General features: G+C 40.6%; 2 protein-coding genes and 1 long non-coding RNA gene across 6 annotated transcripts; 1 reads left to right on the forward strand and 2 right to left on the reverse strand.

Moving 5' to 3' along the window:
- Positions 1-7,097: 7,097 nt before the first annotated feature.
- On the reverse strand, positions 7,098-25,713 carry brsk1a (BR serine/threonine kinase 1a). Of its 4 annotated transcripts, none has more exons than XM_046852928.1 (19): positions 24,564-25,713; positions 22,559-22,653; positions 22,308-22,393; positions 22,052-22,192; positions 21,178-21,294; positions 19,503-19,536; positions 19,290-19,358; positions 19,004-19,150; positions 16,819-16,850; positions 15,971-16,135; positions 15,525-15,622; positions 13,109-13,259; positions 11,985-12,045; positions 11,137-11,665; positions 11,005-11,053; positions 10,795-10,918; positions 10,308-10,521; positions 10,108-10,197; positions 7,098-8,053 (listed from the first exon to the last, which is right to left on the reverse strand). In XM_046852928.1, the coding sequence occupies exons 1-19, from the start codon at positions 24,646-24,648 to the stop codon at positions 7,872-7,874; spliced, it is 2,469 nt and encodes an 822-aa protein (XP_046708884.1). In that variant the 5' UTR covers positions 24,649-25,713; the 3' UTR covers positions 7,098-7,871. The 4 variants fall into 4 exon arrangements, with proteins under 4 accessions (XP_046708884.1, XP_046708883.1, XP_046708886.1 ...); XM_046852927.1 differs by having other exon boundaries at positions 7,098-8,080; positions 24,564-25,712; XM_046852930.1 differs by having other exon boundaries at positions 11,137-11,392; positions 24,564-25,711.
- A 3,516-nt stretch (positions 25,714-29,229) lies between these two features.
- Positions 29,230-32,152, reverse strand: LOC124388995. The gene is made up of 3 exons (XR_006926496.1): positions 31,715-32,152; positions 29,583-29,688; positions 29,230-29,472 (listed from the first exon to the last, which is right to left on the reverse strand). It is a non-coding gene; the product is annotated as an uncharacterized LOC124388995 (long non-coding RNA).
- Positions 32,153-33,200: 1,048 nt separating this feature from the next.
- kansl1a (KAT8 regulatory NSL complex subunit 1a) lies at positions 33,201-52,873 on the forward strand. Its single transcript, XM_046854169.1, has 14 exons — positions 33,201-33,720; positions 36,463-37,727; positions 46,044-46,185; positions 46,364-46,488; positions 46,585-46,714; positions 46,901-47,063; positions 48,155-48,334; positions 48,458-48,622; positions 48,707-48,861; positions 49,560-49,678; positions 49,769-49,826; positions 49,934-50,046; positions 51,157-51,439; positions 51,628-52,873. The coding sequence occupies exons 2-14, from the start codon at positions 36,529-36,531 to the stop codon at positions 51,757-51,759; spliced, it is 2,964 nt and encodes a 987-aa protein (XP_046710125.1). The 5' UTR covers positions 33,201-33,720; positions 36,463-36,528; the 3' UTR covers positions 51,760-52,873.
- The last annotated feature ends 4,680 nt before the right edge of the window (positions 52,874-57,553 follow it).

Here is a 57,553-nt window from a genome sequence, read left to right on the forward strand (position 1 = left end):
GCCTGCCATGTGGATGAATGGGAATCCATTCTGAGGGTTCATTCGCACCACACTACAATCGTTCGAAGGCTCACTTACAAGGCCGACGTACAGTGGGGGAAATAAGTATTTGATCGCCTGCTGGTTTTGTGAGTTTACCCCCTTACATAGAATAAAATTAATTTTTATAGTAGGTTTATTTTAACAGAAAGAGACAAAATATCAAAAGAAATCCATATATTCCATCCCTGTGCAGGTCTACACTCTTGTCCCTGACATCCTTTGACAGCTCTTTGGTCTCGCCCATGGTGGTGGAGAGGTTTGAATGGAAGAGTGTGATTCTGTGATGGTGTCTTTTATACACCTCAAGAGTTGATATTAGGAGTTCTTTCTTGAAAGGACAGGACTAATTGGGGTCTATGGATGTCAGAATTCTTGCCGGTTAAATCGGGATCAAATACTTATTTCGCTCGTTCGAATACAAATTAATTGAAAACCTTTCTGTTTTTTTATGCATTTTTTTTCTCTCTCTTTGTATAAACCTACCATAAACATTCTAGATTGTTCATTTCTTTGTACGGGGGGTAAACTCCCAAAATCAGCAGGGGATCAAATAATTATTTCCCCCACTGTAAACACACACGTAGCCAACATGCACTTGAGACGTACAATTAAGCCCGGTCATATCCATTGTTTTGTGAATATGATCTGATTTAGCTAATCATGAATGCAGACGTACTCAGCCCACAGTATAGTTTCACTTCCGATGGACTTTCGTAGAAAAGGGTTGCGGACAGTTCTGTGAACTACTCACTGACTTTCAGATCCTAGTGTATACACAGTGTACAGTTGTATAACAAAATAGGAGTACACATATATTGTGTTCAGTCATGCTAACACTTCCCATGTCCACACACACACACACACACACACACACACACACACACACACACACACACACACACATTTATACACAAACTCAATTTTGGGCTCACAGAACAAAACGTAATATGACATGACAGGAAGTACAAGAGACAAGAGGCATGAAACATAGATGTACATATACATATTTGGATCAGGAACCTATATCAAAAAGAAATATATAACTATATCTTTAATAGATTACATAAATAGATTATAGTTATAACATCACATGTAAAATAAATGCCTTTCATGAACATGGTTGATGAAACGTCTTTCTTTTTATTTAAGGACTTAAGGATTTTTCCTAAAGCCGCAGCAACTTGAACCTAGAACCTTAAAGTTACTAGCAACTGCCCGTATTTATAGCATTCGAGCCCTTCAGGGCATTCTAATTTTAAAGTCAAGACAATAAGAAGTGGTAGCTTAGTGGTTAAGGCATTGGACTATGGATCTGAAGGTCATGAGTTCAAGCCCCAACTATACCTGGGCCCCTGAGCATGGCCCTTTATCCCATAGCTGCTCAGTAGTAATGATAAATGTAAGTCGCTCTGGACAATGGATGTCAATTTGGATGTCTGCCAAATGCTGTAAATGTAAAAATCTACTTCAGTATATGTCTTCAAGATCATTACACACGTCCAACCACCTCGAAATTCTTCAAAGATTCAATATTCAACTCTCCATAGTCATGAAAGACAAAACCTAATTATATGTCAGGCATCACACGTTTATTTTATGTAAATGTTTTCCACTGTATACGCTGCACATATTTCCTTTTGCTATAGGTCGCATCAAAACATTAGAATCTGGATGGTTCATAGAAGTTCAGATATTGAGCAGATATTCATTCCGGAGATAACAAAAGTGGGAGCACAGCAGGCCGCCCATGAAAAAAAAATGGGCAAAAAAGCAGATGTAGAAACAAACAGTCATATAATAAATAAATAAATAAATAAATAAATAAATAAATAAATAAATAAATAAATACACCAGAATATGCTAGGCTGGCCAAGAAAGTGCGCAAAAAAAAGCAGATGTAGAAAAAAACAGACATATAATAAATAAATAAACAAACAAATAAATAAATAAATACATAAGAGGTACACTTCTTGCTAATCAAAAGTAATATCCTCCGATTTGTTAGGGGAGGGAAAAAAACGTACAAGGTGCTTTGATTATGTCCCTTTGTGGACCTTTCTGGATTAATTGCATAATGCTGCAAGGAAGCCCATTGATAAAGCAGCACTGTGCACAGAGGTCAATATCATGTGTGTGTGTGTGTGTGTGTGTGTGTCTGTGTATATATATATATATATATATATATATATATATATATATATATATATATATATATATATATATATATATTTACACCCACACATACACACCCACACAAATATATATATATATATATATATATATATATATATATATATATATATATATATATATATATATATATATGTGATATTTTGCAATGAATTGACAAATGTCCATGTCAGTGGACGATAAGTGGGAATGTGTACATGAAGGTCCTTGGCCCAGATGGATCAGAGTCCTTATGTTTACTCTGACCAGTCCATTTCTCCGACCCGGAGTTTACAGGGGCATGTAATCTGTACTCCGTACATTATAACTGAGAATATAACTTCTGTCCTGTTGAGAAATTGTCCTTTTTGCATTATTGGTTTTTTGTGCACCTTCCTTGTAGTGTTCAGCTGGCGATCCGAGGACAATCTTTTAGTTTATTAACAACATACAACTTCATTCGCTTGCTTTAATTCTTTATAGGAAAAAAAATGCTAGGCGTGAAGACTCAAAGCACAAACAGACATCCATTCTGTTCCATAGCTTTCCGAGAGGACAAATGTACTTGTCTCAATTCATTAACACAATGTCAGTTTTTCCAGGATTTCCAGTTTGTTTTTTCCAACTCTCTCTGCAGTACAGTATTTACTTTCTCTTCCCAATTCTCAAATAAACAAATAAAAGAAATATGACATTCCTGACAACCTAAAGTCTTGCAGCAAGGATAGCGGAGATCCATTTAGTTTATTGTTAACTGTTTCAAGTCCACTCTTGTCAAAGAGTGTGAGTCCTGATGCTGTGTATGAAGCAGTTTCAGCATTGTACGGGGAGAATATGTTACTTTTTTAAATTCACTAATCAGATGCAGTCTCATGCTTTTCAGTTACCAGTGGGTCATTTTGAGGCCAGATTTAGTAAGAATGCATGCAGAAGATACAATCAAAAGTCGCTAATCATGTGGAAGGTGGTTTCGGCGTGCAGAAGCATGAACCGTTCGACGGATGTGACGAAAAGTCCAGCTGAAGCAATGCGAATCCCATCCTATCAGGTGAACAAGTGATGTTTATAGTACAGTCAAAGTGTGAAACCACTTTTTTTTCGAAGGACATAGTGAGCCTAGCTTAGTCAAAGTGACACCTCTATTATCTTATCAGATTTTGATATATTTCCTTTGTTATTGCATACAAGTCAACAGACCGGTGGTCTCTGACTCTAGTTTATTCAGAGCGTTGTGTGTAGACATATTGCATTCAACTACAGATAATTGTTGATGCCAATAACACTGATCCACGTAGCACGATAGCGAAGCTCCCGTGTCGCTTTCATTCAACATTGAATCCAAACGAAAATTCAAGATCAACCACCAGGACGATAAAGTGCATTTGGAGTTGAATAGGAAAAGTATCATTTTTGAGTAGTAATTTGAGAAGAGAATATCTGAGCCTGATGAATCTATAGATATATTATGCTATTTTTAGCCTGTGAAGTAAATAAGGAACGATGGGTTAATCTGGACTCATTTAAGTGAATCAACTGAACTTAAACATAAGCATAAACATACAAAAACAACCATCCAGATATGCTAGTCTGTTTTTTAAGTGATATTTTGTTACCATCAATACATCCTGTGGGATTTTTACTGTCCTTGTGTCTTAAGTAGGATATAAAAGTATAGAAACAAACTATAAGTATGTATTGATGTTTAACAAGCGATAAAAGCAATAAACTGTACTTTTCCATTCTTTAGAACAGTGGTCCCCAACTCCCAGGCCGCGGACCGGCACCGGTCCATGGGCCAATTGGTACCGAGCCACACAGAAAGAATACATAACTTGAACTGATTCCGAAAGATGTTTTATTTTGGAAAATTACCGGATTCTCTCTGCCACATCTGTCTATGACTCACTCTTGATGCATGACAAGATGCCTCGGTCACATGTCTTACCTCCATCCGCTACCTTCTTAAAGGGGCTGCTCCGGCCGCTAACACATAATACATTACCGCTAAATTGAAACCCCCAAGCTAGCAAAATGAACAAAAAAACAACACAGTGGATTCATGTTTATTATTATATTTAGAAAAACCAGCTTTTATGCCGGTCGTATCATTTTATGAAACACCTTAAAGGCCGGTCCGTAAAAATATTGTCTGACATTAATCTGGTTTGTTGCCCAAAAAAAGGTTGGGGACCACTGCTTTACAATATACGCTAGGTCAAAAAGTTTCGGTTTTGTAACATGGCAACAGATGGCAGCACAAGACTGCACGCACAGTCACAGGGAGCATCGACCTTCATAAGTCAGCTTGCCAAACGACATCGACCGGGAGCTGTGCAACTTATACTATTCTGACCACACGTATTACATCTGCTATTCTGACCAAGTGAGGCACCCTGTCACCAATCTCTCCTCACATGTGAGTTTCTTACCGGAAACAACACGGTCTAACTTCTGCACCCACCCTTCTCGCCATATTTAGCTCCTGAGGACTTCGCACTCTTTCAAAGATGAAGCTCAAAGGTCGCCATTTTGATGGAGCGCGATTCACAGAAGGTGCTTGACTTCCAGAACACATTCCAGAAGACCGCTGGGAGCTGTGGTTATTGTGTGTATTGTTGTGTGAGGGACTAGCTAGTCTCATAACCTTTTGATACCACCTTGTATAGCCAGACGTCTGTCCACACCAAACTATTACACCATATACCCCGCAAAGTTGAATTAACTGACTACCATTGCAATTTCCCTTCACTGAAACTTAAAAACCTCGTACCTGCATTAGCATGACAATACCTTGCTGCACAAACGTTGGACTGGAAGAACTCGAGTGTCCTGCACTGAGTCTTGACCACCACCCCAGTGACCACATTTGGAATAACCCTGACCCCAACAGCAATACCTGACAAACAAAAATCCCTACAGGCACCCTCCAAACTCTGCCGCTAATGAAATATGATAAACAGTAAAGCAAATAACATCTTATAATCCCTTGAATAATTGTCTAATTGGCTAGTGTTTTGCTAGCTAGTTGGTGGAGGTTTGATTTTTTTGCCACATCGGTAGTTCAGAATTGTATTTATGTAGCATGTATGGTAGGGGACTCCAGTGTCAGTGCTTTGTTACAAGCACAACATTTTTGTAGCATTCTTGTGCATATTTTGACACAAAGTCTGGACACTGGAGACTCCTCCATATATGCTAAACAAATACAATTCTAAAACACTGATGTGTAAGCTAGTTTACAGTTGAAATGTTGGAATTAACTGGAGTTAAACTGATTTTTAATTTAATTAGAATTTATGGTCTTAGCTTGGTTTATTGAACTTTAAGGCTCTTGCTCAAGAACCCAACCACGGTACATTGTTGGTGCTGGAATTTTAACACACAATGTTCTGACCTGTAACACAAAACCTTAATCACTGAGCTAACACCTAGCTTGTGCTAGGTTGTATTTTTCTTTCTATCTTGTAAGAATTTAAATAGTAAAAGTGGTTTAATCAGTGCAAGATACCTGCTAGCTTCCTTTGGTGGCTTAGTGTTAAAGGTTCTAGACCATTAATCTAATCCAGAAAGCACCGATATGGATGCAGATTTTTATTCCAACCAAGCAGATGCCAAGAATCCACAAATGAAACCAGTGTAGTTTAGACTTGGTTCAAATTGGGATCAAACTAGCATGGTTTGAGTCTTGAACAAGACAATTTCCCTTTAATTTAGTCGTGTCCTGCCTTATTTTGTCACTTATAGTATATCAAATATAAAAGCACTTTTAAATGCAGATATGTTTTGAATTTGGTCATTTATTTCCAGTTTTTGACAGTGATGTTATTAATGTAGTAGATATATTATAGATATAATATAGAGTATTTTATAGTTGAAATAGTATACCTTTATAAAGATTTAAAGTACCTAACTTTTATAGGCCACTGATTACCTTAGCTTCATGTCTTTAAAAGTATAAGGTACATTCACTTTCTGAGGTAAATGATATATATATATTTATCTAAAAGACTAAAAGGCCGCTTGGAGGAAATGTCTCAAAAGAAAGTTCTGCTTTTTTTTATGGTTTTATGGTCTACAAGCAATGTAGAAAAATATAAAGTAAATAAATATAATAAATATAAATGGTTATATCAAATAATTATTTTATAGATTAATGTATAGCCTAATTACACTGTATATGCTATCTGTTGCTAAATTAATAAAAAGCGGTCTTGAACCTGATTGAATCCTGATCTTTTTTCATTTATTTTATATTGTTGTAGAACATATAAAAACACATTTTTTGAGAGATGTGTACTCTGTATGGCCAAAAGTATTAGGGCACACTATATGTGGTTCCTCCTCAAACTTTTACCCAAATCTAGAGACAATTATATAATCTCTAGATGCGCTAGCATTGGATTTTCCCTTTACTTGAACTAGGCGATCCAAACCTGCTCCACTATGACAATGCCCCTGTGCACAAAGCCAGCTTCATGAAGATGTACTTTACATGGGTTGGATAATGAAGAAGATCTCCTGCTATAGAGCTCCAACCCTTTTGAACAACTTTGAGATGAATTGTTTACACCATCTATATCAGTAGAAATAATTTCACTGTGCTGTAATGTATATGTGGGTACTGATGTAGGTAAGAAGGTGAGGAGGCCAAGGGTACAGACCTGTCCTAACTGGCTAAATAAATACGCACAAATCTCCACAAAATCTAGTGGAGCATCTTCTGAGAAGAGTGAAGGTTATTATAAAAGCAAATGGAGACTCAGTGTGGAATGGGATGCTTAAAAAGCACATACCAATCTAATCCAAAAACATTTTTTTGGCTTTTTACTTGTCACATATACATTACAGCACAGTGAAATTCTTTCTTCGATGTTAGGAAGCTGGGTCAGAGATGATACCGTGCCCCTGGAGCACAGAGAGTTAAGGGCGTTGCTCAAGGGCCTAAGAGTAGCAGCTTGGCGATACTGGGGCTTGAACAACCGACCTTCTGAGCAATAACCCAGAGCCTTAATGGCAAACTGCACGTTTTGACAGAATGACAGTTAAACTGATAAAGGAACAAGCGACCATGTGAAAGTTCCGTGACAATAAAATAAAATTAAAACCATTAATATGTGCAACAAGTAATTTTTTACTACGTAATCCTTGTAATTATTGGAGGCGGTGGTCATATAAGCAGAATAACACACCCCAGACTGTGCAGTTCCATAAGAAATTCCACACCGTGAATCATTTTTCATATAACTGCAGTGCGTTCTTACTTCTATAACTCTAACACCCAACAATGGATTACCAGAAACTCTGAACAATACGTGACCCACATATTGTTTAAGAAGCTTGCACTTTTAAACTAAATTACAGCAAGTGAATCACTTAAGTGAGTCGTAATTCCCATCAATAGCACATTTAAAACATTATAATGCTATTATTAATATTACCCAAACGATAGGTTCGAAGAGGAAACTCAGATTTTTTTTCCCAATGAATTGGAACTGATTATTTTCTCTGTATTTTGATTAAGAAGCACCTCCCTAAAAAACTTCACAAGACTTTACCATCATGCTGTAGTGTAGCAGGAAAGCGAATGAGGGTTGTATATATATAATTTTTTTTTTTTTTTTAATGAGTGTTGGTGAACGATGACCGGTATACTCTTCTGTTCAAGGCTGCGATTGGGTCCCATTTGATGACAGCAGACGGGTCCTCTCTTTGGCTGAACCTCTTCTCTGGAGTAAGGCTCCACTCTCGCCTCGCTCAACCCATTCACAGCGGTCGGCTCCTCCCTCTGAGCGCCGCGAGTTCTGTCTGGTGGGTGTTCCGTGAGGACGGCCGTTCTTCTCATCTGCGAGAGCGAAAACGGGTCGTGTTGCTGTGTGATGAAAGCACGTATGGCTGTTCAATTCCTGTTCAAATTGTTTATAATGATGATCATTAAAGATAAAGGTAGCATATGCTTATCAGCCACTTGTACATCCATGCATTTATACAATCAGCTAATCAAGTAGCAGCAGCACAATGCATACAATCCATAAAATTATGAAGAAACAAGAGCTTCAGTAGAAAAATTATGATTGCTGTGAATTTGACCAGGTAGTGGATATTGATTTCCTGGAAATTTCATGGACAACAGTTCAATTTTCAAATTACAAAAAACAACAACGTGTTCAAAACTAGTGTATTGCAGTTTTTTTGTAAAGAAATGCCTTACCGATAATTGATGTCAGAGGAAAACTACTACTCAAACTACTTTGAGCTAACAGGAAGGCCACGTCAACCCAAATAATCATTCACAATCTTCATAATCAGAAAATTGTTCCAAAGAATGAGCATTAGCTGAAGCTCTTGATGTGCATCTGCACTGCTGCCACATAACTGCATAGAATATACACACATGCACATGAATATATTCACAGAGAATCTAGAAGGTAACGTGAAATTTTGAAACTAGGAGATGGCAACCCAGGGGCATCAATTGTTCGAAAACAGTGCAAGCTCGTTTCGAACCCGTTCCCATTAGTTATAATGGAGCAGTGGAGTGGTCCACAACGAGTGTTTACTGTAAAAGCCTTTTATACGAATAATGATAGTGTGAGTGCCGTCCAAAAGGAATTTCAGCATCATTACCAGTTAGGACGTCATGATCGTGTCTCATCTGCTCATACGATTACAACATGGGTGCGAAGAAACAGCTCAACATAGCGATGATGCGTGGTCCTCTTCGATTGGAGGCCACTCTGTGCAGCTTGGGACGGTTTCTCATCAACACCTTGAGTGGTTCCATGAAATTCCGGAGTAAGAACGGGCGCTTTAAGGATGGATTTGGACTGTAGTTAATGTCAACAGACTGCTACATTGACTCAGGACTTGTTTTCGCTTCTGATCATCATCACTGCACCCCGCAACATTGTATATCTGCTATAAATTGACATTCGGTGCAACCCAGATGAGGTTGAGGTTCTCTTTTGTGTCTGGTTCCTCTCAAGGTTTCTTCCTTATGCCATCTTGGGGAGTTTTTCCTTACCACAGTCGCCACTGGCTTGCTCATCAGGGACAAACTTACTTATAAAGAACATATTCACTCTTAATCACCACATTTTCTGTGTAAAGCTGCTTTGAGACAATGTTCATTGTTAAAAGTGCTATACAAATAAAAATGAATTGAATTAAATTAAATTGAATTGAAAAGAGAGGTAAGGGCTCCTCAGGATGCCAGCTTATTTTCCGTCTTGATATTATCTGTTGTGTGGGCCATTCGGAACCACCTGGGGACTTAGGCTGGACCCGTTTCTTCGAAATGAACTGAAAGGACACAATCAAGACGTTCTAAATGGTAATGATACCAAAAAAAAAAAATTTCCCCTGTCAACGCCAATCAGACCTTGCCCACTTTTTCTGCTTCCAACACGACAATTTTGAGAATAGATTTGCTGGATATTACATCCCGTCCCATGGTCAGACGTGCAAAACTGGGGGTGAGCAGTATATGCAGTGCATGAAAATCATTAATAATCCCACTCCTGGGTAATAAGGGAGGGGGAGTTATCTTTCAAGACTGGTTTGTCACAAGGTTTCTTCTTTCTGTTGTCTAAGGGAGTTCTTGTTGACACTGTTGCCATTGGGTTGCTCGTGCAGGATCTAAATTTTTCATCCAGTTTTCCTTAACACTGTCCTATTTACAATATCTATTATTAAACACGACTAGAAGTTGATTGAATAGAATTAGAACGGCTGTGTTTATACGCAAATGCTGTGTTTGATGTGATCTTTGACCCAAGTCACATAGTTGTAATGTATTAAAAATGGTACAAATGTGATTCAATGGTGATTCGATCAAGTATTTCATTTGTAATGTGCAGGCTTGATGTGTCTGCAAAAAAGTGTTTGGCTGTGACTCACCCACGAGAGCCTGTACCGAGGGCTGGTCATGTGTGCTAAGCAGCTGGGCTTGAATCGTCTCCACCACTCTTTTAAATTTGCGACTTGGGCCTTTTTCAGCCACCCACAGTCACACACACAGATACACATGGTTAGATATCTACAATACATACAATATATATACAGATTTGCAAGAAATAGGTCATAAAAGGGCTCCCCACCTGATATGAGGGTAAAAGTGACACTGTATATTCCATAATTCCTCTTTCCTTCTCTTTCTCTCTCTCTATCCCGTTCCCTTTCCCTCTCTCCCTCTGAGAAGGCAATATCCACCTGAAACTTGACAGGCTTCTGGAATACCGAAGGACCTCCGGAAGATTTATACTCTGCCCGGAAACTCGTCTGTGAAACCACGCTGTGGCTGAGGGATGGAATCTGATGTTGAGAAAAGCGAAAAATTGGTATTTAGTGACCATTAGGAAGACAGTCACCAATTTTGGGTGTGTTTGGTTGCTCAACAAATAAGACAGATAACAGGTAAACAAATTCAGGTATACAAATTCACCTTTCTTGCAAAGCTATAGCTATAAATTCTATAGAATTTTAAACAGCACATTGTATCATATATGGCTACAATCACATAGTAGTTGGAGTCACAATCTACTATAACACGCTGGACCTTCAGAACTGCGGCAAAACAAGACTCACAGAGAGAAAGGCGTGCACGATATCCGCCTTGATCGAGCTCAGCGGTTTGTCTCGGATCACCACGAAGATCTGCTCCTCCTTCTCTAAGCTGATGAAGTTGCCAAACCAGGAGCGCTTCGCCAGCCTAGGGGCAATCAATCAATGACACGGGTAATGCATTCCATAGACACCTGAACCATAAGTCATGACTAGTGATCATTGGATACATACTCAGGACTGGACTCCGGTGTGAGGCTTGACATGTCCTCAGAAGTGGGCACTAAAAAAATAGTTAGTGATAAATGTAACTCTTTGTTTCATCCACATATGGTAATTGTCATTTGAACGTTTGCCAACACCCACCCTGCAGCTTGCGGCGGTGAAAGCGAGGCGAGCCGAGCAGGTTGTTCTTGAACGAATTAAATCTGGTCCTCCAGTGGGCGGAGCTGCTGGCAGCCATGCCAGCTCCGCCTCCTCCTGGGCTAGTGGGCGGGGTCAGCGAGAGCGAGCCAACACCTCCTCCTTCAGCACGGGAAGAAGAGCAGGAGGAAGGGGGAGGGTGGGGGTGATGGACGGGGGTACCCAGCGGCGTGGGCAGGGGCGAGCCCTGAGGGGTCACCTGGGACATCGGATAGGAGCATTTAGTGACCGATTTCAGCGCAGGTGATGGGGCAGGGGAAAAGAGGAAGCGAGGGAGCGGGGAGAGGAGCGGCGAAGGGGAGGGCGAGCGTGAGGAAGAGGAGCGAAGCGGGAGGGATTTCATGGAGTGAAGGCGGGGTCGCTCAGGGGGTGTTTTAGACGGCAGAGTCTGAGTTTTAGACTCGCGAGTACTCGCAGCGCGGGGTTTGGTGGCGGTGGCGACTTCCGACTGGCTGAACGTGAACACCGGGCTCTGAAGACATGGAGTGAAAAAATGCAGCAGGAAGAGGCAGCAGAAGATGGAGAGAAGGAAAGGAATGGAAATGAGCGATGGGTGACACGACAGATGGACAGTGTGGAGAATGTTTTGAAAAAGACACGTGCGGGCTTGAGGACAATGTGAGCATTCTTTTTAATGCTGATTATGAATGAGCTTCATGTTGTTCCCAAGAAAACAGAAAATATAAGTTATTCTTTTATTTTCTTTACAGTTGCAGCCCATTTAAATGTGCAACCTGTAGAGTTAAAATACTTCTTAAACAAAAAAGATATAAAAAACAATAATCTCTTACCCTGGGGCTGCTTAAAGGACTAGAAGATAGACCAGTAGATGCTCCACTTACTGATCGTGATCTAGGAAGTGATAAGGTTTAGATGTCAGCATAACACAGAAAATAATTTATAAATTATAATTATAAGTCGTATTGCCCAAGTTACAACGGAGATGCGTTACAATGACAACATCGTAACATGAAAATATTGTATGTCGAGACATGGCCTAACCTAAGAGTCTTAAAGAATGGTGACCAGTATAGGTAGTATACTGTAATCTCTTAATAATTTAAATTAGAGTACATTGTTTAGCAAAATAGAGCAATTTACTCTAATGTATAAAATTTATTGTAAATATGTATGTGGCAGAAGGCACATTCACAATTGGAGAGTGGAGTCAGAAGTGTTCTGTTTCAGTGTCCAGTGATGCCAAGAGAAAAACAAAAGCTCAAATTCGGCCTTGAAACACCCAAAACAGAAAGAAATCTGAAATGCTTGAATCCACTTGGTCTGGAGATGTTTCATTTACAAGAGAAACTGGCTATAATAGGCAGTAGAACTTAAAATCACAGGTTCTAATACAATTTCCATAGCAACAACTAAATGTTGAAACACCTATTTTTAAGATTTCTTAGTATGAAAAAGGACTTAAGGGCTGCAACTGCCATGAGCAGTTTAATAACCTTGAAACTATAAGAAATCTTCTAATCAAAAGGTTGGGGCTTCAAATCCCAGTATCACCAAATGTGGCCCTTGAGTCGCTCTGGAGGCACGTCTGTAAATGTAAATGGACATTCGGCGTCTTCCAAATGAGGACAGGATCCTCTTTGAATTTGGTTTCTCTCAAAGTTTCATCCTGATACCCTCTGCCTTTCACTTGTCTCCAATGGCTTGCTCATTAGGGATACACTTATAGGAACTATTGTATTTATTTTTGCTTAAAGCTGCTTTGGGACAATGTCCATTATTGTCCAACGTCCATGTCAACATTAAATATAAATAGAAACAAAAAGCATGGCATTCTATACAAATGGCAAAGCCATCACCCATGCCATCAGTCTAAATCACAGCACAGTCCTTGATATTTTCTATCTTACATAGAAACGTATAACTACTGTGTGTGTATTTGTGTGTGTATATATACCTCTGGCTGTGTGCAGAGGTGTCCAGTGCCCTGCGAGGGGGTGTAGGGGAGCCTTGCTCTGTCACACTTAGCACCTCCAGACTCTTCCTCTCTGGCCGGCAGCGGCCATGACGGGTCAGCATGGGCGAGTCCACACGCTTCCGTGGAGGATCTGAACTCACAAAATCCACAAGTGAAATCGAGATTTGTTCACACAAGAACACATTAATACCCTTCCAGGGATTTCCTTCCGCATGGAGTATAAATGCAGATTGTGTGGCCCAGGCTAATAAATACACAGGACACCTTACACACTATTTACACTATTTGCCCCAGGGGTTGATTGTGTATAACGATTACCAGGGATCAACATTAGAGTATACCCTCATGATAATGACTTATTTTACTGATGTAGACATCCCCAAAGTCTCACGAAAATCTTCTTGCAAAACTTTGTATTAATTGCTGATCTTATCTTGCTAAAGCAGCTGGGTAAAACTAAGTGTTTATTAGAAATAAAAAAGGTATTTTAAAGAATACATACTGTATATATGAGGTAGTACCAAAAGGTTTTTTATTTTGAACATAAATAAGCTGCACCTGTGTATAAGCCGACTACACTGTCTACACTGAAACCGATGAACTTTACATGTTGTGGTTCCTTTAAAAGCAGAGCAGCATTTTGAGAATAACCTGCCGCCTCATTTTTCCGATATTACTGCATGTGTGCAAGACCGAGGAATATGTCCTTATTATTTTCTGATGCTCATTTCTAAGTTTCTTTGACTAACCCATAAGGCTGTTGCCAAGAAACATAAAAAAGCACGAGTTTTGGAAACCTGTCTGTGCTTATATGATTTCTGTTGCAACTAGAGTTAGTGAGCTCTCCCTTAACCCTGACTCAATGCGTTACAACGGCTTGTATTTAAACTGTAGCCTACCAAGAAAGTCATTGTTCACTGTCTTCCTCCTTTTCACAACTATTTCTCTCAGGAGTTTATCTTTTGGCATCATGCGTTTAAAAAAAAACGTTTTTTCTCTCGATGCCGTGCAGCTCAGAACACAGGTGAGGTGCGTTTTTTCGTTACCGTTCGGAAGTTTCATTGGTCTAATGTTATGGGGCTTAGTATTTTGGCTTGAAGTTTGTGAAACCAGGAAAAACCCAGGAAAATGTTATAAATAAGCCGCTTCGTTGTTTAAGCCGCAGGGTTTAAAACGTGGGAAAAAAGTAGCGGCTTATAGTCCGAAAAATACGGTAATTAACATGTCAAAACTGTGTACTAAGTGTCAATATTTTAAGTGAGCACTATTGTCATCCAGCACTGCCTTAATCCTCCTAGGCTATTTTTTACCAGAGCTGCACAGGCTGTTGCTTTGATACTCTTCCACTCCTCCTCGATATCACAGAGCTGCTAGATGTTAGACACCTCAAGACATACTTGAGGATGCCCCACAAGTATTTAATAGGGTTCATGTCTGGAGATACACTTGGTCACTCCATAACCTTTACCATCAGCAAGGCAGTTGTCATCTTGGCGGTCTGTTTGGGGTCATTTTCATGTTCGAAAACTGCCACGCATCCCAGTTTCTAAAGGGAGGGCGGCATCATGTGCTGCTTCAGAATGTCACAATACAATGTTGGAACCAGCAGCATTCATGGAGCCCCAGACCAAGATGCTACCACCACCATGCTTAACTGTAGGCATATCACTATTTTCTTGGTAATCCTGATGATGGACACTCTCTGAGCCAAACAAGTTTATCTTAGTTTCATTAGACCACAGGACATGGTCCCAGTAATTGATGCTCTTGGACAGTTTGTCTTCAGCAAACTGTTTGCCTACTTTTTTGTGAGTCAGCTTCAGAAGAGGCTTTCAATGCTGGCAGCACTCATGCATATGTTTTTGAAACAGCTTGTGCAACTAACGCACAGCACTAAGAACTGAAGTTCTTCAATAGGCCCTTGGCAAGGCTTCTTATAGCATAGGCCATTTTTGTGGAGAGCAACAATTCTAATTCTCAAATCCTCAGAGAGCCTTTGCCATGAGGTGCCATGTTGAACATCCAGTATAAGAGAATTGTACTTAAGAATGACATAAATGTAAATCGCATTGGATTAGGGCATCTGCCAAATGGCATAAATATACCAGTCCATCATAGAACACCATGCAATCACTCATTCTCACCTAGGGACAATATAGTAGAGCTTATCTGCCTTATCTACCCACAAAAACGCAGAAAAACATGAGAAATTCCATACCCAAGCTCCAGATTAATCGTGGTATCCTATAGCTGTAGGGTGGCAACCCTACCCACAGTACAGGCTTCATTTAGCACGTTCATAACCGAAGCTAAATCTCACTTGAAGTTCTCATGTGGTAAGTTTCTCATACCATTCATCCACCACCACAAAATAAAAAAGTCATATTTTACTGACCTACATCGTTTCTAGGCGGCAGGTCTTCATCCTCGTAGCTGGGATATCGCTCCTTACGGTCCAGCAAGAGATAATAGATCATCTTTTCCTGGTTGTCCCTGATAATGACACAAGTAAAAGAGAGAGACAGAGTGATGCACTGTCATGTCACTGTCATTCCGATGAGATCTAATGTGTGTTACTGTCATATTCTACATTATATTGTTTATTATTATATTTGTTTATGGATTTAGTGATATATCAGTATTAGACTGCAATAATAATTCACTAATGACCATTATACAGCCCCAGATTCACCTCAAAACCTTGATGACTGACTTCAAGACAAATAAATAAGGTGTAGGTCGTTATTTTATGGTTATAATATAGTTTATTGTGAATCTAAGGGTGTCGGAAATGTGTTTTCGGAACTAATTGGGTTGCAAAGAGTAGGAAATGGTGATCACTCTTCACACTGCAGGTCTCTGGTCAGTTTGACTCGATCTCGGAAGCAGCCCAGAGAGTGCATGCTCTCCAGTACGTCCGGATCCAGCTCGGTCAGAGAGAGAATCCGCTTTACGCACACACGCCTTGGCGGCGGCTGCTCCGGACATGGCTCGTTACGGCCTGACCTAACACACACATATACACACAAGATCAAAACTTCATATACATTAAGTCCTGTGTCATCATTTAGCGATACAATGCTCTGGTTATAAAAGCAATAAAACACAATCAAAAGATTGGGTTAGGGTTAGAGTCTTTTATGGTTTTATGCATGTTCCTTTTGTTTCTATGCAACAAACGGTAATGTAATGGTAATGTAAGATTACCTTTGACCAAACAAATCTATAAATGTACAGATGTTCCACTTTATTTTCATTGTAAATTCTCCCTTAGCATGAAAAATTGCTTTCCACACTTTCAGCACCTGGACAGTTCTTTTCTACAAACATTCAGCTGAAATACTGTAGTTTGCCATGCCCCTTGTAAAACTTACCAAAGCTGTCCAATTTGTGTGTGTATTTGCTGCATAGAAACAAAAGGAACATGCATGTGTCTCAAAAACCATATATATATATATATATATATATATATATATATATATATATATATATATATATATATATATATGGTAAATTTCTGCCATATATAAGCAATTAAACACAATTACTGTATATACCATATAAATAAATTGTCTATAACATGATCTTAATTCAGAAACCATGAACCATGCACAAATAGACACTATGCAGCTACAATGTATCACTACAGACTGACCTCTCTGGCTCACACAGAAACAATCGATACTCACATATACCAGGCGTGCTTCTGGATCTGCTCTAGCTGCAGGAGAGAGAAAGAGAGGGTGCAGTGATTAATGTTGAGCATTTGCAAGCAGATGGCGCTGTAGCAGAAAGTGAACTGCACGGGCAAGGCTTACACACACACACACACACACACACACACACACAAGCGTGTGTGCGTGCGTGTGTGCGCGCACACACACACACACACACACACACACACACACACACACACACACACACACACACAAAACCATGAGTATGCTCTTCCATCTGTCTGTAGATTCTGGCATTTTATTCTACTATGCAGCTTTTATTCTAAGCTTGGCCAGAAATATGATAATAATAATAAAGGTGATGTGATATTCGTGATAATCTGCGCCAAATGTAGGAGATGATGCGGGAATGGAAATGAAAATGCTGTCAAATTAAATATAATCACAGTTTTAGAATCTCTCTGGTCAGCTGCATCTGAACTTACTTAGGAAAGCTTAGCTATATTCAGAAACTAGTCATACACATGGTTCGGGTGTTTTCTGGGTGCACCATAGTAAGTTATATACAAGTACCTGCATAGTGTACATCCGGCTCAGGTTGCCAGAAGGCAAGACTTCTATAGATATCAATAAATTTGAAAAAAAAAAAAACAACAACAACTAGGGATTCACAGGAGTGACCTTTATGTCTATTAGTTGTAGAAAAGAGGTGTGGTCTCTGGGTCTACCAGCACTACTGAAGGAGGTATGGCCTGTATTTCTTAGTCATGGTAAGAGAGATGTATCCTTAGCCCTAAGGAAATAGATGTGGCCTTATTATTATGTATTATTTATTATTATTTTCAACCTTATTGAAAAAGATGTGACCTCTGTCTATTAATAAACCTACTGTCTATCCTAATAAAGAAGGTGTGGCCTTAGTTTCTTATAGTCCTCATGAAGTAGGTGCGGCCTCTGCCCACAACTGATGCAATATTATTTCAAAGTTCAAATCCCAAACGTGGCAACAGATCTAGCAGGGGCTGTTTAGAAGGTGTGGCATCTGTCTACCCTATTTAAGGGGGTGTGGCCTTTGTGTTTATCAGTCCTAGTGAAGGAGGTGTGGCACTTGTGCTCCAGTCCTAATTAAGGAGGCGTGGCCTCTGTCTATTCTACTGAAGAAGGTGTGACATTTGTGTCAATCAGTCCACCTGAAAGAGGTGTGGCACTTGTGCTCCAGTCCTAATTAAGGAGGTGTGGCCTCTGTCTATCCTATTAAAGGAGGTGTAGCCATTGTGTCTATCAATCCTAGTAAAGGAGGAGTGGGCTCTGTCTATCATGGTAAAGGAGGTGTGGCCTAGTGTTCTAGTTGTAGTGAAGGATTCCACTTGATGCCATAATTAGAGGCTCTATAGTCAAGGTACTGTAGGCCAGAACGTTGCTAGACCATATCCAAACAGTGGCAGAAAGTCTAGCAGGGGCTGTTTAGCAAAAGACCCTTAGTATAGAATTATTAGCTTAGATACATTTTGAACAGTAATCCAAAGAGTTGAAAAGGAATGTGCCACAATTCTTCACGGTCCCTGACTGAAAGTTGTTGTAAAATAAGGTAAGAACTAGCTTGTGGCTGTGAAATCACCATGAGATCTAAAAAAGAAAAATCTAGATATAAAATATCAATATAAATATAAAGATATAAAAAAACATATAAGGCTAATATATTAAAAAAATATATATATATATATAATATATATATATATATAAAAGAATTCATGATCATTTACTTTTGGGCAACAAGCATTGTTCATTTGTAGAGCGAAGAACAACTTTCTTTTTGGAAATGGTAATTCCTTGTTTGATGTTTTAATAATAGCCAAATAGGAAGCACATCATTCCAATTTCTCCCACAGAAGAGTCTATTCATTTCATCAAACCATTTAGCTTATGGATGAACGCGGAGCCATCCCAGAACAGACCACACCCATGTGGAGGACGCATGTGTTCAGTCAGAACAACTTTGTATTGATTTGAAGGGATAATTCTTTCCTAGAGGACAAGTGGACCTAAAAAATAAACGACCCACCTTTGCGTAATAGAGCCACCAGCTTATTTTCCTTTCATTTGTCACTGCAGAAGTGATCAGTCACTACTTTACGCAGAACCCCGATCTTCCAACAACATACCCATAAATAATTATAAAAAAGCACAAAACATTCACCGTGAGCCTCTTTTCCGAATCCACCTCGATCATGCCACGGAGAAGAGACTGGCAGTCAGGTGGGATGAAGTGGGGCATGTGGAATATTCCACTCTTCACCTTCTCCAGCAGCTGGCGCAGGTTGTCGTGGTCGAACGGGAGCGCACCCTGCATGGCCATTGAGAAGTAAGGAGGCAGGATTACGATGCATTGGGCCAATCCATCAACACCAAAGCTGCTAAACTGCAAACCAAAATGCGCTAAAACCAAGACGCCAAAAACTGAGTGCAAAGGAACGCATTCTTACCACAAGTAGAGCAAACAGAATTACACCACAGCTCCATACGTCCGCTCGCCGACCATCGTACTTCTCACCCTAAATGAAAGATCAGGAAAAACCTTCTGAGATGATTCCTGCATTGCATTTGGACTAAGTAGCATGCTTTTAAATGTTTGTGTTGTGGTAGTGGAATAGGTAAAGGTGAACATTACAGTTTATTAGGATTTAATGCAGACTTACTCTGATTACTTCAGGACAAGCGTAATGTGGAGATCTGAAAAAGAGACACAGGATTGCAAAATGTATTTTTCACCATACAATTAAATAACAATATACTGCAAAAATGTCTTAGTGAAAGTGAAAAAAATATCTTGAAGATGGGGAACAGATTTAATTACTCTTAAAGGTCTTAGAGGTCATATAGGAGATACATGAATCTATATGGACAAAGTATTGGGACCAGCCAAAGGTGGTTCTTTTCCAAGCTGTTTACACAAACTTGAGGGAAAATTTTCCATTCACTTGAACCAGGAGACCCAAACCTGCTCCAGCATGACAATCCCCCTGTGCACAGAGCCAGCTACGTGAAGATATGCTTTACATGGGGTTGGAATTGTGTGGAAGATCTTTCTGCTACAGAGCTCCAACCCTATTGAACATAAACGAATGTGAATGCTGACTGCACCCCAGGTCTACATCAGTACCTGACTTTATTAACACCCTTGTGGATGAATTAATTTTCACAAATTTCCAAAAAAGAATATAGTGGAACATCTTCCCAGAAGAGTGAAGGTTACTATAAGAGCAAATGGTGACTGGTGTGTTCAGAAAGAAGCACATACCAATATTATGCTCAGGTGGCTACAAACTTTAGTCCATATTTAGAAATTGCTGCAAAAATATTTAGATGTGCAAAAAATGAATGTATATATTTTATGTAATCTTGACATTTGGGACCTCGATAGTTCTTAAAGTAAAGAAAACTCTTTGAATGAGAAGGTTTGGTCTGTACTGTAAATATATTTTTAGCTAGAGTGTGTGTGTGTGTGTGTGTGTGTGTGTGTGTGTGTGTGTGTGTGTGTGTGTGTATTCATAAAATATAATTTTAATATAATATTATATTATTATATTAAATTATTATATCATATTAAAATTATATTTTAATATACATTTATACTTATTTTATTTATTTTTAGGTTACATTATTGTATTTTTTTTATTTTATATTGTATTATATTTATATCTTATATTTCTTTCATGTTTACAAGTTGGACAGTCGTAAAAAAAAAAAAGCATTTCACCATATATCATACTCTGTATGAATGTGTATGTGACAAATAAAAATGTGTAAAATATAATGAGTCAAATAAAATATGATTTGATTCAGGTAATTTAACTTTTTATAATTTTTCGCAATGTAATTGTTTTTTTCCTGTACCCAATATTCAGTTCACTGTATATTTTTCTGAAAAGTACCTCGAAATGAAAATCACTTAAACAAAACACATTTGGTTCAAACAAGACATTTGTACAATTTGGCCAATGTTCCTCATATTTGTGCTCTCAGGAAATGTTTGGATTGTCTTAAAATGTATAAAAATCTTTCAAAATCAAAATTCCTATCCTTACATGCATAAAAAGTCAGTGTAGCATATAAAGAACAAAATCTGAGTTTCTAAGTATAAAATTTTTTTTAAATTACGAGAAATTGTTTAGAATCTTTTGTAATTCTTTTTTTAATTTATTATTTTTTAACTCAGTGAGTGATTGTAATGACATTGGATTCTCTGGAGATCAAGAAAACCTGGCTAAAAGGAAGACATTTCCCACTATGAGTTAGACACACAAACACACACACACACACACACACACACACACACACACACACACATACACACACAGAGTGCGTACTCACCCACAGCTTGTCTCTAGCAGACTCTCCCCCACCTGTAGGGAGGCCATGCCGAAGTCAGCGATTCTGATATTATTTTTTTCATCCAGCAGGAGATTCTCTGGCTTTAGATCTCGGTGACTGCAGGAACATATCGAAACACAAATTCACACAAATGCCACACTATTACTGGCCACATCAGACGAAATGGATAATATCCATCCATGTAGAGTTTTACCAAGAACAATTTTGAGACTACAATCTAATTAAAAATATGTACAAATGAAACTCCTGCCTTCTAAAACTCTGAGGGAAGCAGGAGGATGGATTAGTATTTGGATGGTGATTAGTGTGGACGGTTTGTTGCATTGGCTTTGGGTTGCAGTTGCCATGAACAGTTTGGCATTCAAGTGGACAACTGATAACCTCAACATTGGTGATTGAACATTATGATATAATGATTAAACATTCAGTGTCACCCAGATGAGAACAGGTTATCTCATGGTTTCTTCCTCATACCGTCTCAGGGAGTTTTTCCTTTCTATCGTCTCTACTGGCTTACTCATCAGGGACAAACTTTAGAGTAATGTATGACATTCAAATCTTTTCCAATCCCTTTCAGTCTTCATTAAGATGTCCATTCTGTGCAGCTGGGTATGGGACCACATGAACAGCCCAAAGATTCATGAAGTTTCTGAGCAACTCAAGAACTAGGAAACTAGATTTGGACTGTAATTAATATAAACAGTCAACGGTTCAGGACCACAGGTTGCATAGACAGTGCCCATCACTTAACAGTACACCTCAACCAAGATGGAACTGTAATTAATAAAAATTTGGTACCACCAAGATAAGTATGAGTTTTGAGTCTGGTTCATAGGCCCGAACTAGGCTTTACCAGATCGAGTGATTGTGACAGAAATCCAGAGCTGAGATGATCTGCCTGAAGAACTTCCTGGCTTCTTTGGGCGTCAGTCTTCCTTTTTTCACTAAATAGTCGAAAAGCTCGCCACCCGACACGTGCTCCAACACCAGATACCTGCCAGAGAACAAACGTGACGCTGTATGTAGAGTGAAGAGTAATACGGATGAAAAGAAAACGATGGAGTAGAGATCCCAGGAGATGCAGCGAAGTAGAGAAGTGTTATACTCACAGATACTTGTTATTCTCGTAGACGTCGTGGAGTTTCAGGACATGCGGGTGCTCGATTAGTTTTAGGATTGCAATCTCTCTCTCCACCTGAATTGAAGGAGAAAGAGATAGAGAGGCTATTAATGACACCCAGGTCACATGACATTCAGATTATCAAAAAGTAGTACTAGTAAGGCTTCCTGCACTTCTGTTTCCACAAAATCTCCAAATCACACATTACAGAAAAGCCTACAGAGAAACAGCATCCCGTACCTTCATGAGCACCGACTCCGAGAGCTTTTCCCGGTTCACAATTTTGATGGCCACTTTCTGGCCCGTGATGCAGTGCACCCCGAGTTTCACCAGCCCTTTCCGGAAAACAGAGAGGGAACACAAGCATTAGCATAAACCTGGTTTCATTTAGTCAGATCTTCGACCTTATGTTGAACGTTATCTACTGGAATGCATGTATCACTAGAAACTGAGGTTTGGGAATTTGGAGGCAAAGGTAACACCTTCAACCTTTTGTCATGTTCCATAAACTATTCCTAAACAGATTTTGCAATGTAATGGAGAATATTATCCTGTGCGATGAGGCCATTGATATCATATCATTTTAAAAATCCATGATTGTTCAATGAATCAATAAAAAAATGCAGTTGCTGGTCAACTGCTGTGGTACAAGAGTAATTTGGTAATGGTCAAGTCTGGAAATTAATCAAATCAGCGCACCACCCCAACCATTGATTAGGTTCAAGGAGGGAGGTGGTAGCTTATTGGGTAAACCGTTGGACTTTGGATCCAAAGGTCAAATCCAAATCACACCAAACTGCCATTTTTGGCCCCTTGAGCAAGGACTTTAACCCCAAAGCTGCTCAGTTTTATGAATGATAAATGTGAGTCGCTCTGAATAAGGGCATCTGTAAATGAAGAAACCTTAAACATTAATATTCAACTACAGTTTTGCCCTATGAAAGACCCAAATTATTACTGCTTTTTAGCAATAAGTCCTTAATGAGATAGTTTGGAGCTAATGCTCTTACATTTGCCTGGCACCACGGACTCAACAGACATATCCAAGTCAACATGAGAGGGAATTCTAATACACAGTGAAAAGTGCTATCTACCCTCTTTTCCATACATAAAAGCTAACAGACACGGTTTCTCCCACCGAGTCAACTGGGCCAAATTGTGTCACCATGTTCAACTCTGATATTATAGGGATTCAAACAGCTTTCTGTTGTGTTACTCCATTTTTGTTTGCTACAACAGGTTTGCATTCAAGTGTCCATCAGTCAACCTCCATCAATGATGGAACTATAATAAATGGACATTCGGTGTCACCCAGATAAGGACGGTTCCTTTTTTGAGTCTGGTTCCGCTCAAGGTTTTCTTTCCTCATACTGACTCAGGGAGTCGCCCCTGGCTTGCTTATTAGGGATAAACTTATAGGGACTGATTTATAAATGTAAAATGTATATTTCTAACATGTTTATCTAAGTAAAGCCTCTTTGGGACAATGCCCATTGTTAAAAGTGCTTTATAAATGAAATTAGCCCTGATGAGCTGCATTCAAACATAAAAAAACTAAATCCATGCACAACATATATGCAAAAGTAGCACATTTGCCAGCGTTTTTAGAAAATGAACCACATTGACCAACAGCTACCATTTTCCTAAGTACTCTGAAAAATCCATTTGGTACTACACAATCTCCAAAATGAACATGCATCCGTACATCATCTGTATATCATTCAAAGTGGGTGTGAAGTAATTCCACTATGCAGCTTGCAAACTGGTGTGCACAAACTAGCTAGCTAGGTTACCCTCAATGACTAGAAGATGCCAAATTTGTGTCATTTAGGGCATTTGGCAGACACCCTTATTAAGAGCGAATTACATTTATGTCATTCATATAACTCAGAAGCTATGGGGTTAAGGGTCTTGCTCAAGGGCCCAGGAGTGGCAACATGGTGTAGATGGGATTCAAACTCATGACCTTTGGATCTAACTAACACTAAACTTGTACCTCCCTACAATTCTCACCCATTTACACAAAGCTCCACCCCTGTAGAGTGTCTTGTAGAGTAAAGGGTTTACAAAATGACTGTCAGGAGGCACATCTAAACACTTTCGGACCGGAAGTCAATTTTCTAACCAGGTTTTCTCAGGCCTCTTGTTATGCTTAGGCCATGGGATCCACCTTAGATATATCATGCTGATTATTTGGGCAATTAAGAAATGATAATATTGCACCTTTAAGGCACTGTCCCATTACCTGTCTGTCCTTTCCCGAGGGTTTTCTCTAGCCTGTATGGCCCCACGTATTGAGCCGTCTGGCTGCAAGTCGGGTCTTTTGACATGGCGGAGAGATGCTTTAATGACAGCTTTGTACTTTGGAGCCTTCTGTCCTTATCTCCTCAGAACATCCCTGCTGTGTTCTACAATAAGGGACAAAGCAATGCAGGTTCTCACAGGAGTTGTTTTTGAATCATCAGCATGTGGCCAGGCCTGTACACAAGGATGTTGCTGAACGTCCCATCTCTGTGCTGTTTATTCCAATCAGACTCAGGTTTTTTTCTTCCCTTTTCTTTAAATAACAATCGTGAATCACAATGACATTTGACGCTCACGACATATTCTTAACGCACGGTGCATCCGGTCCAGGAGTTGACATCGGTGGATTCCAGGGTTGCTCCACCATGTATGCATCGGTTCTCCTCCACTCGATCGCACCACCACCGTCCTTTCTGAAAGTCATCACCTGCTCGGATCAACCGCGTAGAAACGAGGCGGGTATGGAAACATAAACCGGATCCTCAATGCGCAAAAGGCCTGTGATCACAGGTAAGGGATGCCGCGTGTTCTGCTTTTTCAAATGCACACACACACACATACACACACACACATATATATATATATATATACACACACACACACACACGCACGCACGCACACGCGCGCTCACAGACACACACACGCACGCACGCAAGCGCGTGCGCGTCCTATGCAGAAACGCGACTCTATTGCATGGTGTCCCGGTTTAAGCAGAACGAGGACCACGGGTTTGATCTGCAGCGCGCATCGCCGTGGTGATCAGGAGACGAGCAAAGAGCCAACATCCGTTTCGGACAAAACAACCCTCTTCAGATGCCCCCCCTCTCCCTCCATCCCTCCCTGAAGAAGCGCATCACAGCATCCTTCCCTCCCTCCTCCCTCTACCTCTGTGCTCTCTCCTCCGCCGTGTCCTCTTCCTTCCTTCGTTCCTGCAAAGCTTGACGTGTGATAAAATGAAGAACCAGGCCGTGCTCCGGTGATGGATTGTAGCTTCCCATCCGGATGTTGCGAAATGTCTTGTCCCCCCCCTTTCTCCTCCTTCCAGGAAATCGCTCTATCCAGTCTTTCTGTCTTTCTTCCCACTCTTCCTCCTTCTCCCTAGCATCAGTATCCGGGTCCTTCTCTCTCTCTCTCTCTCTCTCTCTCTCTCTCTCTCTCTACCTCCTTGCTCCATTACTCCACAGCAATAAGCCAAAGGAACAATTTAATTTCTCCTTCTTATACACGATCCCCACTGTATCACAGCAAACATATCTTTAAATAATCGATGCATAAAATATGAATCATAAGAGAAAAATTATATTTTTACCTTCCTTTCTAAAACTAAAGGAAAATAATCAACCAGTTGAAGCATGGTGGTGGTAGTACGTTATGGTCTGATGATCGTTTTCCACATCCTGAAGCGTTTTATTTCCCTATACCATGTACATTTTCAAGTAACAACCTATATTTTAAGAATTAATTACAAAATGACCATTATTTTTGTCAGCATATATTCTATTTAATATTGGTGAATGGCCAGGAAGTGCCTGAGAGAGGTGGCAAAAATACACACATCCTTAACTGAAGTAGAAGTACAGATGCTCATGTTTTAAAAGACTGGACCTCACATCATATTCATATATTACTACTAAAGGTTTTAAAATTTTGTTACCTAATGAATGTATCCAGGCTGAACAACCACTATATAGAACACAAGCAGAGAAAAGATGATGATGATCAAGTGATCAGGAATGTTTATGTCACGTTTACACCACTGACTCCCTCTGTCTCATCCATGTTAGCTTGAAAACGGAGCACAATGAGAAGAAAAAACATTTTTTAAATTAAAGTAACAAACCTGGTTTGAAAATGTAAGAAATACAGATCTTTGTGTACAAACTGTAATGAGTGAAAGTAAGAAAGTTGTTAGAAAAATTCAAATCTGCTTAGGTACAGTATCAAAGCATTTGTACTTTTTTTTACTTCCCATCTCTGGTGCCTGATATGATTTACATTACAGCATCTATGTAAAAGCTTCAAATCGTTTCCTCAACATTTAGATTTTTTTCCTCTCATGAGGTTAATAAGCCGGATAAAATACTGCCAAAGACTTTCCTATGATGGAAAACATTCACTGACTCTCAAAATAATGTAGTTTATTACCATATATGTACAGGAAACTGTCTGTTAGCCAATACAATGAAATTTGTACTCCAATAATAAGGATATGAGGAAACAAAAAAAGCAAGACACAACTATTACAAATGTATGTAGAAATGTACAGATGTATCTTCAGAGGTAGATTGGTGGGTCCATAATAGTATACTGAAGCAGGGTTAAGGGAAGTGTTAGCTCAGTGGATAAGCTGTTGGACTTATCAAAAAGTCATGAGTTTAAATCCCAGCACCATTAAGTCCATTCTATCATCCAGCTGCACTCCCAGGTATTTGTAGACCTTTACACTCTCCACACAGTCGCTGTTGATAGTCACAGAAGGCCTGGATCTCCTGAAGTCCACCACCATCTCCCTGAACTTGTGGTGTTGAGGTGCAGGTGATTAAATTCACACAATGCAACGCAGTCTTAGATCAGTTTCCTGTACTGCTCCTCCTGTCCCGTCCTGATATAACCCACGATAGCAGTGCCGTAACTTTTGTACGTGGCAGAACTCTGAGTTGTATCGAAAGTACGATGTGTACAGGGTGAACAGGACCAGAGAGAGCACAGTCCCTTTAAACACACCTGCCTGATAAGAGCTGGATGTGGACATTGTCTTTGTTAAAAATATTATAAATGCTATCAAAAACAGAAAATGATTGACCATATCCATGGTTATATGAGTTTTGTTTATAAATAGCTTTAGCATATGTGTTTGATGAGCTACCCATGAGCTACCCATTTCATGCTTTCCATTAGCTTTTGGAGCATAGCTGTGGGGATTTGAGCTCATTCAAACACAGGAACTATCGTGATGCCAGACACTGATGTTGGGTCAATGTTGCTGAAAGAGGTTCAAAACATCACACCAAAATTTGGTAAATAAGATTTGTATTTGTTGACAATTTATAAGCAGAAAATTTATTGAAAGGAATCCTAAAACATCTCTTTCCAAGAGGCATTGCAAAGTTTTTCAGCTGTTTGTTTTAGAGAAATGAACTGTCCAGGTGCTGAAAGTGAGTAAAGCTGTTCTTCATGCTAAGGGAGGATTTTTCAATGTAAATAAAGTGGAACATCTGAACATTTATAGATTTGTTTGGTCAAAGGAAATCATACCGTTACATTACTGAGCTTGTTGTTTAGAAACATGCACCAAGACACTGTATTATTACAATGAATTAAACCTGGCTTCATAATATAGGAATAAAACAATTATAAAAGAGCTGATTAGAATAAATGCAATAAAATGAAAAGTCAGTGGAAAAACATTATTCTTATCTAACAGCCAATCAGATACTGGTTGCTATGCGACAATAAATTGGATGTGTGACCTCATTAGTTGATGGCCTAGAGGTTCTCTGTGATTGTCTTATTGTAATTGTAGATGAATGATAGTAATTAGATAAATAACGTAAATGAAGGTAAAACCTGGAACAAAAATAATGAAAACACTTTTTGAGCCGGAATGCCAGGCTGTCACACTCACACATTTTTGTGTGTATTGAATGCCTAGAATAATAAAAGCATTTCCGATGTTGAGGATTTATTGACTGCATTTTTGAATGCACATACCTATACTTATTTTATTTATCTTTTATCTAAGGTTACTTACAAGGAAGACTGACTAGGTTCAGGGTTAAGGCTCTTGAATAAGAAGTGCTTCTCCAGCTGTTCTAAAATTAGAAGTCACAACTTTTAAGGCACCGGCACACACATCATTTCCAGTCATCTTTGTTATGGTTGTATCTCCTTTTCCTTCATTTTCTTCTATTCATCGTTGATGGTCATATGAATAGGCATATTAAACAAAGATTGTAATTTTTATACAGCTTTGATGCAAAAAGATGTTCATACTGCAGGTATCAGGAAAGTCAACAGCTAAAATACTTGATTAACTAAAATACGTGTTTAAGGCTCTGGGTTACAGATCAGAAGGTCAGGGGTTCAAGCCCTGGTATCGCCAAGCTGCCACTGTTGGGGCCCTTAAGTAAGGCCCTTAGCGCACATGAATAACCCTGTGTTCATGACTGACCCTTCCTTTCATCACTGGGATATGTGAAGAAAAAAATATTGATAAATTGACGTTATAAGGGGAATAAAACACTTCTGTATAAGGAAAACGATCTCCACAGTAGTAGCTTCACATTAGATACACACTACCACCCTCATACTTCAACTAGTTGATTATTTTCTTCAAGATCAGACAGGAATCTAAAATGTTATTTATCCTTAGGTAATAGATCTGGATGAGGGTGTCTGCCAAATGCCAGAAATGTAAATGTAGATGTAATGTTGATATTTGTGTGTGTAGGAAAGATGGGGTGAGTAGAAACCTCCCAGAGTCAGAGGGAAATATTTTATATGTAAGGAAAAAAACTTTTACCCTGTGGGATCAATAAAATATTGTTAAAAAAAGGAATAAAATTCAAAGAAAAGGCAACCCCAATAATCAAAGTATATTTTATTCCAAAATCAATAATATGAGATACATTTTTTTAAATATATAATAGAAATCCTGTGGGCCCATGCTGCTTTAGGACAATGACAATAAATTCTGAGCGATTGTAGTGCCATTTCTGATCCAGACAGGGCAAACTCAAGAATTTATCCTCTTGTAGACCCCTGACTTTTGGCCAAATATTTGTAATGGTTCAGTCCGACGAAGGAAACCCAGAAAGGAATGCAGAGATCCCGCCCTGAAGAAAGGCGACCTGTGCATGTGAAATTAAGGATTCAAACAAAATTAATAACAATGACCATATGGTGCAGCAAATTCTGCGGTAAACAAATAAGGTCTGATGATGTCAATGAGTGACTCAACCTGAGCGTGACGCTTTCCTTCTCATGAAGTTTCCACTGCACTTTTCACACAGGCCTCGAAAGCTTCCATTAAATCCTTACAGGCTTCAGCACCCTTCCCTTGGACACTAAAGAAGATACATATGTTTTGGTGAAGAAAGCTGTTAGGTCACCATTGGCATTTTTTGCTACACATATACACTCAATTCATATTAGCTCAAATCCAATAAAACGCAATGCAAGTGACTGGCTCAGTCTTGAGCAATGTATTGGGATTTAAACTTCTGTTGAATAAAAACCCAAACCATCATGTTGATCTCACACTTTCCACACTTTGTGCCCTGCAAATAAATAGGCTTTCTCAATATTATTGCATCAATTTCTTTCCCGGAAGCCATTAAAGTTCTACAAAGCCACTCAATTCCTCTGGGACAGTCAAGAGGTCGCTCCTGTAACGTAACCTACCAACGGCATCAACTCGGACACTGCTAAGTCCTACCCTTTTGCATGTCCTGCGTGTTCCCAATGGCTATATTTAAAATAGCAGATATACATTACTTAAAGTTGTTGCTAAATCCAGCCCCGTGAGGAGACAGCACACTATTTTGAATCTCTAGAACATCTGAGCTCAGCACGTTGCGCCATGCTACACTGATAACACCACTGTATTTTCCGCTGTGAGTGAAAAACGATTGGAAAAAAATCCCTTGTATCCACCATCTCATCACAATCTCACAAAGAGAATATGCAGGGAGAAATGCTGAGTTAGAAAGACATTGTATTTTAACTGTAATCAATTATAATCTATTTGTGTTTCACATATAGTGCAATAAGCTCTTACACTATTCAGGACAACTGCCATGGAGTTAAATGGAAAGCAACAAGGTTCATGTTTCATTATATCTCACAGTATGATGCTAACCCAAGCCAAAACCCTAACCCAAACCCTGACCCTAACCCCAACCCTAACACAAACCCAACCCTAACCCCAACCCTAACACAAACCCAAACCAAACCCTAACCCTAACTCTAATGAAAACACCCCAACCCTAACCCAAACCCTAACCCCAACCCTAACCCCAACCCTAACCCAACCCTAACACCAACCTTAATAAAACAGCCCAACCCTAATCCAAACCCAAACCATAAAGAAAAACCCCAACCCTAACCCCAACCCTAACACAAGCCCTAACCCTAACCCAACCCTAACCCCAACCCTAACACAAACCCTAACCCTAACTCAAACAAAGAAATCCCCAACCCTAACACAAATCCTAACCCTAAAGAAAAACCCAACCCTAACCCAACCCTAACACCAACCTTAATAAAACAGCCCAACCCTAATCCAAACCCAAACCATAAAGAAAAAACCCAACCCTAACCCCAGCCTTAACCCAACCCTAATGAAAAACCCAACCCTGACACAAACTCTAACCCTAAGAAAACACCCACACCCTAACACAAACCCTAACCCTAACCCAAACAAAAAAAAAACAACCCTAACACAAACCCTACCACAAACCCTAACCCTAATGAAAAAACCCAACCCTGATTGGTTGCTGCATGCTTGAATCCAGTTTAGATTTTATTCACTCATAAATAAAAAGTTATATATGTGATTTTGAAACGCAGTAAAGTAAAATTCTCCCCGAATGAAAATGCTTCAGTAAAAGACAGATACGCAAAAAAGCTACTTTAGCTAAAGATTCTTTAGCTAACTTACCTCCTTACTCTCCACCACTGATAGAAACCAAGCAACAGATGACTAATCTTTAACATATCTTTCAAAATACCCTTTAAAAGGCTTCCACACACACAGACGTGTACGCATGAACGGTCCATTAAAACGTCGCAGATTTTCCACCAATATGTATCAAATGCCCTTCAGAAGACTACGCTAACACACTGACCTAGTTAATATTTAACTCTCGCATTAGACTGCTCATATGAATTAGTATCAAATCAGTGCACGACTGATACGGCAACACGTGTTGACTGATACTGTGGAAAAAAAGTACGTCTAGCACACAACTCAGCAAATTTGGAGCAAATCGACGTGTTTATAATGCTATTCCAAATGCATCTGGGTCAATAAGGAAGCAATAAAAGCATAAATACAATAAATACAACCGGAGGAATTAGTACTGGTCTCACCATTTGTCCATCTCGTCTTTAAGGATTTGGCATTGAGCAGGAACATCTACAGACTCGGGCATCTCTGGTGTCTAGGTGTTGGCTAGGAAGAAAAGACAAACTACTGGAGACTTGGTGAGCGAAGAAACGTTGTTGTAATCCAAATAAGAAAAAAGAATGTGTGAGAAGACATGTATTTATACAGGCAGTCCATGGAGTGGGAGGAGGTTTAAAAGAGGTGGGGTGGAGTGAGAGTGAGGGGTAAATGAAGGAGCTGGCCGTGAGCTGATCACGTATGGAGAAACCAGCCCGTTACGGAACAAGGTGCATGGTGTCAAGCAGCAGGCGCAATTAGAACCAGCTGAGCTCGGAGATATCCTTCACAACAGCCGTTCTACCAAACGCACTACAGATACAGATATGGAGAAAAGTATTGGGACACCAAACTTTTCCAGCTGTATGTTGTTCCTCACCAAACTGTTGAAGGCCCACAAATGTGTAGGACGTCTTTGGATGCTGTAGCATAAACATTTTCCATTTACTTTTCAACTAGGAGACACAAACCTGTGCAACTGTGGACTGTTATTAAGTAAATGTAATTTGTTGCTGTATCGACAATGCAAAGTAATGGAGAGTGTGTTAGAGAAGTAAAGAAAAGAGTGCAGGCAGGGTAGAGTGGGTGGAGAAGAGTGATAGCAGGAGTGATTTGTGATAGAAGAGTATCTGTGAGAGTGAAAGGGAAAGTTTATACGACAGAGCTGAAGATGTTGAGGTTTTTGTTGGGAGTGACAACGAGGGACAGGATTAGAAATGAGTTTATTAGAGAGACAGCGCATGTAGGACGTTTTGGAGACAAGGCCAGGGAGGTGTGATTGAGAACGTTTGGACATGTGCAGAGGAGGGACACAGGGTATATCGGTAGGAGAATGCCGAGGATGGAGTCACCAGGAAGGAGGAAAAGAGGAAGACCAAGGAGAAGGTTTATAGATGTGGTGAGGGAAGACATGCAGGTAGTTGATGTGAAAGAGGCAGATGTAGAGGACAGGGGGGTATGGAGAAGGATGATTTGCTGTGTCGCCCCCTAATGGGAGAATCCGAAAGAAGAAGAAATATTACCTTTTTATTTATTATTGAGTGGAAAAAACATTAAGATATATAAAACATATAAGATATGGATGCGGTTCTTGATGTGTGAAACTTTTCTGTAGGTTATAGTAACAGGAAATTAAATGGTCGATGTGGGATGGTGAAAGTATCTGGGGATCAGGGGTGCATAAACTTTTAGGCGCTTCCAAACTAGCAGGCCCATGCGGCCTGTGGAGTGGTGTAGTGTTGTGCAGTGAGAGGGTATAGTGAGTAGGGCACAGTGCGGATTGGGATGTGGCTCAAGGCGTGTTTCCGGTTTGAGGAGAAGAAAAGAGAGAAAAAAAAAAAAGGAAGGCTGGTGCGTGCCGCCAGAGGGCGCGCGCGTTCTCGAAATGTGGTGCGGCGGCAGGCGCGCGAGAGGCATGTCTTCTCCCGCCTCTGCGCGCGCTGTTCGCCCAGTAGCAGCAGTAGGAAAGGAGAGGAGATGAAGCGGCCGCCATCTTCCGCGCGCTTCTACCTCTAAACGATGGTCCGGAACACAGGGCGGACACCGCGATCCACGGCGAACCAGGGCCGTTCGATCTAAAACCGGGGAAGTAAACAAAAATAAAAACCATCTGGTGCACGGAAGAACAGCGCGGATTCTCTCTTTCTCTCGTTTTCTTTTTCTTCTCTCGCCGTTTACCGTCAGCGCGCGGCTGCGGAGCTTCGCCCATTTCGTGATCACGGAAACCCGGAGCGATAGGGGCGCGTGAACGAGAGCGGGTTCCTCCGGGGAACACGGGACTGATTCGGACACCGGGGAATGCACCGGAAGCCGTCCCGCTATTGTATGTCGGGGTTTTTATTTTTTTTTTATTTTATCTGCACGCTTTTTCCCCTCTTCATAAACCGGACCGAGTGCGGAGTCGCAGCTGAAATTCCCTCGCGCGCGTCACGTGGTAGGTTCCTGCTTTTCTCGCTCTTTGTGTGTGTGTGTGTGTGTGTGTGTGTGTGTGTGTGTGTGTGTGTGTGAGCGCCACGGAGGTCGGGGTTGGGGCCGAGTCTCGCGCCTTAACGCCGCACTGAGAACCGGGCACGCGCTCATACCACACACACACCCTGTATAGAACAACGGAGAAAACCCGGGCCCACACTCACACACACCAACACCGTGTAGAACTATATAGAGTCACACACACACACACACACACACACACTCTTATTCACACGTGTATTGTTTGTGTGTGTAATTTTTTTTTAACTCCAGGATCAACAGCTCATGATCTTCTCTTCCTTTAAAAAAACGACTAGCAGCTTTTGATGTTTGATACATTGCTGAGACATTAGTGAGATTGTTGTGAGAGATTAGTGTGCGCGCGATTGCTGAGACTAGTAAAACAGTGAGATTGTAGAGACATTACTGAGATATTGCTGAGACATTAGTGGGAGAGTGAGGGATTGTGGAGGTGGAGAATTTAGTAAGACATTAGTTAGAGATTTCTGAGAAACTAGTGAGATATTGGGGATAAAAGCTGGCTCGGTAAATGCGTTGCGAAATTGAGGTCAATGACTTGTTTGCTGTGTGTTTATTACCGTGTGTGAGAGAGAGAAAGCTAGCATGTCTCTCAGCGGGGTTTAAGCTCACTCTAGCCCGCCTGAAGCTCACCTTGGGCTGGGCCACATACGCTAACACACTGCGGCTAACACGCTAGCCCTTTCCCCTGTCGTGTCGGGTTAGCTAGCAGCTAATTGAGCCGCTAAAAGCGCTAAGCTAATCTGTTGTACTGTCTCGGGAACGCGCGCTGAGACCGGGACCGAACCTGCCTCACATTATAAATCATCATCATTATCATTTATTATTACATACGAACATTAACCACTTATATAAACCTTCCTGTGTGTGGTGGTTTTTATTAGCCGTCTACAAGCAGAGCAGATGTGAAGGCTGTTGCATAAGTTGAGCTGATTGAAATGCTGCACACGGATACAGAACTGCACGACCTCCTCTTCCTCCTCATCCCCTCTTCCCTTCTTCCTCCACTTCCTCTTCTCCTCCTCCCCTCTCCCTGTTCTTCCTTCTCCTCCTCTCCAACTTCTTCCTCTCTTTCCCCCATTTCTCTTCTCCCCACTGTGTCCTTTTCTTTCTCTTCACCCTCTCCTCTATCTCTTCTTCTGCATCCTCCTCTTCAACTTCTTCCTTTTCCTTTGATCCCCTTTTCCTTCTTTCCCATCGTTCCCTATTTCCTCCTCTCCCCTCCCCATCCCTTCTTCCTCCTCCTAATCTCCTAATCAATGTCTTATTTCTCCTCGCTCTCTTCTTCTCCTTATTTTCATCCTTATTTCTTCTCCTCTTCCCCTTTTCACTTCTTCGTTCGCTTCCTCCTCTTCCCCTTTTTTATCTTCCTTTTCCCCCTTGTCCTCCTCTTTCCTCTTCGTCCTCCTCCCTTTAAAAAAATAAACATCTCATACCAGCTGTATTTACAACATCCTCCTTTTGTTATTTGTTTACTGAGTTTTAGTCTTTGTGGTCATGTCACCATAATGATCCGTCTCCTACATTACCCACAATGCCGTTCGATCGTCTACTGAGGGTGGTGCAGTGGGGGTTTATGCTGCATTCAGCTCTGGGTTGCAACTTGTAATTCATGATACTGTACATCCTGCGAGGTTCTTTCTAGCAAAAGGCAACACAGAAGCTTCCATTCCAGAAGCCTTTTCTTTTTTACCCTCATTTGCATTTAAAAAATGTAAAAAATTCCTTGTTTCTACTTGCAAAGGATCGTTTTGAACAACTCGAACACGGCATTTCCTTTTGTTTAAACTTTAGCAAAAAATAAATACGTGATGCAGCAGTGCTTTAGCGCTTTATTCTAGGGCCGAAACGATTCCTCGAGTAATACAAATACAAAAAAGGCATTGAGGCAAATAATTTGGTTTAGTCCATTTAACTACACAGGGAGCGGCATGTTTCCCCACGGATTATTATTACTGCTGCAGGAGAAGATCCAGGCCAAAGAAATTGGGATAATTTTGAACTTAAACCTAAAGAAAACACCATACAGTTTGTTTTTTGAAAAAGATTGACATATTTACATTTTAGTGTAGTATGGCAATTAAATGCACTAAATTGGTTTAGTTTTCACAGATTTGCAATTTCAACAATAAAAACCGTACATTTTTCAAAAAAGAAAACACATTTTGTTGATTTTTTTTTTTTAAGAGACCTGTCTTGTTTTCTCTTTTATATTTAGTATTGCTCTTTAATGAAGAAAAAGCGGTTCTTATCTGATTATTCGATTAATTGACTGAGTAAAATAATCGATAGTTTGAGCCCTACTTTATTACATTTATTGCACCTTCTCATCATGCTCCAACTTTCAAACGTGTCAGGATTACTAGCCGAGGCTCTGTGCATATTCAGAGTAGAGCTGCATTGCTTTATAAAACGTCGAGTGCACTGTTTAACAGTCTTGAATTTAGTTGGCAAAAGCCGATTGACGCTTTGAATTCTTTGAAAGAAAGTGGTGTAGGTGCAATGCCCAGGTTTGGCTCAAAAACCCACGGACTTGAAATGAAACTAACCAAAATCGGGTTCAGAGTGGAGGTTTTCCGCTGGCATTGTGAAATGGTCCACCAGTTTCATGTCAAGTCTGGTTTGTCTTTTTTTGTTTAACGTCCCACCTTTTGCCCGTCCCTTCCAGGTGCTGTAGGTGGGCTGGCGTTGACGAGTCCAGAAGCAGGCTGCTGTGCCCTCACTGCGGCCCTGCATGGCTGCGATGGCGCCCGCTCTAACCGACGCCCCGGCCGAAGCCCGCCATATCCGCCTCAAACTGGCTGCAGAGAGCACCGGCAACTCCACCAACCTTCTTCTGTCTGCACCCATCTCCTCGTCTGACACAGCGGTCTCTAACGGCAAACGGCACCACGAGGAAAACTGTCGGCGCTGCTGCAACGGCAAGGACTCTCTGCCCGAACCTCTGAACCTGGGCAAGTTGCAGCCACTGGTGGCCTCCTACTTGTGTTCGCATGTTGGGCCTGTCGCCGACGAGGGCGTCAGGATCAAGCCGTCGGTCCTGAAGAGCCGAGGGATGCTAAACGCGGATCTCCTCTTGCGTACCACGCTGAGTGGCGGGCAGCCGAAGAGCCTGGTGAACGGAGGAGCAGGAACTGGAGCAGGAGGCGGGAACGCAATGGTCCCGGTCAACGGACTGTCCAAGAAAGCGGCCGTGCCCAGCACTGCGCTGCCCGAGAAAGGCAGCATTGCCCCGTTAAACGGAGACAATGCTAAACCTCCCACCGGTGCTGGAGCTTTGATACCTCTCTCGTCCAAGTCTGGAGACGTCACACTGACTGTTTTCCGCCCAGATCCCAAGCACTCCCGAGAGCTTGGAGACTTCCATAGTCGAGTCCTGGAGGATACAGGTGTCAATAGCTCGCCAGAGTTTAAAGCGCCCCATAGTGACCAGTCACTTGCCGGCAAACCCGGAGCACTTCCTGTGACTAAAAGTAACCCTGGTGTCCCGCTCAATGCCCCCCAGAGCTCAACTTTGAACCAGTGTAGATCTTCTCCATCCTCCCCCCCACCCGGCGTAGAGGCGTTAATCCTTTGCGAGCGAGCGCAGCAGAGCCAGCGCCGGCAGGCCGACATCTCGGCTCGGCTGCAGCGCCTGTGCAAGAGGCTCCAGGTAGTTCAGGCCAAGCAGGTCGAGCGGCACGTCAAACAGCAGCTCACAGGCTTTTTGCACCACACCACGTCCCAATTCTCTACGTCCAGAGGGGACGAGCTCCTGAAGAACGGCACTTTTTCCACAGAACTGGAGAAACTGCATCTAAGCGGCACCACCGGTTTAAGGGTGGCCGAGGCGCAGTTTGACTCAGATGCCACCGAGAGCAGCTCAGGCGGTGAAAGCGATGTCGAGGAAGAGGAAATTTCCAAGGTGGATCTTGAACAGCGACATGTCAAACTGTAAGGGTTATTTCTTTTTGGTTTAAATTCTAATTTTATTAGAGGAAATTATTAAGGGGTGTTTAGAAAAGGCGTCTTGCCCTGACATCGTATATGTCAGTAATGAGATTATTTTGAGTTATTTTTTTTATTTATTTGTTTTTTTAAAGAGTAGATCAAATTGCAGGCTAGACATTTTCACTGCTTATGCTTTTTTACCGGGGAAACTAAATGGCAGGTTGGATCAACGGGAAGTTCACCGTCTTTTCTTGATTTCCTGACAGGGATTTTAGTGTTGGTGTCAATATGGTGGTAACTGGTTAAGGTGTTGGAATTTGGATCCAAATGTTGCGAGTTCAAATCAAATCAAAATGTTTATTATATGACCGGTGTTTTGGTGGTCCCATGTTTTCCCATGTTTGCTTTGTTAAAAGCTTCTCACTGAAGTAGAGAAGTTTTAACTCCTCCTCTTACTCGTAAAGAAAATACTGCAAATTCTAGTTCCTCGAGTATTCGTACGCATAATTCAGTGTCTCGTAATTCAGTGAACTTGTATTCGAATGGGTCTGCTGCTTTACGCTGAACTTCAAAGTCAAGAGCCCCTGTTCCTTCTCACTCTGGCCTTGTTTGGTAAATGAGATCATGGACCTTCTTCTCATAACGTGAGCTCGTCCAACGCCGCATCCCCGCCCTCCTTCCGCAAGGACAAGATTCCTGTTTTCTGGAAAACGGACTGAATTCTCGTCTTGGAATCGCTGAGAAACTAAGTTCATTACTGTTTTTCTTTATCTGCATGGGTGGCTCGGAGGCAAATTTAGGAAAAGTTCCCACCTCGTAGTTAATTCTGTCTGATTGACAAGCCTGATTATTATTATTATTTTTTTCAAACAAAAAATTTTAAGACCGTAACGTAAACGTGTTCCGCTTTTTTTTTTTTTTGCAGTTCAGCGTTTATGGAAATGAAAAAAGCCGGCCGGCGTTACGGCGTAGGCCAAATTATTGACGAAAACTTTGACATAAATAATCAAACAGCCATGCATGGAGCATTTGGATGGCAAATCCGCATACTGGGATGTGTCCTTTTTGTAACCGGACAAGGCTTTGCTTTTTTCCTCGCAGGGGTGGTTTTTTTTTTTTTATATATTTATTTTTTTTGTAAACACGAAGTCTAATGTTACCCTCTCCTCGAACCCAGCCCTCACTCCATCTAGTCCTTGCTTGACCCCTGGTTAGGACATGACTCATGTAGGAGAAACTTAAGCTGTGCATGATTATTATAACATATTTTTAATAGAGATGTGCGATATGTGTTCAGCCCACAGCAGTGACACAATTATATTTTCCAATGAGTTTAAATTATTTTTTTTTTTACCTTTTTATAAAGTTTTTTTTTTTTTTTTTCCTAAAAGTGTACAAGAGTCAAATTCTTACATTTTATCAGTCAATTACAATGACATTTTGGCTATTGTAATATTTATTATATAATTTATATTATCTTATAAATATGACACAATGAGTACATCTATTTTATAATATATTTTAACAGCTGATTCTTGGAGGGAAAAAACACCACTTGTGTTATATTGATTAACTATATGATTTATGTACACTTCTTCAGTCTCCATATCGTGAATTCTGAAATCATTCTAAAAGCGCATGCGCACTCGTCTAATCTACTAGTTACACATCATCACGTGCTCTCCGTAGGGAAGTTTTGTTTGGGTTTTGCATTTTACTCAAAAACATCAAAGCACACAACCGTAAAACAACAATCACATTATTATCATAGACGATATGCGTATGGTACACCCCAAATTCCTTGTCTGCATTCTTTACTTGCTGGATGAGTGAAACCTGTTCATTGCGAATGTGATGTTTCTTTCTCACAAGCTTCACCTCTGATCTGAGGGTGGAAAAAGCAACGGCCAAGTATCATGCGGGATTAGTTGTGTTTTCATTGTTAGTCACTAGAGGTCGTCTGATAGCTCGTTTGGATTGTATTTGGCGATTGGCGATCTCCGTGCAGCGCGCGCTCTCATGCGTAAAAACAAACAACAACATGGCGTCAGTGATTCGCAAGTGATTGTCAGAATGGATTTTTGCAGTAGTTCCAGCAAACAACTCGATCGGCAATCAGTTGACTTCTATTAGTCACGGTTTGTTTGGATGGTTACTTTACTGATGATGTTTTTTCTCCCGAAATACCTATTCAAATGAATATTTTCAGCACCAGACAAAGGTCTGGGATTCTTATTCTCTTCGGGTTATGGACTTCATAGGAGTTTCACGTCTCTTCACTTGCGAGGGCACTTCCCTTTTTTGCAAAGATGTTTTCTGAAATCTTCTCTCCTAATTCTAGTGTTCCTTCCTGTTAGTATGAACATTGTTTCCAGACGACTTCATCTCAGGAGGAACAGTTGATGTATTTTTTTCATTGCGTTTTCGGACTACTCATATTTTGACCAGTTTCACCTTTATACATGATCTCACCTAACACTGGTTCACACCTCCGCTAGAGTCTCCCGTTTGTCTTTTTGTTGCTTGTGGGCGTGGCTTATAGCAGTCCTGCCATTAACTGTGCACATTACACACTTTGGAACGATGTAATAGTTTTATGTTCGTAGCAGTTTTGATTGAATGCAGATGAAGGAGGGCAAAAATGCACACAGGCGGCAAAGCTATTTTCAGCTCTACTGTCATTTAACCTCTTGAGTTGTTGCTCTTCAGCCTGACACAGAGATAATGAGTGTTTGTTGCTCTATGGTTGTTGATTTAAGAGTAGGGTTGATGTTTTACTGGTTCTGCTTCATACTGGCTTGCCCAATTGCTCTGAACTCCGTGAAGATGACATCAGCCGATTGGGCAGCTGTCGACACGAAGCGAAGCCAACCGAGCTCCATCTAGAGCTATGAAAAGAGCGAGAACTGTTTGACTAGGAATTGAATAAAACCTAAATGCCTTAGAGATGTAGTGCAGTATTATGTTTTTTGCATTATGTAAGGTTTTTTGTCTTTGTGTCATTGCTAGTTTGAAGGCACCTTTGAGAAGTTTCTTGAATTTTTCTCGGCTTGGCTGTGCCCAGGAAATCCGAGATGAAGGCGGAGTAGCTTGGTCGTTGTTGTGCCGCCTATATTACACAGTTTCAGTAGAATTTTGGTTTATGAGCTTTAGGGTTTATGAGCAACTCCATGGTCCTGAAAGGAAAGCAGGATCTTGATGAATGACTGCACGTCACAGTGGGTGCAAACGGTCTCTCAACACCTGATCACGTGGGTGCGATCACGACTATTACATAAGCCACATTGTTCCTGCATACTTGCGTGCATCCGGACAATTAATTGTAAAAAGAACGGCACATGCTACGTAATACCATTGATACTCTTGCATTACACCTAGGGTTGAAAAATCCCAGGAATTTTCAAGACTGGAAACGGAATAAATTGGGAATTTGCAGGTTAGCCTATAACCAGGAAATGAATTGTAGTTGGAAAAACAATTTTGCAGGATAATCTTAGGTTAAAACAACTCGATTTAATAGTTTCAATCACATGCACTGTGCATTCCTAATAACACATCATTTCTTGAATCCTGAACAAAAAACAAGGTGATTCAATTACATAAATATTACCTAATGTTTAAATCTTGCTTGTACTGTGTGTAAACTTTTGTGCAACATTATACTAATAATTAATGCACAGTGAATGTAGAGGGTGTGGCCTCAGTATCCCTGCAGTAAGTGTGCTGTGTTTGTGATTGAATGTGCAGGGTTGAAATTCAACTGTAATCGCATAAAACCTGGTTGTTTTAACCAAAATTATCCTGCAAGATTTTTTTCCCAGATACACTTAGGTTCCCTTTTTATAAGCTAATCTGCATTCCCAGTTTATTTCCATGGGACGTTTTTAGTCCTGAAAATCCCACGCATTTTGGAATCCATTTTAATATAGTTTTTAAGAACTTTTCCCAAATTTCAAATGAATTTCCATAAATTCCCATGGTCACTTTCCAACTTGGAATATCCCTGTTTGCACCAGTTGACCCAATCATCTTATATAACCTTTTCAACCCTTATTTATGCTCCCACCCATCCTCTCCTCTTGTTTGCATTCCTTCCCTTTCACCACTCTCTCTCCCTCTCGCTCTCCTCGCATGCTTTTCCTTGTTTTCCCGGCCTTCCTCTTCATTTTTGTGCTCCTCCTCCCTCCCTCACTCACTCATTTGTATGTCATGACTCAAACTTTCCGGCTAATCGCGGACCTCACGCCCATCTCGATTCATTGTCTGCGTCAAAGACTTTTCTGTGTGTCTCGCTGCTGTTCTCCAGACAGAAAGGACGTCTCTCAAAACGCTCTTTTTACTTAATGGTTCATTTTTTTCATTAAGTAAAGTTTCGGTTCGAGAATAACCAAATCCTAGTTATAAAGCAGTGAGGAGTTCAACTAGCCAAAAGCAGGTTTCAGGTTGTCGTTTTTTTCCTTTCCCCCATAACTATATTATTATTATTATTATTCCGATAGCTAGGTTGAATCATACTTGCTGATAACGATTAATCAACTAATTGTTTTTAAAATGGATAGTGGCTGAAAATTTAAATAACAAATCAAATGTATTTGTCACATACATACAGAGTATGACATGCAGTGAAATGCTTTTTATGTCTGTCTGGCATTTAAGCATAAAAGGAATAGAATTTAAGGAGAAAAAATGTAAAAAAAAAAAAAAAATACCGTAATTTCCGGACTATTAAACGCACCCAAATATAAGCTGCACCCACTGAATTTTACAAAGATTTTTTATTTTGAACATAAATACCCCGCACCTGTCTATAAGCTTTAATGAACTTTACACAGGCTTTAATGAAAGACAGTGTCTGTAACACAGCTTGTATCTAAACAGTAGCCTACCAAGAAAGTCATTGTTCACTGTCTTCCTCCTTCCTTTCACAACTATTTCTCTCGGGAGTTTTTCTTTTGGCATCGTCGTGCGTTTAAAAATCACCATCGGTGAAGCTTTTCTCCTGATGCCGTTCAGCTCAGAACACAGGTGAAGTGTGTTTTTTCATGCCCGGTTGTTTTCAGCGTGACGAATGATTTGCATTTCCTGTAGACAGTCCGAGTGAGCGGCAGGTCAAACGTCAGAGGAACATCATCTATATTTATGATGTGGTGCGGCCCGATTAAAGTTGGAGCGCATCTGATTTAATATAAAGAGTTTCATTGGTTCACCTGAACCCGTTCACAATTTCATTGTTCTAATGTTGTGGGGTTCAGTTTTTTGGCTTGAAGTTTGTGAAACCGGGAAAAACCCAGGAAAAATCATAAATTAGAAATACAAAAAGTAGCGGCTTATAGTCCGGAAAAAGGGTATATAAAATATATGAACAATACATGTGAAAATATAGTTTGATGAATGTATAAAGTTTTAAATATAAAGTTTGATGAATGGTGTGATAGGTTTGTGCAGGTTGCATCATCTACATCAGCCAACGAATGTAGTCATTATAAATGTAATTAATTACAACACATTAATAGATTCAAGCGCTGCACTGCTGCGGTCTACATTGCCTGAGAAAAAAGGGCTGACTACGGACCTTTATTTCTGGTTAAAATGATGCCTCGGAGCTCTTTACTATAGAGCTCATCAGGTTTCACTTGTTTTTCCCAGGCCGGGGACTTCACATATTTCTTTCTTTCTTGTTAAAATATATATTCAAAGACCTTAGAACTAGGATACATTGACTTGCATTTTATTATTCCAAAAATTTAGAATGTTTGTTTTTATTAATTTTTTTCATTCAGTTATTATTTTGTATTAAACAATTTCATGAAAGCTAGTATGGAAAATTGAACTTGTTAATCACCACCCCTGGTACTTCAGGGTTTGAGAAAGAGTTAAGAAATATTTAAAGCTGTGAGGCTTTTAGCTAGCCAATAGCAAAATGCGATATAAAGTGCTCTGTGTTTCAAACGTCTTCTTGCCTGTTGTATGTTAACCCTGCCCCCTAATTTTCTACTAATCAGAAATGCATGCACACCACGGTGACAGAAATGCGACACGTTTTTAGGCTTTTTTTTCCCAATCAAACTCTGTACTGATACTGTGTTATTACCGTGATTATTGTGATTTCTTCATCTACGCACATCTTTTCACGCTCGAGTGTCAGAGCACAGCAATATCGAGCCGAGATGCAGTAAAGCACTTGCTGTGTGTGTGAACATTGTTGTCTGTTAGAATTACAATTATCTTGGACCGTAAGTCGTAAATTGTGTTCAAGGTCTTAAATAATTTAAAACTGGTCTTTATTTTCCGATGTCCATGTAGCGCTAGCTCTAATGCTGGTTGAAATGCTCCTGTAGCACTTTAGAATGTTTTTGTTAGTTTTCATGGCGTTGTAGTTTTTTCTTTAAGCCAAATATATGCGAATACAAATGAGACCAACATGAACATCCCATCAGCATTTTGTTATTGGTGCGAATCTTTCTAGGATTATTCCACAGGCGTAAAAAACGATATTTTTCAGCCATGAAGAAGTGCAAGTTTAGCGATACTTGGCTTGAAAAAAATGTTATTGGTTGCTAACGAAATATTTGTGTTGTGATGTAGTTCTTAAATTTCATTCTCAATGGTTTTAAAAAGTCTTACATTTGATTTTGTGAAAACTGCAGAAACCCTGCTTTTACTGCACTGGAAGCAATGATCGCAGTTACTCCATGTTAAAGACTAAACTGTAGGGGTTCAGATGGTCTCGCATTCCTTTAACTTTTGTCTAATTTTTTGCCACGTGCGTTCTATTTTAATTTGTAATCTCTTATATAATTGGTCCAGTTAGGTAATAGATCCAGTTTCTAATAAAAGGAATAAAAAAATCCTGAGTAACTGTTGTGTAATGTGTATAATAAGGCAGCAGTCATGGGCAATGTAATTGTATCTCATCCAAATCAAAATGCAGACCATTGCACGTCAGTGAAAGGGGGGGTGTGTATTTATTTTTGGTTCGATGCTTTTTGTATCTGCGCACCCCACTGAAAACCCTCATTCTAAAAGTTGAACATTTTTGCCCTGGTGAGACAGTTGAAGTGGTTTCTTCCAAGTTGCCACATGTAAGACATGACTGTTTTGCAGAGGGTGGAAAAGATGTAAATCATGGCTTGTGTGTATGCAGAGGTACCGTGTGATGGTGCAACGAGAGGAGAGCCTCTGCCATATTGTATTGAAAGGTTATCATGTATGGCAGAACTCGTCACGCACAGCACGTGAGCACGGAGCGTGATGAGCAAGCTCGAGTGGCTCGTATAACCAGTTTCACCTTAATAGTGGCAATAATGGGACGCCGCGTGTCAGATGTGTTTTTTTTTTTTGTTTGGTTTTTTTTTTGTTTGTTTTTATAAAGGGATTGAACATGAGCTTTAAACACATTAATTTTCTTTGTTTGCATTGTGCAGTGTGTATTAAGACTGTATCTTAAAGGTTCAGTGGATAGATTTTTTTTGCACATAAGTGTGTTTGGTGGGCTTCTCATACCCCCAGTGGCTTTCTTTTTTTTTGCCCTCATCCACCAATCAGAATTGTGTCCCTGGTAAATCATTTTTTAAAGTGCATTCTGTTAAACATTGTCTGAGAGGATTCCTTTCTCCAATCTCAGTGCATCACTTATACTATATACTAGTATGATTTTACGTATACTGATGGCTAATTTTGATGGTCACTAGTTGCTAGCCAATTTTAAAAACGCATACTGGATTTAAAAAAATAACACCATGTAAAATAGTACTGAACTTTATTACAGAATTTTTTTAAGTAATATATCATGAAAATGTGTTAAATTAATTGTTTATAAATATTGAGGAAAATGAGAACATGCATTTAAACTGAAACAATAAAACACTTAAATAAAAACAGTTTTATCCAAAATGATTAAAAAAAGGACAATTCAAATAAAACAGCATGTGTCATCATGTGAATTGCTCTAGAGGCCGTTCTCGTACTCTATAACGCAACCCGGAAAAACTATCAGTATGAATTTTTGACCAAAAGTTCCAGCAATCCTCTATCTGCACCGATTAATAGGCAAAACCGATAAATCCATCAAACTTCTACTATACACGTACCTCCGGATGTTTCAGATTCAGCTATTCCTTTCCTGATGGCCGAGTAAAATCTTAAAGGCCCCAGCTGGAGTTCTGAATTCGTCCATGCGAAAGCACCGTTTTCACCTGGGATATTTTTTTAGAACATGTCAGAATACTGTGTGTGTACCACAAGTGTGTCACATCAGTCATTATGTGTAAGGTTTAATCGTGATGTACAGCAGCGCTCACCTGATCTTCCCCGGTTTAGGTGGAGAAGAGCGGAAGGCCGCTTCGCACTGGAAAGAGCCTCCATCATAAGCCGCTGGACGTGGCTGCAGGCGCACATCTCGGACCTGGAGTACCGCATCCGCCAGCACACAGATATCTACCGCCAGATCCGCGCCAGCAAGGTGAGTATGATACCTTGAACACAAACCGAACACTACGCAAATCATGTACTATACAATGTAGCAAGAATATTGATTGTCGGTTTTATATACAAACCTACATATTATACGATATGTTATACAAACCTATATATTATGTTATTTGCCTGTTACATTGAGCGTCTGATCAATTCGTCCTCAGGGCTTAGTGGAGCTGGGAGACGACTCCTTATCGGCCCAAATCAAGACAGAAAAGCCCCAGAATGCCACAGGGGACCTCGGCCATAGCAGCAGATATCAGAGTGACCGGTCCAACTTTTTCCACTGGTAAAACCAAACGAAGGGTTAAATAACAATAATATATAATTAAAATTCCAAGAAATTGTGCTGTGAGTTTTGCTGAGACATCCATAACCTTTGCAGCACGACTGTAGTGTCAGATGTTAAGCTTTCTACGGAAAACAGCTGTTCCTCTGCACGTGTTCGACCCGTGATCAGCTGTAAGAAACGACGCCTTATCCAAGCCAGCGCGCTTCAGAACCATAGCATCAAGGTGTGTGTGATTTAATATAACAGTTAAGAATGTCAAGTTTCGATCTTATTATGCCTCGGTCCTCAGTTTTGAATCCTTTTTTTTTCTTTTTTTTTTTTTCTTTTCTTTCTTTTTTTTTTAAACACACACACTATTCCACTAAATCCTGCATTACAAAGCCGCCATTATAATCTAATTTCTCCGCAGGTGCAGAGAGTGTGTTTGCCGACAAGACCATGTGACGTGAACCCCGCTTGCGTGATGTGCGGTGAAAATCAGCCTAAAGCCGAGCTCCAGTTTGAGCGCCCTCTGGTGGACAACATGGCCGTGCAGGACCCCAGCATCCATCCAACACTGTCCCTGCAGTCAGGTATCAGATACTGAACACAGTTCCTCCACTTATTCAGTATTTGACAGGCTTTGGATGCAGTGTGATTGAACTGGTGAAGCATTGAGGCCCATAGCCCAATCCGAGGACCGGAGAAAGCATTTCCACCACCGGTGCTTGAAGAACTCCGTTATAACGTGATGTGTAACCACGTAGCATGTAATGATCGTCGCAATCCACAGACATCCCAAGTGCAGATATCCGTATAAAAACCGTGATCACATGACCACAATGCTGCACCGAGTATGATGTTGGGGATGTGCAAAACAGACCGATACGATTCACCCCATATTATAGTGCAGTGCGATCCGATTTTAATTCGATTCAACACAGTTCAATACGATGCAATGAAAATAAAACAATGCTATGCAATATGGTACAGACAGCTCACTTTTATTTCCTTGTTTCATACAGATGGCTAATCAATTTACTTAAGTGCCTTAATGCATGGCTCTTTCACAATCAGGCCTTTGCAGAGCAAAAAAAAAAAAAATTAAATAAAACCAGATGTTGTTTTGCTGTTCTTTCTCCAGAAAGACACAGCTTTACCTCCGGCATGTTGATCTATATTGGTTGTGACTCTTAGGAGACTCCTTGTTCTTCGTAGCTTTGTGATGCTTCATATATGAGTGAACGCTCTCCGAAACGAGGAGAAATCAATCCACATAGAAAATATTGGTCACAATTTTTGGTCACTTTTTAAATAATAGTATAGTACTGCAAGCCAGTATCTACAAATAATTATATATAAATAAATCATTTTTTTTACTGATGCGAATATTAAAATCTATGCATCGCGATATAAATGGCATTTTGCCATAAATCGATGCATCACATTTACGTTTGTGTCGATGTGAATCGCTGAATTTTACCATCACTATATATACACATGCATATTAGGACCCCTGGTGTTGAAACATTGCAACTGCGTTACGTGTAATTAATAAAAAGCCGATTGAACATATCGCACACGTCAACAAATTCGGCTTTGAAGCAGGAACAACCTTGTGGTGATATTTCGGCCAGGATGTTAATCGGATGATCTAATCCGTGTGTCGGTTTCTGTGTTTCAGACATGCCTCTTGCGATACAGCTCCTGCGAGTGCTGAAGTCGCACTGGCAGACGCGGCACATGGAGAAAGTCAAACCTCAGAAGAAGCCGCCGCTCAAACACAAGCTCTCGCACTACTCCTCGTCATCGGCACTATCCAAGCACAAGTTCATGCTTTCCAGCTCACCCATGGCTGCCATCAGTACGTCAGTAGCCTGGCTGTGAAACAAATTATGTGGGGGAATGGCTCTGTTTTCATGTCACCATCGCAAGTGTGCCTTTTTATACTTAACTGGACCGCCCCTTTTTTTTTTTGGTCTCTCAGGGTTTGCCAGCCATAAGAGTCGATCAGAAAGGGCACGGAAACAGGCCGAGGCCAGCATCCGCCTGACTAATGCTGACCCGCACACCCCGTGCAGGACCAGCCGACTTCTGGACAGGAGCACCAGCCGGAAGAGGGCCAGGGAGAACTCACTGGACCGAATTGAGTGTGAGTAGTTTGAATTTATATCTAGATTTGTGAACTGGATGGCTCAATCTGAGGCTTTTCTCATTATGCCGTGTCCCTGAACAGCCCCAAAGCTGCAGTTTGATGCAGGAAGCCCTTATCCTGCGTCTCAGCCAAGCGTCCAGCCGTCCACCCCGAGCATCATAGGACGACAGATGTGTCTGGCCAGTGACAGCTCCACCCCTCTGGGCCCCAGCAGTCAGGCTGGCTCCTGTTCAATGGTACTCACCTTTCAATGAGCTTCTCATGATCTTTTCACACAGACTCTATGTTGCAAAAGTTTATGACTTTCCTCTGACTGGTGCCTCAGGCATTGTGTGAAGAGTAGCAGTAGGTGGGATTCGGAGCATTAGCATGCAGCTGTTCAGCACACTAGCATGTGGACGTGGACTAGCATGCTTCGTTTCGTCACTTAATAACTTTTTTGCACACAAAATCCCTGCCACTTCTGGTTTTACGACAGTCTCGTGATATAGAATGAAGACATTTATTAAAGTATGCTAAAAAAAAAGTAGAACATATCTTTAGAAAGAGAAATGTTACATGTAAAACACACGTTCTTATATATACATCTGTAACTGTTTAATTAAAATGTTCAATTTATTAAATTTAATTTATGTATTATTGAACCAAGCCAGACATTTTATTTAAAACCGTTTTTAAAATGTAAACTATTAATAATAATAATAATAATAATAAACTATGCTAATACACAACGACAACAGTGTTCTCTAAATCATCAAAGCCCACTTCATTTAGCTTTCTCCACAGTCCACCTCGGTTCACCAAAAAGATTCACAAACACCCATTTATCGGACTTATCTAAAACACGAAGCATCATTTAAGTTCATCAGAACGGGTTATGATATTAATTATCGACCACTTCCTGTCTCGTGCTTGTCTTTGATCTCCTTTGCAGCCAATGAGAAAGCGGAGAAGCGAAAACTCATTCGACATCAACAACATCGTCATCCCCATGTCTGTCGCCGCCACGACCAGAGTAGAGAAACTCCAGTACAAGGAGATCATCACACCAAGGTACGCAATACCGTATCTGCTTCAGATCACCGTATATGGCTTCTTGCACCTGCATTACGTTTCTCTAACACTACTTTGTCTTGGTTTCAGCTGGAGAGAGGTGGACGTTGTACCCCTGCCTCTAGCTGACGAAGAGGAGAACGTAGAGGTACAGGAACTTGCCTTGACTTTCCTTCATTGCAGGCTGCACCAATTTATTTATGTTTGAGGGGTGTGTGTGTGTGTGTGTGTGTGTGTGTGTGTGCGCGCGCGCAGGTGGAAGACTTGTCCGACACTGCATTTATGCAGCTCCATCAGAAGTGTGAAGACCAGGAGCGCAATCGCTGGAGATGGACCGCCCTTACTCCTGCCAAGCGCAGAGGCAGCAGGTATCTTCTAAATAATTCATCTGCATCCTGCAAACTGATCTCACCCTGTTTTTAATTACAGTGTCTTAGAAAATGGGGTAGTGATTGGTAGACTGTTCTTTTCTCGATTTATCTCCAATCGCCCTCTGCTGACTGATATTTAGATCTTCATTAATATAGTTTGTTTTTGAGGCAAAACCTGCCAATTTTTACACGTAGGAGCTCCACATTTTAACACCACACTCGTCAATCAGACTGCACCAAATGAGCACGTTGATGAAGAAGGCCAAATGAGTCAGTTGAATAAATGATTGACAATTGCTCCGATGTTCAGAACATTGGCCCTCTTCCCCTGCTGTCGCAAGTCTCATCTGGACCAGATTTTACTGTGTGAAATATGAATCATATGCATGTGCGCTTTATTGATGTCAATGGAAAATGCTTTAAGTTTATTAATAGAAAATAAATGAATATCAGTCAGTTGGATGATTGACATTAATATATTCGTATGTAATTAGCGATTGTAAGATCGAGCAATTCTCATCGGTGCATCGGCATAAAAGTAACCAATGTGATGCATCGATTTGAAGAAAAAAAAAGTGCGTCGGTTTATGCCAAGTTGGCATTTGTATTGCAGTGCATCGTTTTAAAAGTGAACTATCGGTACCACCTTGAAATGCATTGCATCATATTTCTTTTTGTTGACTTCAACACAACCCTAAACTTTTTTTATTTAGATGTTTACATTTATGGCATTTAGCAGACGCCCTCGTCCAGAGCGAAGTACAAAAGTGCTTTCAGTCTCTATCCATATATAAATCTACACTGGTGCGCTAGATTTTTTTTTTAGATAATCAGATTTTTGTATAATAATTAAATGGTCTATGCATAAAAATATACAAACGTTGAAAACGAGCATTTGATGAACGCAGTAAAGCCGCAGTACATCACGTTTTAAAACGGATTATTTTATATTTTTTATGTATCGTATCGTGGCCTTGGGTATGGAGATGCACCTCCCTTTTATATAGTTTTTTATATAAAGTGTTCAGAATGAATGCAAATTTTAATTCACATCAATTCATCGTCTGTGATAAATGTATTTTTTTTGTCTTCCCGTTTCACCTGCAGGTCCTACAAGTCTGTGGACGGCAGGACAACGCCGTCTCTAAGCGGAACGACCCCGTCCACTCCTCAGCCATCGTCTCCGGACACGGGACACTTTCACCTGCTGCAGGATTACGGGCCTGTGCCGTCCCCCCTCAGCCCTCCCAGTCCCGATACCCCATGCTCTCGTGATGCCCACACACCCTCATCGAGGGACTCGTACATGCCTCTTGCAAGAGACACGCACCGGCCGGTGTACAGCGAGGACACGCGTTGTTCAACACCAGACTGCACCTACGAGGAGAGAGTAAGTACATCGCTAATCATAGTGAGGGAAAAGGACAAGTTACAGAATAAGGTTCAGCTTGATTCCGGATCTAGGCTTGTAGAATCGGATGTAAATCAGCGGCCCGGTTGTTCAACCCATATAGGACGACGCGAAATGAGTCGTGTACGAGCGCTAAGCCCTTACATTTGTCTTTGATCATTTTGCAGACGGTGTTGCCATGGGAACGCAGGAGCTTCCCCCTCCCCGAGGACCCAGTGCTGGAGCCCAAAGCGGAGCCGCAACCCAGTCAGAGATTCAGCTGTGGTGGCGAATGGGAGAACGAGACATCTTCGGCCTAACTGCCGTCTCCAGCGCGAAGCCCCGCCCTCTCCCGTAAAAAAACAAACAAAAAAACACGCTTCTTCCAGCATTAACCCACAAACGAATAAAGAACTCGTATTAAAAGCAAACCAATAAATATATGAAAGAACTTCTGTTGTTTGATATTCAAACATCAGCCAAATATTTTCACGGTTTTTAGTGAACATTATGGAACGTAGAAATCGCAACCTGTCTCATGAAGCTCTTTTCTCACAAAAAAAAAAAACAAAAAAAAAAATCCGATAGTCAGTTTTCGGTGTGGTATTTGAACCTGTCAGGTGAACACTTTGTAGCGCACTATGTAGCAGACTTCATGGAAGGGGGGGGCTCGACCAAAGGGGTGTTTCCCTGCTAGTTTGTGTGTATGCTTGTAACTGTGGAGTGACGACCAAAAACCGCTTCATTAATCTCGACTAATAGACACATCAAATGTATCTTCCTTACTAGAGAACACACCTTCAACTAGAAGCACTTCCTAGGATGTCCTTATGTATCTCTCTCCCTCACACACCTACGATTTTCATCCCCCAGTCTGATTCACGTCTGGCGCTTTGCCAAATCTGTATGTTTGAACCGTACACACTTCCTCTATAAATGGAAGTCTTTGATACATCATGTAGAATATTTCCAGCTGGGTTTTTAGTTTTTTTCTTTAGTCCCAGGATGTGATGAGATTCTTTAATTTCAATATCAATTTCACAAAATCCTCAATCACTTTGTACAGAACATTTCATTTCCGCTCTCCGTTCTCTCTCAGGTTTTCCAGTCGGTGACATGGTTTCTCTTCGAAACTGTCCTTTTGTTGCTTCACTGTTCCTCTCTACGACAAATTTGGCCTCAATTCACCATCACCTTTCCCCCCCTGGAGTGTAACTACTGGCTATGCAAAAAATCGACATGATGGTTGTCTCATTTCGTGTCATCTGTGTGTTTTTACTCGCTTTGTTAATGCTTTTTTTTTCTTTCTTCTTCCTTCTCCCCCGTCTCGTTTCTGTATTTACATAAGACAGGTTCCATTTGAAGTTGAAATGTTAATTTGCAAAAGAAACAACCTTGTAAATAGAAACATTAAAAAAAATCAAACCCCTCCAACTGTTGTCTCCTGCACAAGTGTTTTTTGTGTGTGTGCGTGCAGATTTTGTTTTCCAAAAACACATCTAAATATCATTTAATGGTGTGGTTTAAAAATGATGGCAGCACAAGGCTGCATGCACAGTCACAGGGAGCACCGACCTTCATAAGTCAGCATGCCATAAGACATCACCCTGGAGCTGGTGCCATTTATGAGTTACCACGTTTGCATTTTCATCACGGGCAGTAAACTCGACCAAAGGATGTGAAATTCTGAGTGAAATGTGGCACGCACGCTTCCAGAGCGGACAAACACTAAACTTCTGACAAGAGATCAGGCAGACCTCTCATTTTTCTCATTCAGCTGTTCAAAATACCCCTCCACCTTCTTAACACACTTCCATCTACATCCTTCCCAGCTTGCTCCCTCTGCCTCGCCAATTGTTACAAGTCCTTTTCTCCTTCATTAGTGTTTTCTTTGCTTTCCCCACATCCCTGTTTACCTGCTGCCACATCTTGTACTCCTGCCTACTTTTCTCATCTCTCTGCTACCAAATTGTTACTCACCTCTTTCTCCTTATTCTTTCCTGCACTTCCTCATTCCACCACCATGTCTCTTTGGCTTCCTTTCTCTTTCCAGATGTCACACCAAGTACCTTTTCTAGCCGTCTCCTTATCACTCCTGCAGTAGTTGCCCAATCATCCAGCACCTCTTCACCACCCCTGAGCCCCTGTCTGACATCTTCCCTAAATCTTACACTACAGTCTTCCCCCTTTAATTTCCACCATCATATTCTTCTTCCAGTCTTCACTCTCCTCCCCTCTTCACCTCAAAAACCGTTCTACAGACCACCATCCGTTGCTGCCTAGCCACACTGTCCCCTGCCAACACCTTAAAGTCTCCAATATCCTTCAGGTTGCATCTCCTACATAGAACATAGTCCACCTGTGTGCACCTTCCTCCACTCTTATACGTCACCATATGATCCTCCTTCTTAAAATAAGTTTTCACCACTGCCATTTCCATCCTTTTAGCAAAATCTACCATCATCTTTACTGCCATATTCCTCTTCTTAAAGCCATACCTACCCATCACCTCCTCATCACCTTTGTAAGTTTCACCTACATGCCCATTTAAATCTGCCCCAATCACCAATCTTTCATTCCTAGGTACATCATCTACCACTTCATCTAACTCACTCCAGAATCTTTTCCTCCATCTCACAACCCATTTGTGGAGCATAAGCGCTGATGACATTTATCATCACTCCTTCAACTTCCAGCTTTATGATCATTACCCTATCAGAAACTCTCTTCACCTCCACTACACTCTTACTGTACTCTTCCTTCAGTATCACCCCTACATCATTTCTCTTTCCATCCACACCATGATGGAACAGTTTAAACCCACCTCCAATGTTCCTGGCCTTACTCTCTTTTCACTTGGTTTCCTGAACACACAACATATCTACCTTTCTCCACTTTATCATATCAGTTATCTCTCCCTTTACCAGTCATAGTACCTACCCCAACCTCCGCTCTCACTGGTACCCTGTTGGCTAATGATACCCGTGGCGGTCGTTGGTAACCCGGGCCTCGACCGATCCGGTATGGAATTCTGATTTGTGATTCATATATTTGATTTGGCACATTTTTTACGCTGGATGCCCTTCTAACATAACCCTCCCTATTTATCCGGGTTTGGGACCAGCACTAAGAGTGTACTGACTTGTGCAACCCTAATGGCTGGGTTAAAGGTGCGAGTGTGTAAACGTTGATAAATGAGTCAGAGTCTTGAAACTCGTATGTGAATCTCTTGTACGGCATCCTTATCCAGAGCGATTTGGTTATCTAAGTTATACAGCTGGGAAAATTGAGCATTAAGGGCCTTGTTCAAGGGCCCAGCAGTGGCAGCTTTTGACCTTCGAATCAAAAGTCCAACATCTGAGCTACCACTGTGAAAATTATAACTAGCAGTCAAATTTGTTCTAAAAATGTATTTAAGTGTTGAGGATGTGAACGGGTTCTCTTTTGAGTCCTCATGAAGTCTTTGTAGTTTTTCCTTCGCCACTGGTTCAATCATTTGGTACAAACTTGTACATTCTTTTATATAACTTTATAACAACTTCGTCTCTGCTTTGAGACATTGTCCATTGTTAAAAGTGTTCTACAATTAAAACTGAATTGAATATTCTAAACTCAATGTCTCAGAATTTCCTGGATCTTTTTCGGGGGATCTAATAGCAGTCTTGGCTTCATTTCCTATCATATTGTTGGCGAATCCTAGAGTCAGATGGTTTTGTGCAGCAGCTTTGAGCCCTCTGTGCTATAAATGACCTTGGGTAGAACTGCAAGGGGTTGGCATTGAATCTGCCTGGTGGTTATCGCTGGCTTCAGTAAATATGACCTCATGCTTAATATGGACAAACAGCACATTTGGAAATGAAAGCTGGTAACTGAAGCCTTGGTGTTATCATGCTAGAGGTATCCGAGGTATCACAGATTTCTTTCGTCATCTACAGGTGACCTCCAGAAGGATAAGTGGCCTTTATAACTGTAAGTATGCTGTGTATATGCATATATTAACATTTTGCAACTTAAGGATTCAATAAACAACATGATGTCTTGGTACAAAGTGGCTGTGGTGAGTTTTGAGAATCAGTGAAAAATTGCGACAATTCCACGAAAAGCATCCGAAACCCAGTGTAAATACAGATGATTGGAGCTGTTTCGCAGATATTTGGTGGCATCTTGAATTTTCCAACATGCCACGATATTCCAGTGATTTGCATCAGCTGTGATGCAGCGATTTATGCCAAGTTAGCATTTGCTTCGAGATGCATCGTTTTTAATATATTTGCATTGGTCTAAACGATTAATTTCGATATAATAATTAGTAGATATGCTACACTTTTATTATTTAAAATGTGACCAATATTTTCTATGAAGATTGATTTTTCCTCATTTCTTAAGTGCGTTCTCTCTCAGAACCACTGCTGCGACGTGAATATGGTGCATCGCAACACTACAGAGACCGAGGCGTGTCCTGAGAGTCACATAGAATATAAAACAACAATGGCAGAGGTAGAGCTGCATCTTCCTAGGAAACAGAACCGTCTGGGTTTATTGAATTTTTTTCTTTTTTGCACTACAAAGTCCTGCTTTTGAAAAGGTCATGCATTAGGAGTCAGAAAGCATTTAAATAAAATGATGATTTGATATCTGCCTGGACTTTACTCATGATCTTACACTCCAGTGCTCATGTTAGTTCTCACTCTCCAGTGTTCTGTATAGTTTTAAAGATTAGAATCACACTCTTGATGTCACCCAAATGAGGATGGGTTCCCCTATTGAGTCTGAAGCCTCTCAAGGTTTCTTCCTCATAACATCTAAGGGAGTTTTTCCTTGCCATAGTCGCCACGGCTGCTCATCAGGGATAAATACACATCATTCACCTTAACTGTTACATTCTGTAAAACTGCTTTGAGACAATGTCTGTTGTGAAAAGCGCAATAGAAATAAACTTGGCTTGACTTGACTTGACATGACTGTCTGAGACATGGCCCAGGAGTCTTAAAGAATGGTGATCAGTATGGGGTAGTTAAAAATGTAACAAGTAACAGTACATACATTTGCAAACCAGAGCAATTTACAGTACTGTGCTGTATAAAATATACAGTATCATCGAACCATCGTAACTGGACGACCATCTTTATTAATATCTGCTTCATGTTTCATAAGTTACCATTCAAAGCAACAGACCAGTCCCTTTAAGGGCAAATCTCAAGTCAAACCATAACAGTAAAATAATTTAATACCCACCCGGAGTGTCTATTAATATCTCACGTTTTTGTTTTGAACCACCTTCTTGGAGGACCTCCTCGGGATCAGCACCGTTTTCAAGCGAATCAGCCAAACGAGACGTTCGTCTTTATAGGCTTTATTTCCAAATTCACATGTACATGAACAAGAATCAGTTATTATTAAAACACACAAGAACGATATCAACGATCACATTTCTCAAGCTAAAATGTACAAGCGCGGACGAAGGCGAATGGCGTCAATGTAAGCAGGATGGCAAAACCCACCGGCTTGAAGTGTGGAAAAAAAACCTTTTTTAACGCTCTTTACTTCTTTCCAAGGTACCTTTCCCTCGCCCCGCTCTTGCACAAGGAACGCAGCTTCTTTCTTTCTTTTTTTTTTCTCCACCTAGCCCACATAACACATACAAACCCCATCCAAGGACATTCAAAAACACATTGCCGCCGATCCAGAGAAAATGAATGGAAAAAACAAACAAACCGATAAAAGACCAGATAACTTGGCATGCATGCATTATCCTGGTGCGAGCAACAACCGAACTGAAATGCTCTGCTACATATTTTTTTAATCAGCACTCCTTGGCAAATAGATGAATCATTAAAGTTAATACACATACATACATTATATCACTAACGCTATCTATACAGCTCCTCCTCCATCGTTAAGAAAGGTGTGTGTGGGGTCATGGTTCAGAAAGTATATTCCATTATAGTACTATCGATTTTGAAAAATCAATGCACAATCCAGAATATACAGTTAAATGTATGGAAGTGGAGGTGATGCAGAGGCATGCACGGAGCATAGATAAGCATTCTGTAGCTCGATGGACGTGCTGTGACGATGCAGTCTGGGAAACCGAGGAAGAATCTTGTGCAGCGT

The sequence above is a fragment of the Silurus meridionalis genome, chromosome 7 (assembly GCF_014805685.1).
Source record: "Silurus meridionalis isolate SWU-2019-XX chromosome 7, ASM1480568v1, whole genome shotgun sequence".
Classification (NCBI taxonomy): Eukaryota; Metazoa; Chordata; class Actinopteri; order Siluriformes; family Siluridae; genus Silurus; species Silurus meridionalis.

Excerpts from the sequence above, each read along its gene's own strand:
- brsk1a (XM_046852927.1), bottom strand. The coding sequence starts at position 24,648 with ATGTCAAAAGACCCGACTTGCAGCCAGACGGCTCAATACGTGGGGCCA. Across the intron at positions 19,359-19,502 it reads CTTGTCCTGAAGTAATCAGA|GGTGAGAAGTACGATGGTCG; the intron begins GTAAGTCTGCAT and ends TCTTTCATTTAG. Across the intron at positions 11,054-11,136 it reads TCACCGCCGCAAGCTGCAGG|TGCCCACTTCTGAGGACATG; the intron begins GTGGGTGTTGGC and ends CTATTTTTTTAG.
- kansl1a (XM_046854169.1), top strand. The coding sequence starts at position 36,529 with ATGGCTGCGATGGCGCCCGCTCTAACCGACGCCCCGGCCGAAGCCCGC. Across the intron at positions 37,728-46,043 it reads GAACAGCGACATGTCAAACT|GTGGAGAAGAGCGGAAGGCC; the intron begins GTAAGGGTTATT and ends TCCCCGGTTTAG. Across the intron at positions 50,047-51,156 it reads GCCAAGCGCAGAGGCAGCAG|GTCCTACAAGTCTGTGGACG; the intron begins GTATCTTCTAAA and ends TTTCACCTGCAG.